At 39.8% G+C, this 60,948-nt stretch overlaps 1 protein-coding gene across 3 annotated transcripts; it reads right to left on the bottom strand.

The window, feature by feature from the left end:
• Positions 1–257: 257 nt before the first annotated feature.
• On the bottom strand, positions 258–33,944 carry LOC121375376 (ankyrin repeat domain-containing protein 50-like). 3 transcript variants are annotated; one of them, XM_041502798.1, is made up of 6 exons: positions 33,900–33,944; positions 27,863–28,062; positions 4,481–4,646; positions 3,631–3,838; positions 1,552–1,718; positions 258–1,104 (listed from the first exon to the last, which is right to left on the bottom strand). In XM_041502798.1, exons 2-6 carry the CDS (start codon positions 27,956–27,958, stop codon positions 275–277), a joined length of 1,467 nt encoding a protein of 488 aa, XP_041358732.1. In that variant the 5' UTR covers positions 27,959–28,062; positions 33,900–33,944; the 3' UTR covers positions 258–274. The 3 variants fall into 3 exon arrangements, with proteins under 3 accessions (XP_041358732.1, XP_041358731.1, XP_041358733.1); XM_041502797.1 differs by lacking the exon at positions 33,900–33,944 and adding an exon at positions 33,797–33,866; XM_041502799.1 differs by lacking the exons at positions 27,863–28,062; positions 33,900–33,944 and adding an exon at positions 11,197–11,342.
• Positions 33,945–60,948: the final 27,004 nt, after the last annotated feature.

Below are 60,948 nucleotides of genomic sequence, written 5' to 3'. Positions count from 1 at the left end.
CGCACACGCGCACGCACACACAAGCAGCCGGATTATTCAAGAAACTATATTTCGATTAGAACTTTAAAAAAAAAAAAAGGCACGTGGGTGATATATAAAAAGCAATAACATTATCCCATATAAACACAACTTAATAGTACACTTTTTTAAATATGGTAAATTAATTGGGAAAAGTATAGCAGAGTAGACAAATGAACGAAACACACAAACACGCACGCATCCACAAAAAATGTTATTTTGCAGGATTCGAACCAGACCAGATTCAAAATGTAGTTTATTGTGCAAAAACAGCATCATAAGCGTCCTCCAATTTGAGATATTTCTTCAAAACATTTGGCACTGGTAAAATATCAATGTTAGGAAACAGTGACACCGATGTCTTGGCGTGGATTAGATTTCTTATTCTGTATCTACATAGTCTCGATAAACTCGGAGGTCTCATTAGATCATCAGAAACTTGTGTTCTAACACCGGGTGACACGCGGTCGAGATTCCGTTTTATCAGTGGTACAAAATCTCTGGAATGCAACAGGAGTATTTTACATATAGTAAAATCGTCCCATCTATTCGTGTTACACGAGTAACAATCTTTTGTGATCGTGGCACCATGTTGTAGTAGAATGCACGTCGTGTCCACTTGACCCAACATGATGCTGTAGTCACAAGCCGTGTATCCAGAGTTGTCTAACAAATCATGTCTAGCACCATACTGAAGCAGTAATCCTAAAATTTCGACCACAAATGAATGGGAGTCGTATTTTAAGAATCCTTGAGCAGAAGACTTTTTCAGTTGTTTTACCCTCTTTTGTATTTGGTAGAGGCCAGAATGTAAGGCACAAAACAGAGGCGTTTGACCCAAATTATTCGTCTTCACATTTGGGTCTGCACCGTGGTCTAATAGCGTCTTTACGATGTCAGCATGTCCCTCCTTACACGCAAGGAATAATCCAGTTTTCCCAGTCGCTTCCTGCGTCTCTATGTCGGCACCAGCGGCCAAAAGAGCTTTAACAATATCGCAGTGACCTCCCTTTATTGATACATGCAGGGGAGAATACTTTTGATTTTTCCAGCCAAAACAGTTTCGTTGGATGTTGACATCAGCTCCTGTGGAATGAAGCAAAACACGGGAATTGAATTGAATATTGAACAAACATCTCAGCACGGACAATACATCGACTATTAAGCGTGAAACGAATGTAAATACCGATCAATACAATAATTCTAAAATTAGCAATACATCTATGTAAATAGCTGTTAAAGAATCGCACTTATAAAAGACATTCTAAAATTATCAATAAAACTGTAAAGAGCTGTGAAAGGGTCGCATTTATGAAATACATTCTAAACTTATCCATAAAATTGTGTAAATAGCTGTGAATGAGTCGCATTTATGAAGGAAGCGCCTAATGTTAAATGCTAGAACACTATGGTACCATTCAAATTGTTTGCGATCGCCCGTCCTCCTAAAAACATCCTCTGCAGAAAATATCCTAAGTGGAAAGGGATTTACATGGTGATCCTTTTTACCAGTTCGACTGTTTTTTGTCTTACCTGCTGTAAGAAGCACGTTGACTATATTCGTGTAACCATTCTGACACGCAAGGTAAAGTGGCGTGATGTTGCGTTCATCAGTGGCATTGACGTCGCTGCCGTGACACAGCAGTAGTTGTACGATCTCTGACAAACCCGTGCTGCAAGCTTTGTGTAGTGCTCCTTCCCTGGAAAACAAGTCGGAATGCTATTCAACAATTCCAGCACCAAAAGGAAACAGAACGAAGTTGTCTCATTCAATGAAAACAGAAAGAAATGTTTTATTTAACGACGCACTCAACACATTTTATTTACGGTTATATGGCGTCGGACATATGGTTAAGGACCACACAGATGAGAAAGAAAACCCGCCGTCGCCACTTCATGGGCTACTCTTTTTTTGATTAGCAGTAAGGGATATTTTATATGCACCATCCCACAGACAGGGTAGTACATACCACGGCCTTTGATATACCAGTCGTGGTGCACTGGATGGAACGAGAAATAGCCCAATGGGCCCACCAACGGGGATCGATCCCAGACCGACTGCACAGCGAGCGAGTACTGTACCACTGGGATACATCTCCCCTCTCATTCAGTGAATGAATGAATGAATGAATGAATGAATGAATGGATGGATGTTTAACGACACCCCAGCAATTGTCTCATTCAAAATCGTATCTCTTCAAAAAGGCAAGCAAAGGAAGTGGTTAACAAAGACGCCGTGACTGCTCCCATGAATCACTGTTGTGCGTTTTTATATATAGGAGAACTGCTACTACCTAAGACTTTATCATACTATGTAAGTGGACTGCCACCATCAAGCCCCCCCCCCCCCCCCTTCCCTCGTTCCACGAGGTGATCCCAACGCTATGGCCACCTTTAGTTCATAACTACCGTATGCGCTTAGGGTGAGCTGGACGCTAAGATTGCTTCGTAAAAAGGGGGCCTAGGACAATACACATTTCCTACTGTGTAAAATGACTTCCACTCTCCAGGATGATGTTTCCTATTATGTAAATGGACTGCCGTTCACCAAATGATGCATATTGTTACTGTTTAAGGCTACCACCCCAGGACGATAAGATTCTAGTGTGAGAGGACTGTCACTTACTGAGTAAGAAAACTGCCACCCTCCAAAACTACGCTTTCCTATTGCCATCCAAAATAAAACATCTTGCAGGATGACTGCCACTCTCAAGACAAGTTTGACTTTATACAAGAAGGGAGTATTTGTTTAACACATTTTTTGTTTTTTACATTTGGTCTTGGGCCCTCTGCCACCACACGTAGACTACTCCTACCAAAAAGTTCTCCTGGGATTTTTTACATGCACATTCCCATAAAAAGGACAGAACATACCACGGCTGGAATGGTACAAAAATAAGTATCGAGAAAGATTGGTACAGACCTTAGGTAAGCGATCATGAGCCTCTATCAGCAATATACTTAATGCCATTCAGGGTCAAAGCCAAGGTGGATGGTGGGGGATGGAAAGAGTCGGCAAAATACCAACAACTAACAACTGACACTAATGTACTGATCTTATAAAAAAAACAAAATTCGCTTAGAGCTGGGATGAGAGGTTCGACGTCCAAAACATCGTCTATGCATACACTCCTGCAGAAGGACTATTGCAGACCGCCCAAACACTAGTACTTGAGGTGTATGTCAGGATACTGTGCTTGAACCTTAACTGGATACAGCTGAATATCAAGTAAAAATAAAGGTACAGAACTTGTTATTGTAAGCGGCGGAATTTAGCTCAGTCGGTTGAGTGCTTGCCTGAGGTGCTTGAATTGCAGGATCGAACCACCTCAGTGGATTCGTTCAACTAATTGTGGGTTTTTTCCTTACAACCAGTGCACCACAACTTGTCAAAGGCCGTGGTATGCTTTCCTGTTTGTTGGAAAGTGCATATGAAAGATCCCTTGCAGCATAAGGAACAATGTAGCAGGTTTCCTCTGATGACTATTTGTTAAAATTACCAAATGTTTCACATACAAAAGCCGATGATTAATTAACTAATCAGTGTCGTTAAACAAAACAAACTTCTTTTCCTTTGGTTATTGTAAATGAAAATGACAGATTTTAGCGTACTTGTTTCCGGGCTGTTCACGGGCCACGTTAATTTGGATCCCAGGGCGAGAAAGAAGACATTCAACCATCGTCACGTTCTTGTTGTCAACAGCAACCCAGACAGGAGTACAGTCGTCGCTGTCGACAGCGTTCACGTCACAGTCGTGGTCCAGGAGTAATTCAGCAATGTCAACGTTACCCAGCCTGCATGCACAGTGTAGAGGAGTCTCTGTGGAAATATAATTTATGGAAGTAACTTACTATGATGTAATTGCGCTTTAACGTCGACCCGTTGTCTTGTATCAACTCTAATTACATGATGTAATGAAAATGATATTTTTATATTGATTTTGTTATAGGTTCGGAGTCCTTTTCCATGATTAGCAATTATCATGCAAGATGGCAACGCAGAAGTAGTAGTTAAGCAAACAAGCATTGTAAAAATAGTTTTCTTATCATTACTTTCTTATCAGACTGAAACGAATATTAAAACTACACACTGGTGCTTACGTTGAAGGCCTGAATTACGTTTATTTGTTTTATTAAACATATTATTTACTGCAAGCATCTGTCCCCTGCCCCCCCCCCCCCCCCCCCACACACACACACACCAGTGCTGGAGCAAATCCTTAAATTCCGGTAAAAACGACAAAGATTTTTGGGCACAATGAGCTGGCCTGAAACCTTTTCATTATGTTTTTCTATCATTCTACCAACAATATTAGATGTAATCCATGTAGTGATTCATTTGCAACCCTATATAGCTGTTTGAAAGTAATGTTATCAAAATTTTCGCATTTTCGTTTAATTCGGGCAAAAATCAGCCTGTCCTCTACAAAAGTGGGAGCCCGTACGCCTATGCACAACTGACCTGAACGAGTTCTGCTGTATCCTGTTCCAACACACCCGACATTGACGTCTGCTCCACGCGAGATCAGCATTTTGGCAATGCCAGTGTTTTTTAGTTTGACAGAGTAATACAGTGGAGAGACAGAAACAGACCCATTCGCATCGTCAACCTTTAACATAGCATTGACCTAGATAAAGAGAAGAGCATAATGATATTAAATGATATTAACTGTACAAAGTTTAAAGTTTGTTTTTGTTAAACGACACCACTGGAGCATACTTATTTATTAATCATCGGCGATTGGATGTCAAACATTTGGTAATTGTGACATATAGTCTAAATGAAGAATTCGATAAAAAAAATTCCATTAGTAGCAAAGGATCTTTTATACGCACCATCCCAATGGGCCACCGATGGGATCGATCCTAGACCGACCACGTATCAGGCAAGCGTTTTGCCACTGAGCCACGTCCCCGCCCCTCAGTATGTACGCATGCTATAATTCAGTTCCTAAGTATTCGTTTAAATATTGCCCGCGACATTGCAATTACAATTTAATAGTTATAAATGCAATATTTGCTTGAACAAGGAGAATCTAAGTATTCTTTATCTTCCAGGAATCATTAAACATATCACTGATAAGAACTTTTAACACAACTTTCAAGACTCAGATAACATTACTTATGTCTTGTCATAAAGTAAAAAACAAACAAAAACCGTTATCTGAAGTTCAGCAGAGAATGTGTGGAGAGGAGTCGCCGGGGATGCGGTATAAAGTAAACCTATAAACTACCATGTTAACGGTGAAAGCTCGTGACATAAATTATGTTCGTAGTAGACTATTATTTGGTTTAAAATTTGTTTTGTTTAACGACACCACAAGAGGATATTGATCCGCCACAGGATCATACGAACTATGATCACAAGTGAACGTGTTATTATATATTTTACATTGGGGTTATTCAGTTAATAAGACCTAACGTATGTTCGATGACGATAAGCCAGTTAGGATTTTCATATGGTGGAGGGTGTATACTACCAAATCAAATCCCATAGACGACAATAGTAACATATGCGGCTAAAACTCCTACCTGCAACGTATCAACCGACATAAACGCCACGGATATAAATACTACCACCCCTTACACTTAAAGTGAATCAGAAAAACATGGGGGTCAAGCTGCTCGTTTCTGAGATAACGGGTAGCGTCTATGACTACCCTAGTTTCGCACAAAATTTGAGTACTTTTTTTTACAGGTACCCCATACATGTTTCAAGCACAAGGCTACTTGACACATTGGTACTAGATGAAATAAAATTGCACATTTATTTTACCCAGATGAAACTATTATTTTTTACAACCAACACACTCACATTTATAACCAATCACAGGACTTGTGGTGTTCACTTCTCTATCAAAAGTTGGGTGCACCTCGAACTTTGACCCAGCCGGAAGTTATTTGGTATAGTACTACCTGGAGCTATAAGACATTAACAGACTACCGTTATTTAGTCTAGAAAGGTGTCTGCTGTCTGGACCCTTTTAATTGCAGCTGCCCTTATATAACATTATTATCATGTTAACTCAAAGATGTACAAAAATAAAACGCAGAGCCATCCCCCTCCCAAGGCATCCCAACTGCAACGACCCTGTTGATTTTGGTACTTAGTGTCTTTAGCACACAGTTCAGATACCTTAGTTGTCTACTTCAGATATAGGTTAGTGTGATTGAGATAACCAGTATGGATATAAGTACATATACACATGTATTTGATAGTTTGACGGTTTTTGTATCCATTTTTCTTTCGGTTTACAGATGAATTACCAGTTAATACTTAGATATGATATAAAAGAAATTAAATAAAACACCCCCCCCCCCCCCCCAAAAAAAAAACCCCCAAAAAAAACCCAAAAACAAACAGTGAATGAATTTGTTTGCTTGCTTACCACCGTAACCTATTAACAAATTCATTGTAATGGTATGTGGTTCGCAAAATGTTGTTGTTGGTTTGTTTTTGTTGTTGCTGCCGTTGTTGTTGTTGTGGTGGTGGTGGTGGTGGAATTGAAAACGACGTTTTATTCGGTCAGTATATTGGTGTGAACATTGACATGTATATTGGTTTGAACAAAGACATGAACATACCAATATACGTCATAATAGGATTGTTATTTCAGAATAACACTCCACCCCTACCCACCCACCCCCACCCCCACCCCCACCCCCTCATAAAACCATGCACTACATAAATGTGTACCTGCAGTTAATAATTATTCACTCTCATATATTTTACATATTTTCATTAGCTAGAAATGAAACGTCCCACAACACTGCCATTTTGAGCGTTCACGCATCAATTATTTGTAAACCGACCAAGTCGATCAATATATTTTTGGCGTTTCCACGACTACCGCTCTACAGGTAGCATTGTGGACGTGCTTCGATCGTTCCTCCTTGATGACAATTTAAAACGCATATTGTCTGTGTTTGGCTACCTGGAATACGGTTGAACACACAAATCAATGACAGGGTAGGAAGGTTTTGGACTCGGTCGACCAGGACACTTGTCGGACTGTCGAAACAAAGAGTATGCGAGTATTGTCGACACAAAGAGTATGAGAGTATTGTCGAAACAAAGAGTATGCGAGTATTGTCGACACAAAGAGGAAGGAAGGAAATGGGTTTTTTTTGACGATACACTCAACACATTTTATTTTACGGTTATATGGCGTTAGACATATGGTTAAGGACCACACAGATATTGAGAGAGGAAACCCCGCCGCCACTTCATGGGCTACTCTTTTCGATTAGCAGCAAGGGATCTTTTATATGCACCATCCCACAGACAGGATAGTACATACCACGGCCTTTGTTACACCAGTTATGGAGCACTGGCTGAAACGAGAACTATCCCAATGGGTCCACCGACGGGGATCAATCCTAGACCAACCGCGCATCCAGCGAACACTTTACCACTGGGCTACGTCCCGCCCCCGACGCAAAGAGATGAGAGTATTGTCAACAAACACCAGTCTCGGTCGTCTTAACTTCCGAACAGAAAGGGAAATATGTGCGTCCTACCCAGAATGAGTTTGTAGTCATCGTAAGCAGAGGCGGGTCTAAGGGGGGGGGGGGGGGGCAGGGGCCAGCGACAGTTTAAATTTTATTATATATTAATTTTCATTTTTTTTTATGATCCCCTCCAAACCTCCCCCAAAGTTCCCTTGGCATTGGGGCCCCCTTAAATGGAGTTTCTGGATCCGCCACTGGTAAGATGTTTTCGACTAACGGAGCTTTTGTAGCGACTAAAATGACATATTCAATACATTTTCTTTTGGATACTACAAACATAAGGATGACAGAAATAATTTGTATTACAATTTTTATGTGATACTGACTTTTACTCTAAATTTTAATTCGATCTATCTGTGATATTTGTGTTTTTATTTGACTCTTGAATTTTTATACTGATGTTGCTCATCACTTCATGTTTTGAATTACAATAATTTGACACCCAATAGCCGATGTATTTTTTGTGCTGGGGTGTCGTTAAACATTCATTCATTCATTCATTCATTCATTCATTCATTCATGCATGCATCCATTCATGCATTCATTCATTCATTCATTCATTCATTACACACACCTTGTTTATTAAATATAAGGATATGTTAGTCGTAAACAAGTTACAATGGTACCAAACTGTGGACGGTTCCTTTAACGACTCAACGAGTAATGTAAGGCTATACACCAATAACGTTTCTCTCATTACCCATCAACATCCAACTGTTGTTCTTAAATAGTAAAACGACACAAACATCAAGTTGATGCAAGTGATGTATATTGCAAGTATAATTACTTGGCGAGATATGAACACTGGTAAACAATAATTACCATCAAATGTGCACAAGACCATTCACAAACACCACTACTGTTGGGTGTAAAATGTGTTGTTTCGCATAAAATGGATTAGGTATACTTTCTTTTGATCAGATTTAACTAAACAGCACAGTGGAGCCAATATAGACTTCTCTTTCACTAACCACAACTAAGCATTAATCGACTATTCTGTCGAGAGAGAGAGAGAGAGAGAGAGAGAGAGAGAGAGAGAGAGAGAGAGAGAGAGAGAGAGAGAGAGAGGTGAGGACATCGTCCGATAACAGACAAAGCCACATGAAGAATACAGAGAAAGAGATAAATATATACATAAAACCAATTTGTATAATAACAGAACATACTCGACGACTGCTAGCAGTTACAATTTAGCAAAGTGCACACGAATGTTATACTTAATATGTGTCAACACTCACCCATATCTGGTTTCGGGTTTGTTTTCTAGTTCAAATAGTTATTTAAACATGTCTGTATGAAAAACCACTACAAACGGATCCCCCTTTTTTTTTAGATTCACAATCGTTTTGATTTACTAGCTTGCCCAGCGTTATTCCCAGCCCATTGTTATTTTGGCTGTCATCTGTATTGCATTACTTGGCTCTGCCTAGTTTAGTTTGATGTGTTTAAACTTTCATCAACTCCATCGACTTACATTTCTCTCCTGTTTTGCGCTTTTTGTCTCGCCTTTACGAAGTAAAGAGGCGAAAGATAAGTAGGCTATTACTTTTTCGACAGCGGGGACAGCAACGACGGAGTAAATGTTTGCGTTAAAGTTTAATGTCAAAGTTTCGCGGTTACATCCATTGCTCACAAGCTGTAAAACTTAAGTCAGTGAAACTTGGTTTATAGTTGCACCTATCGATGTTCATCACAGTGTACTGAACATTTTATGGTAGGTGAGACATTTATTTCCACGAAATTCTTAATTTGTTTATGTTTTAAAATACATGTACCTTAGCTGTGATTGCCACACAACTGGCACACCAAAGGACACGACTGGCACACCAAAAGACACGACTGGTACACCAAAGGACACAACTGGCACACCAAAGGACACAACAAAGGACACGACTGACACACTAAAGGACACGGCTGACACACCAAAGGACACGACTGGTACACCAAAGGACACGACTGGCACATCAAATTCACTGTCCAGCCTATAAGAAAGGGGATATAAAATATCCCTTGCTGCGGTTTTTTGGTATGAGAAGCCTATGTGGCGGCAGAAGGTTTCCCCTTTTTCTCCCCTGTACAGTGTCGAATCGTCAGGCCCTTAGGAACTTGGCGAGTGGGGGTGGCACAGACCCTCACTATATAAATACAAAAATATGGCTTGTGCCCTCAATTTGCGACGAGAGGCTGTAACCCACTCACGAGAGGCTGTAACCCACTCACTAGAGGCTGTAACCCACTCACTAGAGGCTGTAAACCAGTCACTAGAGGCTGTAACCCACTCACTAGGGGATGTAATCCAGTCACTAGAGGTTGTAACCCACTCATTAGAGACTGTAACCCACTCACTAGATATAGTAAGCCACTCACTAGAGACTGTAATCCAGTCACTAGGGGCTGTAATCCAACCACTAGAGGTTGTAACCCACTCAATAGAGACTGTAACCCACTCACTAGAGGCTGTAACCCAGTCACTAGGGGCTGTAACCCACCCACTAGGGGCTGTAACCCACCCACTAGGGGCTGTAACCCACGCACTAGAGATTGTAACCCACGCACTAGAGGCTGTACCCACTCACTAGAGGCTGTGACTCACTGACTAGAGGCTGTAATCCACTCACTAGAGGCTGTAATCCACTCACTAGAGGCTGTAACCCACTCACTAGAGGCTGTAACCCCACTCACTAGAGGCTGCAACCCACTCACTAGAGGTTGTAATCCACTCACTAGAGGCTGTAACTCACTCACTAGAGATTGTAACCCACTCACTAGAGGCTGTAACCCAGTCACTAGAGGTTGTAACCCACTCACTAGAGGCTGTAACCCAGTCACTAGAGGTTGTAACCCACTCACTAGAGGCTGTAACTCACTCACTAGAGATTGTAACCCACTCACTAGAGGCTGTGACCCAGTCACTAGGGGCTGTAACCCACTCACTAGGGGCTGTAACCCAGTCACTAGGGATTGTAACCCAGTCACTAGAGATTGTAACCCAGTCACTAGGGGCTGTAATTCACTCACTAGAGGCTGTAATCCACTCACTAGGGGCTGTAATCCACTCACTAGAGGCTGTAATCCACTCACTAGAGGCAGTAACTCACTCATAAGACGTTGTAACCCACTCACTAGACTAGAGGCTGTAACCCACTCACTAGAGATTGTAGCCCACTCACTAGAGACTGTAACTCAGTCACTAGAAATTGTAATTCACTCACTAGAGGCTGTAATTCACTCACTAGAGGCTGTAATCCACTCACTAGAAATTGTAATGCACTCACTAGAGGCTGTAATTCACTCACTATAGGCTGGAATCCACTCACTAGAGGCTGTAATCCACTCACTAGAGGTTGTAATCCACTCACTAGAGGCTGTAACTCACTCATAAGAGGTTGTAACCCACTCACTAGAGATTATAACTCACTCACTAGAGGCTGTAATCCACTCACTAGAGGCTGTAACCCACTCACTAGAGGCTGTAATCTACTCACTAGAGGCTGTAATCCACTCACTAGAGGCTGTAACCCACTCACTAGAGATTGTGCGGTCACCTCTGCAGATATCGTTTCTACAGGTCACCGTAGTTTAAAATGTGCTATGTGATTGATAAACAAATTTCCTTTTTACAACTCTCTATTTGATCAATTCTGGATCAACCGCTTTTATACTTACGTTATTCGTGCTTTTCAATGACAGTTCGTTTCCTCGCCTAACCTTTTCTTGCCTAACCGTGTCGCTGAATACTTAATTTGCATATTGCAACATCAAAGGTGTTCATATTTTCCACTTCATTGGGTTTGCTGACATACACTGCTCAACATGCTATCGAGTCGAAATCATCGTGGTAACATATACACGTTAAATGTACGACGTGTGTACATATTCTAAAAGAGCCGTGGGCCAAGTGATATATATATATATACTAAACAAAAAAAGAAACTTCCGATTTGTACATATAGTATTTGTTGTGTTAAAGATTTCATTGTGTAATGAAATTATATAGGTAGTATTAGCCTTGAGCTGTATTATCAGGATTCATGAATTTTATCGATTATTTTGGCACTGTTAATCGTCGACAACGTGAAATTCAATTTGCACATGCATGCATGGTTCTACATGTCCCGTGTAGTATTCGGTCAATTTGTTTTATTTGTCTTACTGACATTGTTGTCAAGTGAAAGAAAACGCTTCAAAATTTGTAAAAAAATTAAAGTTTTTTACATTGTAGCATTTTTAGTATGCCAAGAATACCCAATAATTTACGCGAACGGGCGATTGGCATGCTTGATGCTGGCATGTCGACAGAAGACGTTGCAAGGCATGTTGGGAGTTCTAGTCGAGCGATACGAAATCTTCGCGTAAGATTTCGAACGACAGTAAGCACCAACGACTTGCCACCTCGTGGACGTCCGCGTGTTACAACACGTGGTCAAGACCGCTATATCATGAACACACATTTGCGCAATCGATTCCAAACTGCCACTGCTACTGCTGCTAACACACCTGGGCTTCACAATAACCGAATCAGTGGGCAAACTGTTCGTAATCGTCTGCGGGAGAACGGTTTATATGCACGACGTCCTTACGTCGGATGCGTTTTAACGCGACGTCATCGTCTAAATCGTCTTAATTGGGCACGTGTACACACTCGCTGGATACGGCGACGCTGGAATACCGTTCTTTTTTCGGATGAATCCCGATTTTCGTGGTGATGGCAGGGTGCGCGTCTACCGTTGGAGAAATGAACGCTATGCTGACTGTTGTGTTCTTGAACGAGATCGTTTCGGGGGTGGGGGTTCTGTCATGGTCTGGGCAGCCACTGCCCATGGTTATCGTTCACCACTAGTCGTCATTGATGGCAATTTAAATGCTCAACGTTACCGCGATGACATTCTCGCTCATCATGTCATTCCTCTGTTCCATAACATTGCCAACATCTCGATTTTTCAGCATGATAATGCCACCTCTCATACAGCTAGAGACACTGTAAATTTTCTTAGGACAAATAACATTGATTTCATTGATGACTGGCCCACTAAAAGTCCTGATCTCAACCCCATCGAGCATGCCTGGGATAGTCTGGACAGACGATTGAGGCGTCATCCCAACCCACCCGCTAACGTCAACGAACTTCGTCAAGCGCTCATTCAGGAATGGAACAATATTCCACACTTTAGTAAATTCTATGCGCCTGCGATGCACTGCAGTGGTCAATTCAAGAGGTGGTCATATCAGTTATTAAGTGGGTGTTTTAATTTTTAACCCCTACCACACTTGGTCAAAATTTCTCCTAGTTTCTGTTAACCTATGGCCATGATTTTTGCACCAAACGATGCATCATGGAACACTCTTTAAACGCATATATAACAATTATTCCCCCGGTTTGTTTTCATCAAGTTATGTTCAAGCAAAGTTAGCGGAAGTTTCTTAGTTTGTTCAGTATATATGCATGTATATACAAGTGATATTAATCGATGCAATTATCCCATCAGTGCTGAAGCTGAAACATGTTCTGTCTTTAAACTTCCGCTGTACAATAATGATTAATTGAATCAACCTTTCGTGACGTTTATTCAACCATTTTGCCACAAGATGTTAGTTAATACAGTCTGACAAAATAAACTAATATTATAGGCCCTATCAACATCAGATTTGAACGAAACGATAGTGTGGTTACAACCAGGGTAATCATTCTAAAATCTTGCAACATACTGTCGGCAGATGAGAGGTCAAGATAACTCAATCATGCAATAAGATACTTTTCATTTTAAATTTGTTGTTACGTGTGTCGTCATAGCAACAAATAAACCGTCAATAACAGAACGGCATTATATATTTCATGTCATACATACCTCTGTTATTGTATATATGTACATGTATAGGACTTGCCAGAGTCACACAAAAATATACTTACTAGTTAAAGTTACTTTATTTTTTGTTTAACGACACCACTAGAGCACATTGATTTATTAATCATCGGCTATTGGATGTCAAACATTTGGTAATTTTGACATATAGCCATAGAGAGGAAACTCGCTACATTTTTCCATTAGTTGAAAGGAATCTTCCCCACCATCCAACAGACAGGATAGCACATACCACGGCTTTTGATATATTAGTCGTGGTGCACTTGTTTGAACGAGAAATAGCCTAATGGATCCACTGACAAAGATCGATCCTAGATCGCATCAAGCAAACTCTTTACCACTGTGCTACGTCTCACCCCAGTCTAGCCTAATGCAAGATACATATACAACTGCTGTTTTAATAAACTCGTGTATTTTTGCCTTCAGTATACTAGAAATAGTAAAGTTTGTTTTATTTAACAACGCCACTAGAGCACATTGATTTTTTCATCGGCTATTGGACGTCAAACATGCTAAACAGTAGCCAGTAGAGCACGATCCACGTTCTTTGGTAACAGTTGTGGAAAAACTGGATGGATTGACGAAACCGGCCTCGGTAGTGTCGTGGTTAAGCCATCGGATATAGGCTGGTAGGTACAGGGTTTGCAGCCCGATACCGCTCCCACCCAGAGCGAGTTTTTGCGACTCAGTGGGTAGGTGTAAGACCAGTACACCCTCTTGTTTCTCACTAGCCACTAACAACTAACCCTCTGTCCTGGGCATACAGCCCGGACAGCTGAGGTGTATGAGGATAGCGTGCTTGAACCTTATTTGGATATAAGCATAAATAAGTTGCAATGGAAATGGATTGGGGAAACCTAATACAGATGTCCAGTGAAGAGAATCGATCTTACGTCATATTGCGCCTCGCCTCGCTCACAGTATTTTAGAAAACTGTTAAGTGTCTGTTGCAAACACAAATTAATTGGTCTTGGTCGAAATTGCTTTATAAATAACAACAGCTGACAGTTTAAATGCAGGATGTTATCCATCCATCCATCCATCCATCCATCCATCCATTTTAACATTGGAGCGGGACGTAGCTCAGTGGTAAAGCGCTAGTCTGATGCGCGGTCAGTATAGGGTTGATCCCCGTCGGTGGACCAATTGGGATATTTTTCTTTTCAGGCAGTGTACCACGACTGGTATACCAAAGGCCGTGGTATGTGCTTTCCTGTCTGTGGGATGGTGCATAAATAAGATCCCTTGCTACTAATGTGAAAATGTAGGGAGTTTTCTCTCAAAGATATTTGACATCCAATAGCCGATAATTAATATGCTCTAGTGGTGTAGTAACACAAAATAAACTTTAAATTATGGTCGAAACTGCTTTATGAATAATAATAGCTGACAGGTTCAAATGCAGGATGTCACCATCCATTTTAACATTAGCATTTCTGTAATATTTTTAAACACATTTTTTTTTTTTTTTTTGCCAAAAAACCTAAACATTTTGTAGGCATACATACATATGTATATATACTCTTCAAAAAAAGAAACGCAAAAGGGTACAAATGGGTTATAACTCCGATTTTATGTTTCCTACCAGTTCATGCTTTGTGAATATAAGGTCATTGCATGTCCCAAACACATTCCCACGGTTACATTCGATAAAACGCAGCTACTGTACAATAAAGTTCCAAAATGTGAATATTCGCAAAAACGCAGCCACGTGCAAACCATGTCACCACTGCACGTGCGTTGTCTGCACGCGCAACATGAACACCGACAGTATAAAAGTGCAGGGTGTTCGCTTGCCTGGCCTCTGTATCTGGCCGACAGTTGACAATCCAGGACATGCCACGTCTCAGTGAACCGCAGAGAAACAATGCCATCGGCCGACTAGACGCAGGAATCCAGAACGGCCGTTGCCAGGGCATTCCATGTGTCCCCAAGCACCATCTCCAGACTGTGGGACCGTTACCAGCAACATGGATCAACACGTGACCTCCCTAGATCCGGTCGACCACGGGTCACTACCCCCGGGCAGGACCGCTACATCCGGGTACGCCACCTTCGGGAACGATTGACTACTGCCACCTCCACAGCCGCAGCAATACCAGGTTTGCGCAGGATATCCGACCAGACCGTACGGAACCGCCTACGTGAGGTAGGAATTCGTGCCAGACGTCCAGTTCGAGGTGTCATCTTAACACCACAACACCGTCGACTCCGACTGCAGTGGTGCCAGACTCATCGACAATGGCCTCGACTCCGACTGCAGTGGTGCCAGACTCATCGACAATGGCCTCAACTGCGATGGAGACAGGTGTGGTTCAGTGACGAGTCCCGATTTCTGCTCCGACGTCATGATGGAAGATGTCGCGTGTATAGGCGTCGTGGTGAACGTTATGCGGCAAATTGCGTGCAGGAAGTGGACCGATTCGGCGGGGGTAGTGTCATGGTGTGGGCAGCCATCTCACACACTGGCAGAACTGACCTGGTCCACGTGCAGGGCAACCTGAATGCACAGGGCTACATTGACCAGATCCTCCGGCCACACATCGTTCCAGTTATGGCCAACGCCAACGCAGTGTTCCAACATGACAACGCCAGGCCTCACACAGCACGTCTCACAACGGCTTTCCTACAGAACAACAACATTAATGTCCTTCCTTGGCCATCGATATCACCGGATTTGAACCCAATTGAGCATCTATGGGACGAGTTGGACCGACGCCTCCGACAGCGACAACCACAGCCCCAGACCCTGTCCGAGCTGGCAGCAGCCTTGCAGGCCGAGTGGGCCACCATCCCCCGGGACGTCATCCGTACTCTGGTTGCTTCAATGGGCAGGCGGTGCCAGGCAGTTGTCAACACACGCGGAGGCCACACCCGGTATTGACTCCAGATGACCTTGACCTTGGTGGTGTGTCCTATCACTTACTCACAATGGACTAGAGTGAATTGTGAACAATCCTGCAACATTTGGTAATTATCGGACTCGCCATTCAATAATTAAATCAATTCTCCAAATGTTACGACAATGTGGTTTTGCGTTTCTTCTTTTGAAGAGTATATAAATTAATAATACAATGTGCACATTGCGGGGAATGGTATGTAGCACCGGGTTACAATCGATAAAATTCTTTAGTAAACGAGTAATACATGCATAGCAATAATATACAATATAATAACATATGTCATGTATCAATGTTGTCTGTTCTGTGCGTGGTAGCAGTGTTCAAATACTGACACAATTTAATTAGTTGTTTTGAATTGTCGCTGGACAGCAGTTGCGTTAATTTAAATGTTGATGGTTTATTATAATAAAAAGGTTTAATATATTTATCTCTTATGTTACTGTAGAAATAGAACAGAAACCGTAAACTGTATGTCATTTCAGTAATACTATAGGTGACCTCGTCTTGCGTGCCTACATGCATACGTGCGTAACTGATGTAACAAAATGTTTGCGACTTCGAAAATGTCAAATATTTTGCGGCTTGTAACAAATTAAGGTGCAGCAGTTTCCTATCGAACAGTGAACACTCGATCTTGGTTGCAGCCGGTATTGGGTTGCAAACCAAGCATTTTCCAGCATTATGTAGCCAACGACTTTAAGCACTACCCCGCCGAGGCAGGTAAAACAAATATCTACAAACCAAGTTAGGTTAGTCTCCGTACAGTGGCAATTTCCTCCCAAACCGCCATGTGGCATCATTCGCAATACAAGCATTACTAACATAGCCCACCTTTGTGATGACTTTTTTCCAGGAGAACAAAAAAAACCAAAAAAAAAAACCTTACTATTCTCGTAATTACACCATTCCTAGAGCATACGAACGGTAAAAATAAAGCAGTAATCAGAAAAGCCATCAGTTAATGGTTAGTTATTGACTAACGTGTTACATACGGTGACCGGTCAAAACCCCCTCCGGTCAAAACCCCCTCGGTCAAAACCCCCTCAGTCAAACAATAATAATAAGAGGGGGTTTTGACCGTCTGACTATTTATTGCAGGGGGTTTTGACTGGAGGGGGTTTTGACCGAGGGGGTTTTGACCGAAGGGGGTTTTCACCTGGATTCTATTTCACCTTTTACATGTATATATTACTGTCTGTCAAACTCAAAACTATCCAAAGCGACTCGCAAAACTGGCATTTTTGAAAAGGTGATCTTTGTATTAAGGTTAAAATCCATATCAGCTGTAACATGATTCTACAGGTAATGAGGACCCCACTGGAGACACAAAACATTTACTTCTTTGTCCTATTATCTATCCATGCATCTATCCAGGTGGCCACCCAGTCATCCATCCAGCCAGCCAGCCTGCCTATCTATGTATCTGTCTGTCTGTCTGTCTGTCTGTCTATTTATCTATCTACCTATCTGTGTGTGTGTGTGTGTGTGTGTGTGTGTGTGTGTGTGTGTGTGTGTGTGTGTGTGTGTGTGTGTGTGTGTGTGTGTGTGTGTGTCTCTCTCTTTATCTCTGTCTGCCTGTACCTATATACACAGATATACATGTATAAAATAAAACGTGTTTGCCTTCCCTCTCCCACCCACCCCACCAACATAGCGGTTGTCACTCCATCTCACTTCAAATATCGTTCCTACGTTCCTGGCACAGTATAGACGCATTAATTATTAAAAGAAAATGCTGCACTGCGTTTGTAAAATATGCTTCATCAATGTTTTAAAATAATCTTTATCGTAAAATGTCAGATCAGGTCAGGTCCGAGAGTTTAACGTACACATTCAGAACAACGTGTTGTAGCACACGCCTGTCGTGGGCGTAAAATATGGATAAATCTACTTTAAATACATATAATATGCCGTATGGTTGCATAATGCAGTAGAACTCATAATCCTGACGTGTAACACGTGAACAGTTTACAAAATGGCGTGGCGCAATTAGCATGTGACAAAAACATCTGAGGCTCTTGGTTGTAGGTGTACGTGCGAAGATTCTTGTCATCTGAATCATAGTCATTGTATTAAAGGATTACTTTACAAAATGACGAGGAAAAGTGGATTTTAACCGACACCGACTTGTTTAGCGTTGTTGTTGGTAGTGGTGGTGGTGTGTGTGTGTGTGGGGGGGGGGGGGGGGGGGGGGTGTCATATGGATATTTCAGGCGAGTGTGCAGGAATTTTAACAGAGGGGTCTAGACTGTTTATAGGGGGTCGAGTCATGTTCGCCATAAAATATATTGAGAAAAAAAGAAAATTGATTGAGCAGAGAGGGGTTTCGATGCCCGAAACCCTCCCCTGCACGCGCTTGCACTTTTTTTTTAAATGTGAGATTTGTTTGTTTTTGTTTGTAAGTATATGCACAAATGTGTTTTGTTCAGGCTAGATAAATGTGGTGTGCTGAAAAATATTAGATGTTTCAGGTGTGGTTAAATATAAAACAAAAAGTTCGTAAGTATTATCGCTATATTTCTATATTAACATCTATCTTGCACTTAGTAGTTTATTTAGGGTTTATTCTTAAACTATTTAGACAACCACCCATTCTGTTACTGATAATAATGCAACAGCAGACGCTGCTTGTATTTTGTTCAGCGGTATACAGCAACATGAAATATGGCTACGAATCCAAGAACCGTGAACGTAAAAACATGTAGAGATTTTGTAAATAGGAACAAAGCAATGGGAGAAACCATTAACCAACACGACGAATGCAGCCCAATTATCTGCCATGAATTAAATCAAATGTCAGTAAAGGCCACGCCGTTTAATGAACGTGCATTCTCACCGCTCCGTGTCTCACTTGTAACAACAAAGAAACCGTCTTCCCTTCCATGGTCATGGTCATAGGTTTTAACGTGCACATTCAGAACAAGCTTTTGAAGCACACGCCTGTCATGGGCGCAGGTGTCGACTTTCGTCGGCTCATAAGTCCAGGGCTCTGCTCCACGAAGCGATCTTAGTGCTACGATCACCTTAAGTACATACGGTAGCTATGCACTTAATGTGATCTTAGGGCTAAGATCGCTTCGTGGAACGGGGCCCAGGACAGTAAAGGGTTTGAGGGTGGGTGGGATAGGGGGTGCAAGGAGCCCGACCAGGCTCGGTAGCGGGCAAGGGTTGTTTTCGTGCTACTGAATTCAGAAATGTCCCGTAGGATTGATCAAAATAGAAAAGGCTGCGTAATTTGTGAAGGTAATTTTGACGCATAATTCTCTGAACGTGCACCTTAAAACCTATGACCTGACCTGACCTGACCTGACCTGCTTTTGGCGGGAGCGGAACTGGAGGTACCAGTGGCCAGATGCGGGAAAGGAAACGAATGTTTAGCATGTGGGAATAAATCCGCTTCTGCCACATAATTTACTCGTGTATATTAGCAACAAGGGCTCTTTTACAAAGGAATCTTTAACACCACATTATATTTTGTAGTTAGTGGCGTTTAATGACTTAGAGAATGAGAGAAAAACTTATTGTCACAAAAGCCACCTAGCAACAAAGTATTTTTAAAAAAACATTCCAAGACCACTGCTAAACTCCTAGGTTCAAGGGCCTAAACTCTGTGAAAAATGACTAAATCACCAAGAAAGTCAAACTTGATCTGTAACAGTACATAATAAAGCAATACACACAATTTCAGCTCAATATCGTGAGGCGTTGCGGGAGAAAAGTCAGGAAAACTAATTTTCTTATTTACCCAAGTTCAAGGGCGATAGCTCTGTCATAAATAGCCAAGAAAGAGTGTTTTGTTTGACGACACCACTAGAGCACATTGATTAATTAATCATCGGCTATTGGTAATTCTGACTCGTAGTCAACAGAGGAAACCCGGTACATTTTCCCTAATGCATCAAGAGATCTTTTATATGCACTTTCCCACAGACAGGACTACACATACCATGGCCTTTGCCCAGTTATGGTGCACTGGTTGGAACGAGGAAAAACCTATTAATTGAACTGATCCACTGAGGTTGTTCGATCATGCGACGCAAGTAACTCAGGCGAGCGCTCAACCGACTGAGCTAAATCCCGCCCAAGTTGCCATGAAAGTAAATCTTGAGACATTGTGAGGTTAAAAACCCGTCTGGAAAACTATACGTAAGACAGACGGACAGAGAGAGAAACAGACGAAGTAATACAAAATATATACTAGTCCCTTCCTGTTAGACCAGTAGGTGACTAATAAAGCACAACATGCATGTCATTGAAAACCGATTCTTCATTAAAAACAAATATACACGGCAGAACCCGAGCTCTATAGATTGCGCATAAAATATAGTGCAGCGTGCATAATAATGTGCACTGTGTATGTAAAACACGTATTAATCAGTTCTGTTAGTGTTTTATCGATCTAATACCAGCGTGCATTTCAAAATGTCTCGAATCACGTGCCTGTTTGATGCTCTGCCATTATGTAATGGGTTTGTGTAATAATCGACGTCCGTGTTTTCTTTTGACAAAATCGCTTCGCTCATTGATTTATGGCTGAACTTAAAGGCATAGTAAACTGAAAAACGAGCCTTATATGTTGGAAAGATGCATACCCGGACCACCAACACATACTGACACTTTAAGAAATGAAAAACGCGTAATTTTAGAGTTAATAAAACATCGTGATTATTCCTGCTGACTGGGGGCAGCCATTTTGTTTCGTTTTCGTGGCGTCCGGTACTATAGCTTTGGAGCGAAGTGAAGGAAATGTTTTATTTAACGACACACTCAACACATTTTATTTACGGTTATATGGCGTCGGACATATGGTTAAGGACCACACAGATATTGAGAGAGGAAACCCGCTGTCGCCACTTCATGGGCTACTCTTTTCGATTAACAGCAAGGGATCTTTTATATGCACCATCCCACAGACAGGATAACACATACCACGGCCTTTGATATACCAGTCGTGTGGAGCGAAGTGACGTCAGCTCCTACCACCTCCTGTATGCACAGTGTAAACAAACGCTCTAATTTATGATAAGACGCTTCGTGTTCATCAACCTGACTTGTAAACCAACATAAATGACTTGATAATATAATAAACCATTCAACTAATTATATTTCAAGTTGCATCAGTAGAACGAAATGGAGTTATAGTATTTTTCTCTCAAATCCAATGAAAAAATGCATATTATTAGGCCTATTGGAGCAAAAACGACCACTCACGACACCAAAGTGATAATTTTCTCTCTTTTTTTTTTCTCTTCTTTTTTTTTGGGGGGGGGGGGGGACTACATAATTTGATAGTTTTGTGATTTTAGATGGGAAAGTCTAATTAATCAATGGTTTTACAGAATTATGTACGGTAATATAGCAGGATGGCTGATAATGTCCATTACCATATTAGGAGTGGCAGTACAATACCCCGTGATCTTCGTAAAACCGGCACGTATCTTTTTATGTCTAGACAGCGGCAATTATGTACCTTCCAAATATACACCTGCCAATCAGAAATCACGGGTACAGGCCAAGGAAAAAAAAAACCCAATTAACTAAGAAAACACTCCGATTATCATTTCAGAACGTATGTTTCATCATTCTACTCACAATATTAGGCGTAATTCATATTAAAATGTGTAATGATTCGTTTGCAACCCTATATAGATGTTTGGCAGTAATGTTAATATGATAGATAGATAACCAGTTTAACGTGCTCATGTACCACTAGGGTTTTGAACATGCCTATCCACAGTCCGACCTCCGATAAGATCGGTGGCCTGACTCGGGATGGGGGGGGGGGGGGGGGGGGAGAGAGTTGAAAATGAGCAGAATTTTGAAAATACTAACAATTAGTAAAAAAAGTTAATAGAATTTTTTAAAAATTAAATAAAAAGTCACAGGCCAAAAATAAAAGGAATTGACTGCTCGGTCGAATATTTTTATAATTTGGAGCATTTTAGAAGGACGGTCCAAAAATAAATAAGAGAAAGAAGAGGGGATCGGACTATTTAATAATATTAAAAAACAAAGTAATTTCGACATGAATTTTTGAACGAAGTTCTAAAAGTTTAATATGAATAAATGTTGTTATCCAGATTCTGCCATTTTCGTTTAATTCTGCAAAATCATCCTTCCACCTCCCCCACCCCTATAAAAATGGGAGTCAGTACGCCTACGTCAGTCAGCCTACGTCAGTCGTTTGTATGCGATTCTCATATAATGTGTTTTTGTGAAAGCAAAATCAACGATTTAGCCTTCGTATAATTACCTGGTTATACGCTTATAATATTTTTTTTTTAAATATCATTCAATTAAAATGTCTTGTGGTATTGGTGTAGCGATAAAAAAGACAAATATGTAAATAATACTAATTGTCACGGGGATCCTATAATACCCTAACTGAATGAAACACGATTATCCAAATATCTCTCCTAACTGTATATCTATTAGATCTCTCTGTATCGGGCAGTATATACCCGCGTGGCTCGTCTCTAGGTATGAACAGAGATAAGATCTTATATAAAGTATATATAATATAGCACGTTTAGTTCACTAGAAAACACAACAAAAACACAATACACTTTGGAATCTGTATTAATCTACGCTAACAAATGTACTGCCGCAGTAGTTAATTAACAACAACAAATAGCAACAACCCAGAACTGATCACTTAATTAGTTAATCACTAGGTGTCTAGTTTATACAATATTCTAATCACTTCAACGTGACACAACACCCACACGTGTGATAATTGAGAAAGGGTTCCAGGGGAACTTAATTAATAAAGGAATTATAACTCTATTCCTAACTGGTTAATTTTTAATTAACCCCTTAACTACTCATTCAGTAACCTTGTAATACAGAATTAATACTGGTACCTATCACAATAAAGACAATAACCTACAGTTTACCTAGGTCCTCTAGGATGACTGGTTAAGCTTTATATATATATAGAACAGTGAGCCTACAGTTTACTGCGTCAGATTACCGGCAGCACCGTCTAAATAATATTGGTATAATACAGTATTAAAATATTTAAAGTCACATCAATCACATCAAGGTTATACAACAGAGCAGAAATAATATATTTACCAGTCCGGACGGACAACGTTCCCCCTGGAAGCCTTCCTATGTTTCTCCCTGATATCTCTAAAACCCTAGCTATTTATTATAAAATCCCAGTATCGCCTGGGGGCATATCGCGGTACCGAATACCTACAAGTGATATTTCCACAGCGACCAATACGGCATCTCTTTCTTAGAAGCCTAGACTGGTCGTCGCCTAGTTCGCCAGCAATACCCCGATCGTACCGAACTAGCGGAGGTATTACGTGCAGTATGCTGACAATGCAGTATGCTTTAGGGCAATTCAAAATATTATGTTCAACTGCATGGACGATACGGGTATTTTACAAATGAAAGGCCTAATCACGATAACGGAAAACCGAATAATAATGATAACAAACTTATTGAAATGTGTAAAATGAACAATCTCTATATTTTAAATGGTAGGGTTCGCGATGATAAGTATGTCGAAAAATAGCATATAATATAATAGGATAACGCTAGGGGACATTCAAGCTAGTCGGAAAAGTAACCTGCTACGGTGACTGTCGATTGCAACGCATGAAGTGTTAAGTATTGTACATAATTCAAGTGTGCTATTTTAATAAGCTGTATTTTGATATTCATTGTGCAAATGAACTACCTGTATACTGCAATACCGAAGACGCCCCAACTAAACATAGCCTACGCGACAATATTATATAACAAAGACACCCAGATGGAACGCGACGCTAGAAAAATGGGTAAATCGCCATGGAAGATTAAACTTGATGTATAACAGTACATGATAAAGCTACATGTATATATACAATTTTATCTCATTATCTTCAGGAATTAAGGGGGGAGGGGAAGAGTCTGGAAAATAATGTTTTATATTTCCTAAGTTCAAGGGCAAATAACTCTGTCAAAGAAAAAAAGAAATATTTTATTTAACGACGCACTCAACACATTTTTTATTTACGGTTATTTGGCGTCAGCCATATGGTTAAGGACCACACAGATATTGAGAGGAAACCCGCTGTCTCCAATACATGGGCTACTCTTTCTGGTTAGCAGCAAGGGATCTTTTATTTGCGTTTCCCACAGGCAGGATAGCACAAACCATGGCCTTTGTTGAACCAGTTATGGATCACTGATCGGTGCAAGTGGTTTATGCCTAGCCATTGAGCCTTGCGGAGCACTCACTCAGTGTTTGGAGTCGGTATCTGGATTAAAAATCCCATGCCTCGACTGGGATCCGAACCCAGTACCTACCAGCCTGTAGACCGATGGCCTAACCACGACGCCACCGAGGCCGGTCTCGGTCAAAGATAGAGAAATCGTCACTAGTATATAATAAAGCTATACATAAAATTTCACCTTAATATTCTTAAGGCACTGGGGGGGGGGGGGGGGGGGGGGAGAGTCCGGAAACTATGGCCCCACATTCTTTAGCTTCCTATGTCACTTTATTCACGTGCTAGTATGTGAAGCGATCTGTAACATTGCAGGGTCAAACCTAGCCTAAAAAGGCGGACAGGGAGGACAATAAAAAATAATCTGGCCACTGTAATTTAGGGATTTTCTAACTAAAGGAAGAAATGGTTTATTTAACGACGCACTCAACACATTTTATTTACGGTTATATGGCGTCGGATTTTTCTAACTAGACAAGAAAACATTTCTGTATTGATAGTGGTGGGTCACCTGCCCCTTCGTCCTACTTGGTACGGACCTGTGTTGCTATGATACGTCTAAGTGAAGTCTGAAAGGTAAACAAGTATATATAAACATGTATATTTAACCTGTATGATCGAATATTATGAAAATGCTTGATCCTTCCAGGCTGTCAATAACGGGCGCATACTTATGATTCATATTATTGTGGTCACGAACAGTTTACACTCACGGTCATTGCACGAAGGATATGTATACCTCAATACGTGTTGCACGACCTGGTTCAATAGATAGGTTCCGATCATTATCGTCTTGCCAAAAATAAAATAAACACCGTTACAAATTAAAGGCACATTGACATAGCTGCACAATGACCAAAATTATTCAGCAATTTTTTGTTGTTGGGAAATGTAAAGATTATTGGATAATCTTTGAAAATCTAATGTGTTGAAATGTTTCTCTGAACGCGTTTCGGTGCAACGAAGGAAGGAAATGTTTTATTTAACGACGCACTCAGCACATTTTATGTAAGGTTATATGGTATCAGGGTATCAGACATGTTTAAGGACCACACATATATTGAGAGAGGAAACCCGCTGTCGCCACTTCATGGGCTACTCTTTTCGATTTGCAACAAGGGATCTTTTATATGCACCATCCCACAGACAGGATAGTACATACCACGGCCTTTGTAACACTAGCTGTGGAGCACCAGCTGGAACGAGAAATAGCCCAATGGGTCGGTGCAAGAAATGTCGTCGACATGCCCTTCACAAATTACAACCAAACGGTTTGAGCGACAACTATTTGTATTATTGGAAATTGGAAAGAAGTGTGACTGACATGTTTAACGGGTCTCAGTATGACTTTAAATTACGTCTCTACATTTGATCAATGAATCACCAATGACTGCTATTTTGCTGGATACAGGTCCGTACCTTGCGGTGGGGGGGGGGGGGGGGGGGGGAGGGGAGGCAAGAGAGTGAGGATGACAGCTACCCTCCGAAAAATACGATAAAGTGCTGTTTTTATGAATCTCGAGAAATTCCTATATTACTGCAGCCCCTAATCTTTTTATGCCCCTCCCAATAATTATTTTGGACTAAGAAGAGTCGGCCTTCGTAGTTCAATGTGGGTTACGTGCACTATAATAATGTTATCATTGTGGTGCTACTTTATTTTGTACCGAAAAAAAGAGAAGAAAGAAATGTTTTATTTAACGACGCACTCAACACATTTTATTTACGGTTATATGGCGTCAGACATATGGTTAAGGACCACACAGATTTTGAGAGGAAACCCGCTGTCGCCACTACATGGGCTACTCTTCTGATTAGCAGCAAGGGATCTTTTATTTGCGCTTCCCACGGGCAGGATAGCACAAACCATGGCCTTTGTTGAACCAATTATGGATCACTGGTCGGTGCAAGTGGTTTACACCTACCCATTGAGCCTTGCGGAGCACTCAATCAGGGTTTGGAGTCGGTATCTGGATTAAAAATCCCATGCCTCGACTGGGATCCGAATCCAGTACCTACCAGCCTGTAGACCGATGGCCTACCACGACGCCACCGAGGCCGGTCTCATTTAATGAAATATCTTAAAATACCAATGAAATAAAAGTGTTACCAGTCACTCAGTGACGATAACACATTTTAGAGTAAAAATTTCACTATTTCACTCTAAAATGTGTTATCGTCACTGTAGAAAGTATTATTTTCACTGCAAGAAAGCCGGAACTATTTTGCTGCTGGCATTTTAAAAATAAATTGCCAAAGTTATATAATAAATAGAAAATTTCATGTTTCCTGTGAAATATGATTTATATCTCATCTCGTGAAGTTTGTAATCATATCACACTGGCTGGAACAATTTTTTTTTTTTTTTAGCCCAATGGGTCTACGTTAACCTGTGGTTTTATCCTAGAGACACTCCTACCAGTGCTACGGGGCGGGACGTAGCCCAGTGGTAAAACGCTTGCTTGATGCGCGGTTGGTTTGTGATCGATCCCCGTCGGTGGGCTCATTGGACTATTTCTCGTTCTAGCCAGTGCACCACGACTGGTATATCAAAGGCCGTGGTATGTGCTGTCCTGTCTGTGGATGGTGCATATAAAAGATCCTTTGTTACTAATATAATCGGTGGCGTCGTGGTTAGGCCATCAGTCTACAGGCTGGTAGGTACTGGGTTCGGATCCCAATCGAGGCATGGGGTTTTTAATCCAGATACCGACTCCAAACCCTGAGTGAGTACTTCGCAAGGCTCAATGGGTAGGTGTAAACCACTTGCACCGACCAGTGATCCATAACTGGTTCAACAAATGCCATGGTTTGTGCTACCCTGTCTGTGGGAAGCGCAAATAAAAGATCCCTTGCTGCCTGTCGTAAAAGAGTAGCCTATATGGCGACAGCGCGTTTCCTCTTAAAAAAACAAACAGTGTCAGAATGACCATATGTTTGACGTCCAATAGCAGATGATAAGATTTAAAAAATCAATGTGCTCTTGTGCGTCGTTAAATAAAACAAACTTTACTTTTTTCTCTCTAAGACTATATGTCAAAATTACCAAATGTTTGACATCCAATAGCCGATGATTAATAAATCAATGTGCTCTAGTGGTGTCGTTAAACAAAACAAACTTTAACTTTCCACCTGTGCTACGGACCATTAATCCAGGTAGACGCATTGACATTAATAATTAAGCGAGGTGAACAACTGCCGAGCGCGTTTCTATGAAGGTGTATTGAAAAGAACGTCGCCACAAGAATCAATATTGACCCAGATATTCCATTCTGATCTTTGTTAAAACTTACATCTCTCTTCTCTCTCTCAAAGTTAAAAGAAAACCTGTCAGTAATCTTACCGAGTGTCCGGACCCGATGAGTTCCTCTACCGCGGGACAGTCTCCTCCCTGAATCGCCCCCAACACTTCGGGTGTCCGGCTTACGCCGAGGCCCATGTCATATCCACCCCCAGTCGCCTCCACCCGTGGCACGAGCTGGGTCAGGTAATGCCTGAGTGGAAGCCTGGTGCGGTTGTCAGCGTCTATCGATCTGCTGCCACCTGTAAAAATCACAACAATGTATGCAACACGCGTTAAAAAAGAAGCTATGCTGAATACTATGCTATTTCATTCTTCACATAAAGCGAAGAAGCTATACCGTGTGTGTATGTGTGTGTGGGGTGGGGGGGGGGGGGGGGGGCGTAGCTCAGTAGTAAAGCGCTCGCTAGATGCGCGGTTGGTCTAGGATCGACCATTGTCGGTGGGCCCATTGGGATATTTCTCCTCGTTCCAGCCAGTGCATTACGACTGGTATATCAAAGGCCGTGGTATGTACTATCATGTCTGTGGGATGGTGCATATAACAGATCCCTTGCTACTAACGCAAAAATGTAGCGGGTTTCCTCTCTAAGACAATATGTCAAAATTACCAAATGTTTGACATCCAATAGCCGATGATTCATAAATCAATGTGCTCTCTTACATTGCACCCGCTACTCTGAACTATTTCTGTATTGTGATATTTATATCGAATTTTAAATACATTTTATCGATTTTAACAACAGTGCATGCAACAGTGCCAACACAGATATAAAGAGAAGTTTAACTCCAAAGTACAGTGAAATCTGCTATAGCTAAAACCTGTATCGGGCAGCGCCCTGTGTTAAGAGACCATAGTTCTGTTCGGCTATTTCTCGTTCCAGACAGTGCTCCACAACTGGTGTAACAAAGGTCGTGGTATGTACTATCCTGTCTGTGGGATGGTGCATATAATAGATCCCTTGCTGCTAATCGAAAAGAGTAGCCTATTTAGTAGCGACAGCGGGTTTCTTCTCTCAATATCTGTGTAGTTAAACAAAATAATATTTAACTTTTTATTAATTACATATTACGGTGACAAAACTTTGGTCTACAATACGAAATATTCCCTTATTAATCCTCTACCGGTCCAATCGGAGGGGGCTCTAAGTTTCAAGTCGTGTGTGTCTGTTGGTCCTGTCTGTCGGTCCGTCCGTCTATCCGAGATATAGACAGGGCTCACGCGACCATCAATTAGCAGTACAGATGGTAAACTTCTTTTTTTTAAATTAAAATACAGATTGTAAAAGTTGCACCTGTATTAAGATAATTTCTTTTTGCGTATTATTATTATTATTATTATTATTATTATTATTATTTTTGATTAAATATTCAAGTCTCCCAGCTGTTAAAAACTACCGGTATCCAAAATATCCTCTGCATGTAAAGAAATGCATTATGCAAACCAACAATAGATTAAACAAACTTAATGTTAATTTTCATGAGATGAAACTAGGGTCTGTCCCTTTAAGGATAAGCTAACAGATTTAGTGCATTCTCTGGATAATGACTTCACATTGCTAAACTTCACTCAGTGTTATCAATTAGGCCAAACAAAAAAAATTACTTGTTTCCTATTACATGCTGGAAAAATATAGGGTAGGTAGGTAGAAAAAACATTTTATTTTGGAAAATAATTTTATTTATGGATATTAAATAAAGGTGTCCTACCAGTATCCAAAATAACCTCTGCATGTATAGAAATGCATTATGCAAACCAACAATACCAGTCATCACAGTGTTTTCCCTAGAAATGAAGTAAGGTATGGTAAAGTGACGTTATGGGGGCATATTTTATGTGCAGTTTTAAATATAAGGGCTTTTTTTCCATTATACAATTTTCAAAAGGACAAAAACCTTATGGCCATTTTCTTTTCTTTATCTATTTCATAACTTAATTAAAAAAAGGAAAGTTCCCATTGACCACTTACAAAAAATAACGAAACCATCAGTATCGGTAAACATTCCCTGCCCTAGTTTATCGGAAGGTCACTAAATTTCTACAAGGCCAGTTTGTAGCTGGAGTAAATCATTAAATATAGTTATTATTATTATTATTATTATTATTATTATTATTATTATTAATCGGAACCCCTCGCTACGCTACGATATTTTCGACATTATTTTCTGAATGTCAATTATATTAGCTAGACCATAATGTCACGCATGGTATTGTTCCATTTTGACGAAAGTGGGTCTAAGCAACCCATAAATGAATTAAAATCCACTGTCATTGACACTGTCGACTAGTTCTATTGGCGAAAACATGCTTACATTTGCACGTAAATTAGGGCGAAAGCGAAAGGTCTGCTAAGTGCCCATAACTTGCTTTTTCACAAAGCGCTTCATTTGCACGCTTTGCATGTGTATTCCATGTTCCCAATGCTGAATTTCTGTATAATTGGAGCTTGCGTTCGTGTACGGTGTACACTCCAAATTCGACAATGGTACGACGTCAACTGACTATCGAAGATCGAGGAAGGGCTATTGCTTGGCTTCAGGATGGCAATACGCAAAGAAATGTTGCTCTGAGACTTGGTGTCAGTCAGAGTGTCGTTGGCCGACTGTGGCAACGGTACCAAGCAACGAATTCTGTTCGAAATCGTCCACGTTCGGGAAGACCCCGAAGCACTACAAATAGAGAGGACCGCTACATCACCAATATGGCTCTACGTCAACGCACAACCACTGCACGCCGATTACGTGACAATCTGCGGACTGCCACTGGAACTCGAGTGTCTGATCAAACCATACGCAATCGTCTGAGAGCCAATAATCTATGCTGCCGTCGCCAGGCTGTTCGACCACCACTCCTACCACGTCACAGAACGGCCAGACGTCACTGGTACACACTTCATCTGCGGTGGCAACGTGTTCAGTGGGGTCGAGTGATGTTCACTGATGAGTCCAGGTTTAGTCTCCAGTTCAACGACGGTCGGGTTCGTGTCTACAGACGTCCTGGGGAGCGCTTCGCCGACGTTAACGTTAGACAACGTCACCGGTTCGGTGGTGGCAGCGTCATGGTGTGGGGCGGCATCTCTATCCACCACAGGACCCCCCTCTATGTGGTGGATGGCAATCTGAATGGAATCCGTTATCTGAATGAGATTATCCGGCCGTTGGTTCTCCCAGGCCTTCGGCAGATTGGCGGCGGGGCAGTTCTGCAGGATGACAATGCCAGACCCCACCGCGCCAGGGTGGTAACGGACTTTCTCAGACAACCAGGTATCGCCAGGATGGATTGGCCAGCATATTCGCCTGACTTGGCCCCAATAGAGCACGCCTGGGACGAATTAGGCAGGAGAGTTCGGGATAACCATGCCCCTCCGGCCAACCTTCATGATCTGGGTCAACTTCTTATGGCAGAGTGGCAGGCCATTCCCGAAGAGTTCTTCAGACATCTGATCAACAGCATGAGGCAACGATGTGTCGAGTGTATTAGCGCCAGGGGTGGATTCACACACTATTAAACGAATGTTCTAATGTGTAAAATCCATGTTTGACAACCTTCAACTTTGACAGCATGTCATGTGACTTTCTTGTATACAGTGACGTTTATTTGTGTTTTTTTGTAAATATGGAACAATAAATTAAATTTTTGGTGTAGTTTACATCATCAATCTAATACACTCTGAAACTTATTTGGTTATAAATTTTTTACCCTTAAATTCTTTAAATGAATCTTCCATTAACATATTCCATATAGTACCTCTGCACAATACTGATTCCAAGATAAATTATGATCGAGTCGTGATGTTATACAACCATGACTCAGAATCAGGTGTTTTGACTACAGAACTGATCTTCACCACGATATATGGTTCTGACTCCGGCTGTAGGAGAACTACCACTTCAAAGCACACACAATACAGGTGCCGAAAACCTACGTCTCAAAGAAGAATGCCATGTGCGGTGGTAAAAACACGAATGTGAATAATCTGTTTTAAAGTATTAAATTGTTTTGGTTTTTTTACATAAATTCGATACTGGATAGATCCTTTCATTAGTGTTTTCTTATGACAGCGACAGTGCAGTTTTATGTTTCATTGTTAAATAACTGAACACACACACACACACACACACACACACACACACACACACACACACACACACACACACACACACACACACACACACACACACACACACAGAGAGAGAGACACAGAGACACAGAGAGACGGAGAGAGCCGTGCATACACAGACACACACACTAAAGACGGGTGTAATTTGATTATTTCTAAGTATTAACCTGAGTGTATACAGAATTATACGCGCACATTTATATTAAGCTGCACATGAATACACGAATGAAAGGTTTTGGTAAACCAAGTACACAAATAGTATTATAACTCCGGGGATTTCAATAAATGAACTATCGATGCGTGAACAGTATTATATACCGGATATGGTTAAAGCTTTCTAAAGGGTACGGAGGTGTGGTAAAGAGGCCTACTTCAAACATGTTAACATAACCGATGATTTATACACCTGGAAATTAATTTAGCACTACCTGAATAGTACCGCAGTCAAAAAAGGCACACTTTGATTGCCCACCTCATGCGCAACGGAATTTTATGTGTTATTAAATCGATGCATTGTAAACAAAAATAGCATTGAACGAAAGCGCACAAAAATGTAATATGAACTGTGTTAAAAAAAAACACCCAACTACTCTGACTTCACTGAAAAATGAGGATTAGGTTGGAACGGAAGCAGAACTGGGCGAGTCAATTATTCGCCGACAGGAGCCGGCTGAGAAGTATAAATCCAGCTTTAGAAGTAACTGTCCGTGCTGACCGAGTTTAAATCTGATATCGAACGTTTTTACTTATTCACGACTGGTGTATCAAAGGCCGTGGTATGTGCCACCCACTCGCTACTAATAAAGAAATATAGCGGGTTTCTTCTCTAAGACTAAATGTCAAAATTACCAAATGTTTGACATCAATAGCCGATTATTTATAAAATCAATGTGCTCTAGTAAATACATGTCAGGTCCGTGGGAACGATATCTGGAAAGGGGGGGAGGGGGGAGGGCACAAGCCTTTATCTTTATTTAAAATATGTTGAGTGCGTCGTTAAATAAAACATTTCTTTCTTTCTTTTTTTATATTTATTTATACTGAATGGGGCAGAAAAAAACATCCGCCACGGTACATTTTTGACTTCGAGCCTGCATAGTAGCCTACTGTACTTTTGAATACTGCAGTTGATTTTTTAAGCGTTTGTTTTAATTAACAACACCACTAGAGCACTTTGATGTATATATCATCGGCTATTGGATGTCAAACATATGGTATTTTTTTTAATATAGGAAACCCACTCATGCTGGAAATGTTTTTCGTTTAGCCAATTTTTATATGTGTAGAATATTTCTTTGAAAATTATTAAAATGTGGTTAATTTAAGGCACATTTTATTAGCCAAAGACTAAATGTTGTGGCCACTTTGTATAAAAATTAGCATTTGGCTAATTTGTAGCCCGAGTAGGCCTACTCTGACTAAGAGATCTAGACGGATATTTGGTTAGAGAGCGTTATAACTGTCAAAACGTCCGTCTAGCTCTCTTACCGTCAGAGTACTCGGGCTAGCTAAGTTGGCACTAATTTGGCAAAAGATAGGGTGAGCCTTGCATCCCCACCCTACCCCCACCCCACCCCAAATATTAAAGGTGCCCCTTTTAAGCGTTGCACTCCCTTTAGAAAAATCCAGTATCCGCCCCTGAATCAAGTCATACCGCCTACTTTTGTTTCCTCATCTCCACTCAGGCGTCGACTGTTCAGAACAAGGTAATTTAAAAATAAGCTACGTGTATTCCGTTACTTTGCTCTAATTCCAAGTTCGTATATAAAAGAACTGACCATGATATCCCAACGACACAACGAAATATAATATTGCATACAGTACAAGCGTTATTGTAATATTTTGAAAATCCTACCTATACCCGTGGCAGCGGAACTCCATGGCAGGTGACATTTTACAATTAAATGGTGCTACCTGTGTATTCGTTTGTATATAAAAAAAAAAAATCCTTCACTCACTATTGGGATGTCCCAGATAAAACTACTTGAATACAAACCAGACAAAGCTGTGCCTGCCTGTTGTCTTTTCAGTCACAGTGCGTGCACGCGTATTGTACTGCACTGTAGTTATTGACGCGTGATGCATGACTTATAGCCTGGCAGTTTTATTATGTTGTTTGTGGAACGTGTTCACGGATACCAACATTAGCCGAATTATATGAAGAAATTAAATACGGCGGTTCGCACACGTTAAATGGCAATTCTCGGAACCGAACATACGGGTACTTCGGCCCTACCCGCCATTGTTTATCACGCGACGCGGTGAAGCTTCTCCTTAGTTAATTTCAGTCGATCATTCAGTTAACGGCCAAGATGCCTAAAACATGTTGTGCAGTTGGCTGCATAAACCATAACTTGATGTTAAAAAAAAAATCTCGTTTTACAAATTTCGAAAATAAGAGACCAGACGCCGCTTCTGGGTAGAGGCACTAAAACGTGACAAAACTGATGCAACGCCATGGCTTCCCACACAGAATGCGACTACGTTGAGTTTAATGTTGTTGCTTGTCGACAATAACCGACGTTAATAGCAACCAAATGGTTAAAGCATGTGCATTGATAACATTTCCACATTATACTGTAAATAAAATACACAATTCCATCTACTTTCATGAAAAAAACAACAAACCCGGATGCATCCAGTTCTTGAATAAAGAGTATACTCTTTTTGTCATCAAATTTGTGTGGTCTTCATTTTTCATTTAATCTAATTTTAGAGTTCAATCAAGACATTCTCTATACTTGTATTTATTTTGTCATCTTCGCCTACTACTTTTTTTTTTTTTTTAAATAAAAGTATATGCAGTTAAATTATGTGCACACACACAAAAGGTCTTTTTTAAACTTTTTTTTTTTTTTGGTGTGTGTGTGCAAATGTGTCTGTAGCAGGCCTGCAGTACGAAAATATAGGTTTTCTACTACTTTATATATAAATATAGCTTCTCCCCCTACCAAGATTGTCCCTAGTACTCAAGATTTTGCCCCTACCCCACTTCAGATATTGTACCTGCGGACGTGTAATAGCCCAAATGTATAATGTATTAAACAATAAAGGTATACTAGTATCTCGGATACATACATACGCATACGTGTATAATATATATATATATATATACACACACACACACACACACACACACATTGTCATGTATACATGTTTCTGGGGTTTTTTTTAATTTACTCTGTTAAGAATCAATGTAATTTGGTGGTTGTGGCACATTTGTGGATTTTGCTTCTGTTCAAGTTAAAGGACTTACCTTTTTGCATCTACATGTCGTTTTATGGTATTCTGCAGTTCTTCGGATTGTGTGTGTGTGTGTGTGTGTGTGTGTGTGTGTGTGTGTGTGCACTTGTGCACACAATCTGCTTCAGCAATTATCTGCAATAAAATGAATGGTCATCGCCATATTTGATATTTGTTTTCCTTTCTAAAAACAGTTTCACATGGAGAATAATATGGCATTTAACCATCTCATTCATACATTTTCCTTGAATATGCTACATAAGTGCATCTATACAAGAGGTAATTTAACCCTGGTTAAAAGCAACTTAGGTTAAATATTTGTAGTCTAGCAGAAGGCATATTGATACAGATCAGTTTACTAACAGTCATTATAATTGCCCCATCTCCTTTCTCCAGCTGTATCTTATGAAAAATTAGTTTTGTACACATTACTTAAATTTTAATTGCAATAACAATTCCAATACAACCCAAGACAAAATCTGCAATATGCACCGACTAGATATAAAACAATATATATATATATATATATATATATATATATATATATATATATATATATATATATATATATATATATATATATTTATATATATCTGTGTGTGTTAACCATTATTTACTCACCTAAGTTTTTGTGTTTTATTAATAAATATACCATGTTAAACCCTATTATTAAAACAGTTATATGTTTATTCGATGAGGTAACACTATGTTTTAGTAGGTTGTAGACCCCGACATGAAAATAATATGGGAGTTATTAATTGCTACCATAACTTAGATTATGGGGGGGCAATTTAAAATATTAATATTCACATGCCAAAGGGAGCTATATATTATTCTCCTTGAACTAATCTCAGGGGAGTGATGGGTAGCTAGAGAGAGATACAACTCCCCTTAGATGACAAGGTCTGAGGTTGGCTATATTTTATTACTGCTATTTTCTTTTCGCCTGCATTCAACTGGTAAGGAAGGCCAACATGAGATAATTTCACAATCTGTAAAAACTAAATCATTTCATTATTTCAAGAAACTGGGGTGTTTTTTTTAAAGAATAAAAGAATGTATTCAGTAGAACATTTTCACTGTTGTCAATACATCTATATAATAAGAATGACAATAATAATACTGTAATTTAAAGTTGTAAAGTAACAACTTTGCAATAGTTTAATTATTACATTCTATTTGGAAATAAAATAATTATGTTAAATCATAAAAATAATTATCTTGAATCATGCATATAAATTTTATTATTATACATACAAATTATATATTTTGTAGCCCTCATCATAATTATTATATGAATAATTATCTTATCATTTCAAAGTTGTTAAAATTTATAATTAATATTACTTGAAAATTGCATCAACAAAAATGGTTCTGCCCAACCTGCCTCTAGTCAGGTCTCCTCGACAATATAAGCTATACGGAAACAGGTTGGTAATAAATATAGACTGTACTAATTCATGTTCCCGTTGTTCGTTTCTCTTATATGAAAACCCAAGCTGCTATAATACTCATAAGACATGCTGCAATTATGTGCTAGCTACAGAAAATAAATGACAATATGCAAGGCATGCAAAAAGTTAATTCTATGTAAGACAGTAATCACTAAGGCTTTGCTTCACCCCAAAAGACTCGGATGATCGGTAACTAGGCCGTGTGCCGGTTCCGAGAATCTCATCTAACGAATAAAGCAGAAGACCCTACTTTACACCCGTAGAAATGGACACAAAGTTAAAACAGGAAAATACCCTTCGAACATAGACAAGAGCTCGTCTCCATAATTGTTATTTCTCAGAGATTCGTGCGTTTTTAAAAATATGAGAAATGCATTTCGCGGTAGGCCTATTAAAAACTTAGCCTAAAATAGGCCCCGAGTAGAGTGACAGTACAAAAATAATTAAATAGATAGATAGATAGTTTAACGTGCCCACATACCACTAGGGTTTCGAACACGCCGATCCAGAGTCCGACCTCCGATAAGATCGGTGACCTGACTCGGGATGGGGGGGGGGGGGGGGGGGGGGGGGGGAATTAAAGCCCAGTAATACTATTACTAATAGTGCGAAGCAAGGTAGGCAAAATGGGAACGTCACTTTTTCATATTTTTCTTGACCTGTACAACTGTTTCCTTGCACACACACACACACACACACACACACACACACACCCCCCCCCCCCCCCCCCCCCCCCCCCCGTCAGAAACGTCCATGTAAATAGCACATCACTTTAATTACATCCCTTGTTGCTTATGCAAAAACTATTTATATTAAAATAATGTTGCGGGTTTTCTGTTTAAACTATACGTTACAATTATCAAATGTTTAATATCCAATAGCCGATGATGAGTAAATTAATGTGCTTTAGTGGTGTCGTTAAACAAAACGAACTTTAGAATTAGTTAGTGTAGCTAAGGAATATCGAAGAATGACGTGACAATGCAGGTCACGATCTTTTGTTCTTGCTTATTTTCTTATTTTTATTAATATTAATTTTAACGCATACGGTGCTATATAAAAGTTGAAACTACAAAGATAGATAGATAGATAGATAAATAGATAGATAAATAGACACGCTTATGAGAAGGGGGGGGGGAGTAAAGATAGATAGATAGATAGAGGCCTGTAGGAAGAGAGGAACAGATAAAATGAGAGATGGTGTATGTTTTGGTTCCACAGAAATAAAACAGTGGGACACACCACTGAAACACCTACCTTTTGAGAATTGTGTTGTGCGATACCACCTTTTGAAGGCTTGTGGTCCGTATGGAAGAAAGTAAACTGGATTCGGAGTTACAGACGAGAATGTATAGACAGCAAATGCAAATGGAAGTGATCACTACCTTAATAGATTGAATGAATGAATGAATGAATGAATGAAAAAATGAGTGAATGAATGAATGTTTAATGACACCGCCAGCACGAAAAACACATCGGCTATTGGGTGTTAAACTAAGGTAAATGAAGTGATTATTAACACAGTTAAACTACGTTAATGGATGCAGGGAGTTGGATATATTGAGCATAGGCACTTGATGACAGGATATTGTCAATATTGTCAATATACCACAATATACCCCTCAAAAAACCCTCTTAGCACGCACTAGCCTACATACAAACCCCTGAAAATATTGCACTAACACGTAGCCTATATTGTTACAAGGCTTAACAAGCGTTTTTCCTACACTGAACGCAAAAATATAAATTTGAAAACTGACTTGAAATAATTTATGTTTAATTAATTAAACATTTTAAATCTCTGAACTGTTTTATGAAGTTGCAATAAAATGTCAAATGTAGATATTATACAAAGTAATTAAAGAACTTACATTTTCAAAGTCGAATATATATGGTTCTGATGACGTGTTTTTAATACCTGATTATATCAACGTCATACGGTATTTTTCAAGAAACATATCATACACATTAAGCTGCAAAAGTATTTTTTTAAACTTATTTTTACATTTCTGTCATGTATTTTCGTGTTTCAAAATTTGCATTATGGGCGGGGTAAAATCCTCACTTTGTCCTGGCCGGGAATAAAACGCGAATCAGAATGCTTAGAATAGGGTGCTGTTAAAACAAAATAAAACAAAAGACAAATAGTACTGAATGTTTATGGGGCATTGGGCTTTCAATCACAGTGACTAAATCAATGCAGTAACCACCGTATCATGTAGTAGAGTCATTGGGAACTAGTTTATTATCCTGTCATCAACTACCTATGATATTGAGGAACAACACCACGTACAGCACTGAACTAATACACGTTAATATCAATATCTGGTGTTATATTTCAATTTGCGCATTTCAATATGGTGCCCTTTAACAGGTACTTACAACCCTTTCAAGTACATTTCATGAAGTGTTTACATATTAACATATTAAATACATTAAGTGCTGTACAAAAACCTATTCTCGGGTAAACAAATCATCCTAAAAATTAGGTTTTTGTACAAGTATATGTATAAAGATATCAATAAATGCGCGTGTAATTATAAATATTAAACAAATAAATTCTTTTTAATATACTAGGCTAAATATAGTGATATTTCTTACACAACTGGAAACAATTTGATATTTTAAAAATCTGTTTTTTTGAAAAGAAAATGTCAGAAAGAATAGTTTTTTAAATTAATGGATATTTATTTATAACACCTTAGTAAGGCTACACGACATTTTGTGTCTACACTGCTTTGTTGGGGCAACCAGTCTAAAGCCAGTGAGGAAGGAAAATGTTTTATTTCACGATGCATTAAGAACACATTTTATTTAGTTATATGGCCTCAGACAAATGGTTAATTCACACAGATATTGAAAGAGGTAACCCGCTGTCACCACTTCACCCACTACTCTCCCCGATTAGCAGCAAGGGATCACCCATATACCCCACCCCAGACAGGATAGTACATACCATGCCCGGGTTACACCATTTTTGTGGAGCACAGGCTGGAACGTAAAATAGCCCAATGAGGATAACAACAGGAATTCATGATTCTACCCTGACAGTGCTGTAAGCAAGCGTTGTGCAGGGGAGCTATATTCTCTTTGAGAAAGTCCAATACAGCACAAAGGAAGTTTGGTGTAAAAGACAGTGTCAGTACATGCCTAGTGATCATTTGTATTTATATTTTCTGCAAAGTTCTTTACCACTGTTTTACATTCTGCCCTCTGAATTTTGGTGCAACAGTTGGTCAGCACTTGCCACATTCTCCAACCATAATTTGACACCCAATAGCCGATGTATTTTTCGTGCTGGGATGTCGTTCTGCCCTCTTCATTCATTGGTTCAACAGACATTCAGCACATGCCATAGTCTTCAGCATTTCTACTAAACGGCTATGTAGGATTTCAAACCAATCACTACGCATTTTCGCATGGATTACAACTAATAGTGTGGGTAGAATTATACAAATACATGGTGAAAAGGTTTCAGGCAAGCTCATTTTGCCCGAATATCTCTACATTCTTGCCCGAATTTGAGAATTTGCTCAAGCCCTGGTGGTGGGGTGGCACTTGTCGTATGCTTTTGTATACTACGGCTATTTAGTATCTAACATAATTTATTTTATTTTGACATTTGGTCCATAGAGAGAAAGATGGAAAACACGCCACATAGGCTACTCCTGCCGATAAAGCAGAAAGGGGTATTTTATATGCCCTTTCCCATAGAGAGGATAGTACATACAGGCACGTGTGCAGGTATGTTAGCGGGGGTCTAGATTGTGGCGACCGAAGTTTATAGGAGTGGGGAGGGATCGAGTCATGCTCTGGAATATATATTGAAAAAAAAAAAATGCTCAAGCATTTGTGTGTGTGTGTGTGTGTGTGTGTGTGTGTGTTGTTGATGGAGGCCTACAAATCGTAAAAGTTAAAGTTTCTTTTGTTTAACGACACAAGTAGAGCACATTGGTTTATTAATCATCGGCCGTTGCATGTCAAATATTTGCTAATTTTTACATATAGTATTAGATAGGAAACCCGCTAATTTTTTTTCCATTAGTAGCAAGGTGTCTTTATATGCACCATGCCACAGACAGGACAGTACATACCACGGCCTTTGATATATCAGTCGTGGTGTTGTGGCTGGAACGAGAAATTGTCCTGTGTGCCCATTCACGGGGATCGATCCTGGACCGATCGCACATCAAGTGATCGCTTTACCACTAGGCTACGTCCTGCCCTACAAGTCGAAGTGTACAGGTTAAGACTGTAGAAAACCCAGATGTCGAACGATCCTGCGTCTCATCGCACCTCAGGAGAGGTCTCTACCTCTGAGCTACATTTAAAAAAAATGTATAACATTCACTACTTCAACTCCGACCACTCCACTTCATCCGTACCCTAACGCGTAAATACAACTGCAGCTTCTTGGGGCTGACTACAGCCCTGGTTATCCAAACCACAGCTGGGGGGGGGGGGGGGGGGGGGGGGGGAGTGTTGAGCGATTCGATCTTGTTACTATCGCTCCTCGGGCGCGCACACTATACCATTGAACTAAATCTCGTTGGAAAGGGGCGGGACGTAGCCTAGAGTGGTAAACTGTTCGACTGATGCGCGGTTGGTTTGGGATCGATCCCCGTCGGTGGGCCTATTGGGCTATTTTTCGCTCCACGACTGGTACATCAAAGGCCGTGGTATATGTTATCCTGTCTGTGGGATGGTGCATATAAAAGATCCCATGCTGCTAATCGAAAAAAGTAGCCCATGAAGTGGCGACAGCGGGTTTCCTCTTTTAATATATGTGTGGTCCTTAACCATATGTCCGACGTCATATAACAGTAAATAAAATATTGAGTGCGTCGTTAAAGGGACAGACCCTAGTTTTTAAACACTAGGGCATATTTTTCACCTAGACTCTAGTTTCAACCCTTAAAAATGCACACTAAATGTGGTTAATTTACAAACTTGTAACAAATGTGGATACAACAGAGTGAAACAACAGTTTGTGACGTTGAAATACCCTTAAAAATAGATAAAACACGATTCCATAACGGTTATTTCTCAGACGCACGTGCGTTTTTAAAAATATGAAAAATGCATTTTGTGGTATTAGAAACACCAGGATGACCAGAAACACTTCGGTTGTACGGAAATGGATAATATAAACAATAAAATATAAGTAATGTTTGATTCAGTGATCATAAACGGCTCTAATAGTGAAAAATATACCTTAGTGTTTAAAAACTAGGGTATGTCCCTTTAAATAAAACATTTCCTTCCTTCCTCGTTGGAAAATTGAAACAGCGATAGATTGTTGAATCAAAACATCAAGATGATTTCAATATGAGCTGATATCAATCAGATTATCGTTATAAATTATGTGATAAAGACGTAATAAATTTTTATGTAAATTATTTTCAGTATGCAGCAAAACGACATTAAAAAATTTAAAAGGAAAACATATTTTATACATGCACACCACACACACCAAAACACACACACACACACACACACACACACACACACAATTTTATTAGAAACATTTGCTATATAAAAAAGTGTTGTTTCTCATATCATGTTTTATAGGTCCATGGCAATCACAGCTGACTATCAAAATTGATGAAAATGGTCTGGTCAGGTCATAGGGTTTAATGTGCACATTCAGAACAAGCTTGTTGTAGCGCACGCCTGTCGTGGGCGCATGTTCTTGCGAAGCAAGCCCTTGTGTCCGAGACAGGAAAGGGGTGTGGGATGGGAAGGTGGGACTCTCGCTTACGACTTGGCACTAAATGAGCACTGAAGACCGGTTGTTGTAGTCGGGATAAACGTTGCGAAAGAGGCGGCGGTAAAAAAAATTAAGTTCTCAGAAGGAGAATTGAACCGAAAAGTTGAAGTAATTTTTTTTTGCGTTATGTCCGAATTTTTTTTAGTGACTGAACGCTAATTATGAACGGTTCAGCCGAAAGTTAAAGGGTGTCGGGTTTTGAAATTTGGGATAGCTTGGGGCGAAGTGACGTCAGCTCCTGACCATCTCCTGTATGTACAGTGTAAACAAAAGCAGTAATTTTCGACAAGGCGCCTCGCTTTGATCAACCTGACATGTAAAACAGCATAAATGACGTAATAATATAATAAACTATTTAACTAAAAATATTACAAGTTGCATTAACGGAACAAAATGGGGTTATAGTATTTTTTTCTGTTAAATAATCCAAAGGAAAAATTTACACTATTAGGCCTATTGATATGCTACGTTGGAGCAAAAACGACAACCCACGATACCCAAGTGATAATTTTCTTTTCTTTGGGACTACTTAATAGACTTCTTTCATATTCCACTGCGCATGTGCCCGTTGCGGGGAAACTCGAAGACGCAAACCGCGAAATCGCGTGAGATCTCGCAAAAATAGACCTGTGGACAAGTTGGGGGGCATAGACAATGGGAGGCCACGCAATAGGAATGTGAATATCTCCATGATTAATTATTCTATCAGTTGGGAACCCGAACATTCTGTCGACAACCAACAAGACTTATTGGAGACATTTGTGAATTATTGCTTATCACGAAATAAAAAATATTTTGTTGTTAACGCCCGACAAACCATCGGTTCGGATTCGTACGCAATAAATATCGGATATGGGCTGAAATAATATTAATGTGTGCGCGCGTGTATGTATGCAGATATTTATTGTATTTAACATAATTTAAATATTTATAAAGCATTATACAGATAAATACATTCAGGATTCTTGTCGGGATTTCTTTTCAACAAGTTATTTAAAATTTTGTTTGGTATTTGGAATAAAATTAAATGATATATATGAAAGTTGAGCTATGGTATATAAAACATTAGAATCAGGCCCATAGGAACGATATCTGGAGTTGCGGGAGGGGAGGGAGCACAATATGTAGTGGAGGGACACAGTCTAGTTGGTGGTGGTGGTGGGGGGGGGGGGGGCATATTTTAAACCGGGTTTAAAAAAGTGGGGTTATAGTCCCCCCCCCACCCACCCCTGAAAGTTCGATCCTCCTCAGTGGGCCCGTTTGATTATTTCCCGTCCCAACCAATGATCCATCAAAGGACGTCGTGTATGCTATCCTGTTTGTGGGATGTGAGAAGTATGCCATGTATCATTTATTATAAATACATTGGTACGACTGAAAACAAAGGTTTCTTGTCGTGGCTCTGTGACCAGGCCATTTTACAGGCATAGTATGATACTACAGCTTAATGCAACTTGTTAACGTATATTTCGCAACAAAAGTTCGTGTACAGGGGCGTAGGCTAGGGGGGTTCGCACGACCCCCCCCCCCCCCCCCCCCCCCGCTGAAGCAAATGGTCCGCTTTCAGAACTAAAACATACAGGTTTATACATAAACCCCTCCCCCCCCCCAGGTCGAGATCACGCTACGCCCCTGGTGTAGTATTCTCGAGTGTAACCGGCGTCATCTCATTGTTTAGCAAGGAGAAACCCCTTTCTCCCCACCCCCCACCCCCCATCCCACCCCCCGTCTACGGCTCCGCGCCTTCGGCGCTCGCGTTTGATGAGTTCCGTTTACATGAAATTTCGATTCCTCCCCCCCGCTAATCATGCTGGCTACGGGCCTGAAGTTATATACACTATTCATAAGTTAGACCAAACATCAAATTAGGATCGTATCGGGTTGCATGGGTCTACCACTCTGGAAAAGTTGCTGCAGTTAATGTTATGTATAATCATGTACGTTATAAAAACGTGTGATACTTGCATACCATATCAATATTATATTCGCCCTATGCTTGTAAATGTGTATCAAAGAGCTGGTGGTATCGCTAACGATCTCGACCAATGTTCTCAGGTACAAAATACAAAATAGTAACCAAACACTATTGTACATACAGATATATTTTTACTTCAAACTGATCTTCATGTAAAGAAGAAGATGTCATCTTCTAAATTCTTCAAAACAAACAACGCAAACAGCATGTCATCTTTTATTTCTGCGTTTACATGTGATGTCAAACTTTGAGCCGCGTTTACTCGGTTTCTGACGTCATGCTAAGGTCGATGTAAGTTAGGGGTTTTGTTGGGGGGTTTTAAGGGGAAGGGGAGGCATATTTTATTAAATTTTAAATACTGATACATGTGGAGAATTAAACATCACTGGAAATCCGCGTAACTATAAATCTAATTGTTAAAAGTACAAAAACACATTCCACTAAAGTTAATTTTATTGTATGAATATTTTAATTTTGCGTTGTTAAAATACCCTTGACAGGCAGCTCCAGAGACTTCGTCTAAGTTAATCTTTCATTGCGTTTGGTCTTAAATCATTCCGATGTAAACTTTAGTAGACCGTTTTTCGCAGCCATTTTAACATCTTATACGAAATATGTACGTTGGTCGCTAAAGTAAAAAAAGTAAAGTTTGTTTTATTTAACGACGCCTCTAGAGCACGTTGATTTTTTATATTATCATCGACTATTGGACGTCAAACATATGGTCATTCTGACACTGTTTTTAGAGGAAACCCGCTGTCGCCACATAGGCTACTCTTTTACGACAGGCAGCAAGGGATCTTTTATTTGCACTTCCCACAGGCAGGATAGCACAAACCATGGCCTTTGTTGAACCAGTTATGGATCACTGGTCGGTGCAAGTGGTTTACACCTACCCATTGAGCCTTGCGGAGCACTCACTCAGGGTTTGGAGTCGGTAGCTGGATTAAAAATCCCATGCCTCGACTGGGATCCGAACCCAGTACCTACCAGCCTGTAGACCGATGGCCTAACCACGACGCCACCGAGGCCGGTCCTGGTCGCTAGATATTCACAGCTCCTACGAAGCTACTCACGACGCTCATGACAACTGTCGATCATGCGCCCCCCCCCTCCCCCCCCCCCACCCAATTTGTATATAGCCTCGATACCGTCCAGTTCGGCAAGGGACGGTACTCTTTGCGCACATGCGCAATGGGAATGTGAAAGAGGTCTATTGGTCAGTTCTGTGGTTTTAGATGGAAAAGTCTACTTAATCAATAGTTTTACAGAACTATTTACAGTAATAAACCATGTCCATTACCATTTTAGGGGCGACAGGTAATATTCCACAATACCTGTATGTATTTTTGTGTTTAGACAGCGTCAATTAATTGGCTCGTCTGGTTACCAATCAAATACACACCTGTCAATCAGGAATCACAGGTAGAAGCAACTAACAGCATATACCAATTAACTAAGAAAACACTCCGTGTATCATGTCAGTACGTAGGTTAATGCATGTACAAAACATTGTTAATTATTTCGACTTATTGTGTAGCCACTTTGACAATGGTATTTTATTTTGTATTGAAAAATAATATATATAGTGCTGGATATACTTATTGCTGGCTTACTGGGATGTGTATTATTACAGAACATTGCAATGTATGACTATTTATCATCCCGCAAAAACCAGGTAGATTGTGTTTCTCTAGTTCTAAGGCTTATTCCTGACGTTACGCGTTAAGTATTACGTAACCACCAGCTCGCCAGAGGGCGTACTCACTGAAATGGTGTAAAATGGCTGCGCCCGTTATATATAATAGCCGTCACATTTAACCGTTTTATTAATTAACTATACGATTATACTTGTTGATATTAAGCAATAATGTGCATTATATATCGTTGTATATGCATACCAGGCCAAATGCCTTAATTGTCCCTTCTTTTAAGTCAATACTTTCCTTAATGTGCAAGGCGAGTTGCTTCCCTCTATTTAGCCAATTTAAAATGGCGCGGAAAGTTTTGAGGTTGTCGTTGGAAGATTTATTTTATTAATAATGACGCAAGTACTTCAATCTGGATTTAGTGAGTATGGTAGGTTATACATTTTTGGTTTGTGTGTCCATTTGTTGCACTATTTCGGTTGAGAAACGGTTAAAACATGGTGCCACAAGTTTTGAATACCCAGGCCCGTACGCAGAAATTTATATGGGGGTTGCGTAATCGACGGCCCAAAGGGCTAGGGGTCCGGGGGCATGATCCCCCGAACTTTTTTAAAATCTAGAATGCAGAAGATGCATCTTCCTGCATTCTGGGAAGTAAATTTGTCACATCGTCGGACTATTTTAAATATTTTTACACATCCACGGATGGACCTCAGCAGACTATGGGGGGGGGGGGGTGAGGTGGGGGTGCGTACGGGCCTGATACCAGCTTAATATAGGGTAATATAACAATTTTATGACATAGAAAGAACCACACTTTCCATGTCAGTTCGGACTAGCCTGCTGGTTGCTCCACTCTCTGGTACGGTATTCCACCGTGTTGCTGTGGAAGCTGCCACGCTGGTCGGTGTTGTTGGCAGCTGTTCCAGGGTTGGAGAGCGTACACGACCAGGGGCATTAAAAAAAGAGGTAGTTTGGTTCTAAAGAGTTGTTTCCCTTTTCCCTTTTTGCCAGACACTTCTGCAGATTGCCTAACATGAAATATATTCTCATTGCTGTTGGTGAACAAAAGAAATGTTCAATAAAACTTTAGTTCAGATTTCGGTGGAGCGTGGGCGTCAATCCGGCTTTAAAAGTGGGGGGGGGGGGGGGGGGTGTGTGTCTGTGTGTGTGTGTGTGTGTGTGTGTGTGTGTGTGTGTGTGTGTGTGCTAAACGAAAAGGTGAGGGGGGGGGGACATTTATATAGATTGTCCCCCGGCGTTGAAAAGTGAGGAAAACGAGTCTCTCTCTCCCCCCCCCCCTCCCTGTCCCCCACCGATCGACGCCCATGCGGTGGAGTAATGGTTAAATCATCGGACTTAAGGCTGGTAGGTACTGGGTTCAAAATCCGGTACTCGCTTCATCTCAGAGTGTGTTTTAACAACTTAATGGGGTGGTGTAGATAGGTAGACAGCGACTTGTTTCTCACTAATCACTAACCCACTGTCCAGAACAGACAGCCTAGGTAGTTGACGTAACGTGCATGCCAATGACAGCGTGTAACTGGATATAAGGACGAAAAGGGCGGAGTCTCAAAGTCGCATAATGACACAAATACTTAAACATTTTTGTTGTGATATTTAAAGATTGTACTTTGAATGACCAAATAATTTTTCATTTAAGCCTACTACCATTTATAAATTAATTTTATTGGAAAATCTAATAACGGGAGGAAGGAATGAATATTTTATTTAACGATGCACTGAACATATTTTAACTGCGGTTATATAACGAAGAGCATATGATTAAGGACTAAACATATAATGAGAGAGGAAACGCACCGCCACCATATAATGGGCTGCTCTTTTCGATTAATATGGGAATGGGTTATTTTTGGCATGCTTCCATCAGAGAACTGTTCAAGCACGCCTGTCGTGGGCACAACCACTGACTTCACCAGAGTTCTGTCTATGACGGATTTTCGATTAGTGTGGGTGTGGTCATTTCTGGCATGCTTCCATCAGAGAACTGTTCAAGCACGCCTGTCGTGGGCACAACCTCTGACTTCGCCAGAGTCCTGTCCATGACAGAGATTTTCGATTAAGCAGAAAGGGATCTTTTATATGCAGCATCCCACAGACATCCCACAGGATAACACAAACCACAGCCTTTGTCAGAGCAGTTATAGAGCACTGGCTGGAACGACAGAGTGATCGACAGGTTAACGCGTTTTAATAAGATGATGAATCCACAACGACACAAGACTAGCTGCTGTTTATTTTTTGTTGACATATTCTTGAAGAACCAATGTTTACGCAGAGTCGCAGCACATTGCAATTTTGATAATTATCTAAATATTATATTTATGTGATATCGATTAATTTGTAGTTATTTATCAGAAATGCATGTAAAAACAGCGAAATGTGGCATTTAGAACTTTGAGAATGCTTCTTTAAAATAAATGGATGAAATAGTCCAAGGCTGGTAGGTACTGGGTTCGCGTCCCGGTACCGGTTCCCACTCACAGCGAATTTAACGACTCTCACTAACTCCTAACAACTAACCATAAATTCACTGTTCTGGACAGACAGTCCAGATAGATGAGGTGTCTGCACAGGGCATCGTGATTGAAGCGTAATTGGATATAAGCGCAAAAATAACTATAAATGAATGAAAAAAGAAGAAGTTTGTTTTGTTTAACGACACTACTGGAGCACATTGATTACTAGTAATTAATCATCGGCTATTGGATGTCAAACATTTGGTAATTCTGACTCGTAGTCATCAGAGAAAACCCGCTACATTTTTTCTATGCAGCAAGGGATTTTTTATATGCACTTTCCCACAGACAGAAAAACACATACCACGGCTTTTGTCCAGTTGTGGTGCACTGGTTGGAACGAGAAAAAAACCTAATCAGTTGAATGGTCTACCGAGGTGGTTCGATCCAGCGACGCAAGCACCTCAAGCGAGCATTCAATCGACTGAACTAAATCCCGTCCCCAAACTATAAATGAATGAATGGAAATATAGCTGTGTATTCGGCGACTGTTGTATTAGGTTTATATCGTGTCGTAATTGAAAAAAAATGTTTTATTTAACGACGCACTCAACACATTTTATTTACGGTTATATGGCGTCAGACATATGGTTAAGGACCACACACAGAGTTTGAGAGGAAACCCGCTGTCGCCACTATATGGGCTACTCTTTCCGATTAGCAGCAAGGGATCTTTTATTTGCGCTTCCCACAGGCAGGATAGCACAATCCATGGCCTTTGTTGAACCAGTTATGGATCACTGGTCGGTGCAAGTGGTTTACACCTACCCACTGAGCCTTGCGGAGCACTCACTCAGGGTTTAGAGTCGGTATCTGGATTAAAAATCCATTTCCTCGACTGGGATCCGAACCCAGAACCTACCAGCCTGTAGACCGATGGCCTAACCACGACGCCACCGAGGCCGATCGTGTGGTAATTGTGACATTCGTCTATAAAATAACAAAAGGAAGAAAGGAAATATTTTATTTAACGACGCACTCAACACGTTTTATTTACGGTTATATGGCGTCGGACATATGGTTAAGGGCCACACAGATATTGAGGGAGAAAACCCGCTGTCGCCACTCCATGGGCTACTCTTTCCGATTAGCAGCAAGGGATCTTTTATTTGCGCTTCCCACAGGCAGGATAGCACAAACCATGGCCTTTGTTGAACCAGTGGCATAAATGTGAGAATGAGTTGATGAATTTATGTGTGAATGGAAAAATGGATGAATGGATGGATGGATGGATGAATGCTTCCATTCATTCTTCCATTTTTCCATTCATACATGAATTCAGGAACCAGGCATGCATGAATGGATGCATGGATGGATGAATAGATGGATGAATAGATGGATGGATAGATGAATGTGAATGCGAGGAAAAAGAATGTATGTATGAAAGAATGGGCGAATATTTAACCACACCCCAAGACAACGAAAAACATCGGCTACTGAATATCAGACAGAGCCCTTGGAATATCTAACGTGTGTTGAGACCCATTTTGTAATATGTACCCATTTTGTAATAAAAAACGACCCATTTTGTAATATGTACCCATTTTGTAATAAAAAACGACCCATTCTGTAATAAACGTAGGTACCCATTTTGTAATAAAATCGGACCCATTTTGTAATAATAAATAGGTGCGCATTTTGTAATTTAAAAAATGCCCATTGTGTAATAAAGGCTTAAAACGTCAGATTACAACATAGGTATAGGCCTTTGTTTAATATATACAAAGTGAAATAATATTAAACTTTGTGTTTAGATTTATTTCGATGGTCGATGGTTCGCCTGGGATACGAAATTTCTAACGCTAACCCCCTAAATATACATTGTTTTCTTGTTCCAACCAGTGCTATTCGGTTGGGGTATGAAGAACCAAGTAGGCCTATGTTCTACAGCTGTGTATCAAAAATAGTAGCTTGTGTGGGTAGTCTGTATCGTAATTATCGGAACAGCAACAGCTGATTAAAATACTTTGTGATGTTAAAGAAGCATACATTAAAGATTTAATTAATATTGATAAGTATATTAGTTTGGCATAAAAATTATAAGTTAAGGCACTCTCTTGTCTAAAAGCATACTAGTTGTCATTTTTCAGTGTCAGTGAGTGTCAGTGGGAAATCATTTTTGACGGATACTAGTTTAAGTGTATTTCAGCTTAAGTAGTTGTCGATTAAACCCACTGTTTTTAATCAGCTGCTACGGCTTTTACAACACATTCATGTAGGTTACTTTCTCTGACACATATCTACACTTAGATTATAATGTAACAGTCGTGGCGTAATGGTGGTGTGTGTGGGGGGGGGGGGGGGGGGGGGGGGGGGGGGAGAAGGAACTGGTTGGAACGGCAAAAAGCCCAATTGATGTGTTCACCGAGGAGGTTCTATCCTGTTACTCAAGTCCCTCAGGCGAACGTTCAACCGATTAAGCTAGATCCCGCCACGATCATGATAGATAATACCACACGATGGGTTACGAAAAACAGCAAGGATATTTTATATGCACTTTTCCATAGTCAGGAGAGTACATACCAGGGCTTTTAGTATACCAGTTTTAGGGTACTGGTTGGAAGAGACAAAAAACCCAATTTGTGTGTCCACAGAAGTTCGATCCTGCAACACAAGCACCTCAAGCGAGCGGTCTGGAGTAATGGATGAACGGAAAAACTGAATAAGTTCACTTACAGAATCAACCTTAAGACATATTCGTACCCCTGACGAACTCCCAACCACTGAAAAAAAATCTAAACACAAAGTTTAAAATGATTTCAATTTGTATATATTTAACATCTATGTCGTATTCTGACGTTTTAAGCCTTTATTACAGAATGGGCATTTTTTTAATTACAAAATGGGTACCTATTTTTTATTACAAAATGGGTCCGATTTTATTACAAAATGGGTACCTACGTTTATTACAGAATGGGTCGTTTTTTATTACAAAATGGGTACTTATTACAAAATGGGTAGTTTTTTGTTACAAAATGGGTACATATTACAAAATTGGTCGTTTATTACAAAATGGGCCTCAACAAACGTGGCTTTACTGAAGGGTTTATAAACCTGACATGCGAATAATCCACTCAGCCACTCGAGAACTAAATACCAAGAATAAACTAGTTCTTTTATGAACCTTTGACGAGCTCTTTGTTCTTTGACAGCGTGATTTATGACACCACTGATATCAGTCAGCACATAAACGTAGGATGCATAATTTGAGACCTTTCCGAAAATGTGAAGGGGCGGCTCGTAGCTCAGTGGCAGCGCGCTCGCTGTCAAGCGCGGCTGATCGCAAGATCGATCGCCTTCGATAGATTCGCGTTTCTTCTCAACCCACGACTGGTACACCAAAAAGGTCGTGGTATGTACTATCCTGCGTATGAAAAAAATGCTTATAAAAGATCCGTTGCTACGTTTTGGGAAGGAGTAGCTTATTTGGTTGTGTTTACTATAGGTTGGAGAGGGTTTTGGTTTTAAAATGTGTCGACTGCATCAAAGAATTTAGAACCACAGGAACATCGTATGTGAGAGCTCACCGCTGTGCACATCATGTGAGGGAAGGAATGCATGTTTTATTTAACGACGCATTCAACACATTTTTCCATTGGGCTATTTTTCGTTCCAGCCAGTGCACCACGATTGGTATAGCAAAGCCCGTGGTATGTGCTATCCTGCTTTTGGGGTGGTGCATAAAAAAGATCCCTTAAGCTTGCCACTAATGGAACAATGTAGCGAGTTTCCTCTCTAATACTGTATGACAAAATTACCAATGTATTATATGGTTAACGAACACAGATAATGATAGAGGAAACCCTCTTTCCGATTAGCAGCAAAGCATCTTTTATATGTTTCATCCCACGGACCCAACTGAGCGAATACTAATCTACAGGGGAAATTCCCACATCTTCTATCAGTAGAAGTAGTTCAACACAAACATGTTTTCCCCACAGACAAGGTAATAAAGTAGCCAAGCTATTACTACATTTTCAATATAGATGGTTTACATCGAGAGTTGACAACCAGGATCCAGTTGTTCAAAGCATAGTTAAATTTACCCTCTGATATTCCAATATTTGATTATTATGGATACCTTTGGTTGTTTTAAATCAAGTTTATGTTTCCAATTTTTATTTGTATTGATTCAGTCTTTGGTTTTGAAAATTTCTTTTAACCACTGGTTAAGCTAACTAACGTTTGAACAGCAGGTTTTAAAGTTTAAAAACTTCTGAAAAATCAGAAGAGAAATTAGTCTCATTTATTTATTCAAATTAAATATCTATTAATCACCCCTATTATCAGTATGTCCCCCAAAAGAAAATACTTTGAGAGAGAGAGAGAGAGAGAGAGAGAGAGAGAGAGAGAGAGAGAGAGAGAGAGAGAGAGAGAGAGAGAGAGAGAGAGAGAGAGAGAGAGATTGTGGACTGCCTTCATTCTGGTAGGCACTGGACATATCCAATTGTGATTGTCAGACATCGAAATACGATGACGTACTTTGAGGTTAACGAACGTGTCTTTCTTAACAACTGCGGGGCCAGGGTCTAGCTCAGTCGGAAGAGCGCTCGCCGCTGAGGTGCTTGCGTCATTGGATCGAAGCATCTCAGTGGTCCAATTCTCTGACTGGTTTTCTCCCGTCTCAACCATTGCACCACGACTGGTATATGAACGCCGTGGCATTTGCTGTCCTGTCTTTGAGAAAATGCCTATAAAAGATACCTTGCTGTTAATGCCTATAAAAGATACCTTGCTGTTAATGCCTATAAAAGATACCTTGCTGTTAATGGGGAATGTAGTGAGTTTTCTCTAAGACAACGAATCAATAATTGCCAAGTGTTTGACATTCAATAGCCGACGATTCATAAATCAATGTGCTGTAGTGGTGTCGCTAAGCAAAACAAACTCTCCACAACTGTATTGTATCGTACCTTACGCCCTTGCAGCGTACTGCGATGACAGCTATGTCTTCACCCCAATACACCTCAACAATAACAAAACAAAAACAAACAAAAACAAAAACAAGCAAACAAAACAAAAAGAAACAAAACAATAAAATAAAACAGTAAAACAATACCGCTAATTTAGTTCTTTATGAAAAATGCAAACTCATGTTTTGCATTGGCTTCTATTTCAAGCCTTTTAAGTACTAGGACAGGTGGATTTACACGTATTTGTTTAGTTAACGCCGCATTGCATGTTAATGCACTACTGTCCTGCAGTAATAAATCTTCTCGAGCCGTGTCAACACAGAACAGAGACACGACCGAATTGAAGAAACTGGTTTGGAAATGACAAATCTCAAACCAAAGACTCCATCTAGTGAAAGACAGGCAAGCAAATCCAGAATGGAAAGGTAACCATTTTGACATTTAAATACTAGTAATCAACAAGGACGTTGCTTTTGTTTTATGTGTTATTGTTTGGCGGGGTTTGAATATTTGGAGGTGTTTTGTGTGTGTATGTTGTTGTTTTGTTTTTTGTTGGGGTTTTTTGGAGAGGGGTGTTGTTGTTTTGGAGTGTTTTTTGTTTGTTTTGTGTGTTTATTTGCTTGTTTGTTGCGGGGTTGTTGTTGTTTGTTGCGGGGTTTTTGTTTGTTTGTTTTGTTTGTTTTGGGTGTGTGCGGTATTTTTTAGTTATTTTGTGGGGGTTTTGTGGGGTTTATTTTGCACTGAGAATTGAAACGCACCATCAACGTACAGTAGCTGTATGATACATATTAATTATACCACTAAACGCGCAGACTCTCGTTTCAGCCAGTGAAAATGTACACTATGTTTAGTGAATCTAAAAACCTGCAACACATTTGGACAAGGTTATAACAGAGAAACTAACAGTCTGTGATCTTTAAACAGGGAAATGCCATCTACACATAGCTAGAGCCTGTCTTGACAATCATTTCTTCCCAATGTTCTCAGACGAACGTGAGTTTTTAGAATTATGAAAAATGCATTTTGAGGTATTGCAAAAACCTGGATGACCAGAATCACTTCGGGTGTACGAAAATTAATACTCTAAATTATAAAATGTAAGTACTTCTAATTGAAATTATAAAAAACCCGCTTTAATAATGAAAAATTCGTCGTACTGTTTAAAAACTAGCGTCTGTCACTTTAATACGTATTAGGCCTGCACTGACAGTCTATAAGAGCTTAAACATTATTTTTAAAATATTAACATTTTAATTACATGTACATGTATATCTTTGAAAAAAATAAATACTAGTTTATTGAAATTTGGCAAATCAATATTGATCATATTTCTCGCACCTGACGTTAAACGTTTCTGACTCGGATTTTACTGCGACATTTTAAAACAATTTTACGATTTTCAGTCTTTACTTTAACATTATACAATATTTATGTTTCAGAAATATTTTTCGATTTTCAGTCTTCACGTTAATATTATCCAATATTTATGTTTTCAAATTATTTTGTGTTTCAGCATGCACTTGGTGTGTGGATCTGGATCTTGGGTTTACCGACAACGATCCAGAACCTACTCCAGTTCTGTCGTCGACAACGTCATTGGTTCCGAGGATGCCGATTATTCCAACCGAACTGAGCAAATCCTGATTCCATCTCAAGTCGTGAGTTCACTAGTACTGTAATATAAGTAATTTGAACATTAGCGTTAGTGTCAAGGTTAGTTTTAGACTTACACTTCTGTGCCTATGCTAATCTCATACTGTCAGCTGCCACGATGTAAAGTTTGTTTTGTTTAACGACACCACTATACCACATTGACTGATTAATAATCGGCTATTAGATGTCAAACATATGGTCATTTCGACAGTCATACTATAGAGAGGAAACCCGCTACATTTTTCCATTAGTAGTAAAGGATCTTTCATATGCACCATCCCATAGACAGGACAGCACTATAACGGCCTTTGATATACCAGTCGTGGTACACTGGTTGGAACGAGAAATAGTCCAATGTACCCACCGACAGGGATCGATCCTAGACTGATCGCATTTGGCGAACACTTTATCACTGTTACTGCTGCGTCCCGACTTACGACGGGTGCGCTCAGATTAACAATTAATGCTAGGCTCAGACTATCAACTGCCAGTAAAAAGTTGGCCAACTTTGTGCTGGCAGTTGGTAGTTTGAACCTAGCATTGCATGAACAAATTACGAGGTGAGTTTGGGAATCGATATCCCCCTTCCCCCCTGCTCCAAGCGAATTTTCTTCTCTTTTTTTTCCATTGTATTTTCTTGGGAAGCATGACCCGACCCCACCTAAACAAATTCGCTCGCTACAATCTAGACCCCGCCTGCACGACTTTCTGCACACGTGTTTGTGGCGACATTTGGTTGATAACAATAAGTGTCTACGTTTGTATGACATCTAAATTTCGTTACCTATCAAAAAGGCAGTTATAAAGTTTATTATTTCGGATCAGCAGCAATGGACAGTGCATAAGCACCGGCTCATAGTTAGGATAATTTGGCTGCTATTCATTGGACCGAGAACATAACAAAGTGGGTCTGCTCCGTGGACGGGGGGAGGGGGGGGGGGGAGAGAGGGGGGTAATTCCAATATTTATTACTCTTCAAGAGATCGCATTACTAGCATGAGTTGCAATAACACACACCACTTGGGCGTATTTGATCATAGGATTTAGCGAGCCTGTTTGGTTCTTCCTTTGTGGCAAGTCGTAACTCAGTAATCTGAACATACTGGCAGTGTTTTAGATAATAAACGCGTCATTTCACTAATCCCCCTACCCCCACATTGTTTGGAGTCTCGCCGTGATCTATATTATTTACGTCACGGGTTACTCAGTTAGTTATAAGTTACTAAATAAAGCCTTTCAGTGGAAAATAAATCAGTTTGTTTGTTGTTTTTTCTCTCATCGACATGTTTAAAGTAATTTACCTGAAGAAAATAAAGAGGTTACACTGACACCACCCGGATCCTTGTTGCTATGACAACGGATAACGACAACCATTACGCGAATGAATACGTAGACAAGCGATATTATGGCCTTCCAATGTCACTGCTCGAGTGTTGTGCAAACTGAGAGAACTATTTTGTGTCTAACATGTTCATTTTGAAAGTGGGCCCGCACTTAGAACAGTTTGAAAGTTCAGACTCAAACTTGTAGCGAAGTCTCCAGACAGTAACTGATTGGTGTGGATACCGAGAAATCAGTCCTGTTTCAACACACTACAGGATAACGGAAATGTTATATATATTTTTCCACAGACAAGACACCACACACCATGACATTGGGTATATTAGACCTTGAACGTGAAAAAACAACATCAGTGGGTTTAATTATTGTGATCCTACGACATGTATCAGGAGAACTGCAAGGCTTATTTGACTTATACACAACTAGCATGCAAATAAATACACACACAAGCACACGCACATACATAACATGCACGCGCATATATAAAATAACGCAAGGGGATTATGGGCCATTCTACAGAAATTGTCACTTTTATGTCCCTATACAATTTATTTTGTATTTATATATAGAAAACAATATTTGCTGTCTTCAATGATACCTTATTAATAATATCATCCTGTCATAGCAATTGTTTGTCTCTACAAATCAGCTTTGATAGGTATTTTATTCAGGGTTAGTGGGAAAATTACATTGGTGTTACCTGTCCCTAGCACAACACTATACATAACATCCACTGTTAAAATATATAATAGAAGACATAACACTGAATAACTTTAATGTAATACGTACTGATGGCTGGCTTACTCACTAAAGAAGGAACCTTGTAAATATTTTCCGTATTCAAAAGATGGTGGGCAATATAAGCTTGTCCTTAATTTTATGTCATTGGTGTTACTGTGTATACTTATGAAAAAACAAAAGAAACTGAATGCTCTCTGGATGAAACATTTCACCAGTAGATATCGGGTTCAAACTTATTTGTTAAAAGCAAATGACGTAAAAAGAATTGTGAGTAGTTTTGTTTAAATGTCATGAATGTGTTGTCAAAATATAAAAGTAGGTTTATTCACAGTCATTGGTGTTACTGTCTCATTTATGCAATGGTTAATCATTTTAAGATTTTTTTTGTGTTATTATAGACATATTATGTATGCTAAAACATGCACTTTTTCAGTTTTCTCAACTGTTTCTTTAGAGAGCATGACTTAATTATTTACTTATTTTGTAATTGGTGTTACCTGTCATTGGTGTTACCATATGCTAAGTAACACCAATGACAATTAGTAACACCAATGACAATGCGTTTTAGTAAGATGCCCTTTTCCTCGCTTAGCATATTATTAAAGGATGATTTAAAACTTAAATGGACATGTGCAACATCATAGATGCATAATGGCACTTTGGGTAAAATAAATGTGTTTCTGGAATGTAAAGAGTATATCGTCAACGTCCCTAACTGCGTTATGCTTCCAGCTCCGTTCGGTTTTTCTCATGCACGGTTCGCGCTATGAACATCCAGTTTGTTGTCGTCTGCTTGTCGTTCATATGTGAGGTCTTTCGTCACAGTTCTAGAACATTTTTATTAACAATAAAGTTGAGACAAGTAACTAAATAATTTTTTTTTACAAACTCCTATAACCATTAATTTTACTAAATCGTTTTTGTTTATTCCTTAAAATTACCGATATCGGGTCCACTTAACCAGTAAAATTTAACTTGAAATGGAGGAAGATGAATTAACTAGTGGAGCATGTTACATGACCTCCTCACACGCGCTAGATCAACAAGGCCAAATCATTTAATTTTTATGATTTTAAACCGCCTGTTGTTAGAAATTGTTTTTAATTATTATAATATTATTCGATCTGCAAAAGGTATGCTGCATTTTTGTGTCTCGACAGTAGTGAATGGTAAACATATAATCCATTCGTAACAATTATAAATACTTTTGAGTGTATAAATTGTGTTAATTAAGAATCAATTCATTAGAAAATTTATATTTTACAATCCATTCACTGGTATGAACATAATATAAGCACGAAAATAACTACACGAATGAATGAAGGAATCTTTATATTTTTTAAACTGTCTGACCGCCCGTATCTAACTTTTATCAATGTTCCCAGAAACACACAATTATTCCAATAGGCCTTTAATAGTTTAGGTTGAAATGGTTTGGGGGGGGGGGGGGGGGGGGTTAAATTAAGGAAATATTAATTAAATACGTTTGCTAACAAGTAGCAGTAGTCTCGAGAATAATAGTGTTTTAAGCATCCAGTCTTGAATGTCATTGGTGTTACACATTGTTATTGGTGTACTCAAGAATATTTTAACTGTCATTTCTCCAGAAACTTTATTTTTGAAATTTAAATTGTTTATTAAGGAAAGCATAGCCTCAACCTTTGTGACTGATCAAATTTATTTTGAAGGACTCCATATTTTAAAATAATTAAAACTGACACTGTATAATTTAAGTCGCATATAGAATATCTGTGTGGAAATGCAAAATTACACCCTTGAGTAGTTTTTATTGCTAAAGTTATTCCAAATATGGTATTGGGGACACCCAAATAACACATCCGTGTGCTCTTGATCACTATAAACTAATTGGATCACACTGCTGAATTATCCCACTTGTCCCTTAACACCAATGGCATAATGAGTTTGCTCATGGAGTACGATGTGTCTGCACGTGAAGGTCGATTACAGTACTGCGTGGCCAGATATGATTTTATGTTTCTTTGTTCATCTAGTTTCCAAACGTTAACAGAAAAACTTTATATATTTTAACTGGTTTATCTTGAATTCGTATTTTGAAAAGTGATGATTTCTGTAGAATGACACTTATATGTCATCGTCATATACAGATTACTCCTACCGATTAGCAGTAAGGAATATTTGATATGCACTTAATAATAATAATAATAATAATAATAATATACCAGTGGCTGGAGGAGTGCATACAATACATATAATATATATAATATGCACTGGGGAGTGCTTATTCTACGTATAATGTTGACTGGAGAGCGCAAATCCAGAGGAGTACAAATTAAATGCTACACCGGTCGCTTTCCGCATTGTTGCGGAAGTTGAATAGAACTTCACGTAATTGGTATTTTCAATCAGTATTAATGTTAACCTTAGATTAAATAATTATACGACAGAAACCTGATAACGCGTAACCCCTCGCAGCCCACATAATCCAAATAAATCTGTGGCAAGAGTCAATCGTCAGTTTGAATCCTCCACTTGAGAAAGAAGAAAGGAAATATTTTATTTAACGACGCACTCAACACATTTTATTTACGGTTATATGGCATCGGACATATGGTTAAGGACACACAGATATTGAGGGAGGAAACCCGCTGTCGCCACTTCGTGGGCTACTTTTTTTTTATTAACAGCAAGGGATCTTTTATATGCACCATCCCATAGACAGGATAGCACATACCACGGCCTTTGATATACCAATCGTGGTGCACTGGCTGGAGTGAGAAATAGCCTCCACTTGAGTCTAAATCCTAACAAACGACAAAATAGTTAGCCTATGAAAATCATCGTACACGACAGATAATAATGAAACTGAGGTTCTGATAAGGTTGTGGCTGCTCCAAATGACTCCACAAAACGATACGTCCTTCCTACTTTTCAAAAGGACTGCCATTCACAAGACAGAGAGTGGCAATCTAACTAAATCTGAATGATAACACAGTTACTGTATCAAAATCATCGTATCTCTGAACACGGCAGAGTCGAAAGGATGTTCCGACAAGGTCATAGCTGCTCTAGGTGACTCCACAAAACAATACGTCTTTCCTACTTTGCAAGAGGACTGCCACTCCCAAGACTGGTTCGACATATCTAAACCTGCACATGATAGAGCGTGTTCAGATGCAGTGCAGACAGAAACATCCAAGCCATAGTGGCAATAACATCTAGTTTTATTAATAATCTAACGTGTACATGAATCCACTGGACAATGGAATGGTAAAGAACATAACGTTTGTTTAACGACATCCCTGTATATTGGCTAGTATATGTCATATATATGTAACAACAATGTGTGTATTCGTTTTAATAGTGTTATTCACTACATATATATATATATGGTACTTACGTCATGGTGTCTACAGCATGGTATCTCAAAGCTATTATATTGAAAGAGATCGTAAAGATGTATCTTGATAACTCGAATAAGTGCCATTTAAAGTATTTAAAAATTCAAGTGCAATACAACACGTCTCCCCGTTAGACATTTATGGCAAGGTCATGTTTGTCTATTTAGCGTATGAATGCGAAAGTGACTAAATGTGTACCTTCACTGTGAATTATTGTTACATTTGTAATTTGTTTTAGCAAGGTTTTTTCGTATTCGCCATCGGAAACTTTTGTTTTCTAAATTCAGTCATAATATAGATGATTCAAGTGTCCACCTGTAATTCTGCTTTATCGAATTAAGGAAGAAA

The sequence above is a fragment of the Gigantopelta aegis genome, chromosome 6 (genome assembly GCF_016097555.1).
Source record: "Gigantopelta aegis isolate Gae_Host chromosome 6, Gae_host_genome, whole genome shotgun sequence".
Classification (NCBI taxonomy): Eukaryota; Metazoa; Mollusca; class Gastropoda; order Neomphalida; family Peltospiridae; genus Gigantopelta; species Gigantopelta aegis.
Note: the sequence above shows the minus strand (reverse complement) of the source record. Positions and strands in the feature narration are given on the sequence as shown.

Coding starts and splice junctions, on each gene's coding strand:
- LOC121375376 (XM_041502798.1), bottom strand. CDS start 27,958: ATGGGCCTCGGCGTAAGCCGGACACCCGAAGTGTTGGGGGCGATTCAG. Junction 3,839..4,480: donor ATACAGCAGAACTCGTTCAG/GTCAGTTGTGCA, acceptor ATATTTCCACAG/AGACTCCTCTACACTGTGCA. Junction 1,719..3,630: donor CGTGAACAGCCCGGAAACAA/GTACGCTAAAAT, acceptor CTTGTTTTCCAG/GGAAGGAGCACTACACAAAG.